Source organism: Haliotis cracherodii, unplaced genomic scaffold, assembly GCF_022045235.1.
Source record: "Haliotis cracherodii isolate W230 unplaced genomic scaffold, xgHalCrac1.p SCAF_8, whole genome shotgun sequence".
In the NCBI taxonomy this organism is placed as follows: Eukaryota; Metazoa; Mollusca; class Gastropoda; order Lepetellida; family Haliotidae; genus Haliotis; species Haliotis cracherodii.
The window spans coordinates 17,094,212-17,166,300 of NW_027266341.1; the positions used below are offsets into that span (position 1 = coordinate 17,094,212).

The window sequence follows — 72,089 nt, forward strand, 5'->3', positions numbered from 1 at the left end:
AATGGTGGTGATGGGGATACAATGCACTTGATAAAGGAAGATGTTGTCATTCCGAGCGTCGGTTGCTGAGCAAGAAACTACATCAAACATCATCATAGTCACAGACGTCCTTCGTGTCACAATGACCTTAATATTGATAAAAGTACACTTTAGCAACGTCAAAAAATCATATTTTAAATGATATGTTTCCTGTCTTTATGCAGATCCCTTTTAGGCAACAGCTCATGACAGTAAAAAACAGGCCTATTATTATATTTTCTATATTTTACAGTTATATCATTATATTTTCTTCCTTTTCGTTATCTGACACTTCAAAATGCAAATTTCCATCCTTTGTTCTTTTATTTATGCATTGGCATCTCATATAATCGCGCCTAATAATGTTTCGTCCATCAGTGATTGAGGGCTAAAAACCTGGTTCAGTGACACTTCCTGATTTTAATGTGTTGTTAAAAGGATTCATTACCTTCAGGAGAAAACACACTTGCCCCCGTTTAATATTCTATTCGCTCGGATCCGTGTTCCCCGCCGGCAAACATGGAGACTTGCGCAGCTAATCCAATATAACGCGCGGGTTCTTTCAACTTGTGAAACATTGTCAAGGTGTGGACAGACTTGAAATAAGACAGGAGATATTGGAACGTGGTTCGTGGACTAACTCAGTGCATAATACTGATCGGGGCGGATACAGGTGACATTTATCTTCAGTAATTCCAACTGAGCATAATAATTGTTGCCCTACGTGAATTGTTCTAATGTTTTCACTGTGTGAAAAGGCTCTTAATAATGTCACCTGATATTAATACATTGTCGTAAATAATTGATGATGTCATTAGTTGTTCATAACGTCATAGACGTTTATCTGCCATCGGAATTATAAATTGTCTGAAATGACTGACTGACACATGAGATTATGTTTCTACGATTCCGAGAATAAAAGTTATGCAATATAGAAAATAACCTATCCGCAACACGGTATTACGGATTTTCTTTTCCCTTGTGAAATAATGGTCATAAAATGTCTTAAGAAATTCAGTGAGAACAAATAATCCGTTATACCTTGAAACGTATTCTCTGAATATCCCTACTGAATACGAACATCATCAAATAATACACCACTATATACAAATTTGGATTTTGTTTATTTGAAAATTGAAAACCCCGCTTTATACATGGCCGCAGGTTATTATCTGTTATATGTCATATTTAAACTGAAGAGAGACTTTCAGAACATAAATACTTACGAATACGTTCACGAATATTTTTTGTAATTATAATGGTGCCATTGGGCAATCCTTAAACAGCCAAGCATTTCATCAGTTATCAAATGATCTGACTCTCAAAAGATTTACAAGAGACTACGTTGTGGTTATCTTTCAACTTTATCGTTTACATAAGAACAAAAAAAACCATTATCATAAGGAATCTGTAATAAAAGAGTCCACTGTCCGTCTCCGACTACATCATACACAGATGTCTATGAATCACTCTCAGGGGCGGTCGGGTAGCCAGGTGGTTAAAGCGTTCGCTCGTCACGCCGAAGACCCAGGTTCGATTCCCGAAATACAATGTGTGAAGCCCATTTCTGGTGTCCCCTGCCTGGATATTGCTGGAATATTGCTAAAAGCGGCGTAAAACCAAACTCACTCTTTCACTCACTATCAAATAGTGATGGTACCGCGTGTTCGCGGAAAGATGAGTCTCCTGCCCCACCGGTGGCACCCTTCACAAACGCATGCAAAGACAATTCTTCACATGAACATCTCTAAACAAAAGTGATGGTTTAAATGCCCGACTTTGGCGTTTCACTTATCTGTCAGGGTTGAAGCCTTATGCTATTTTGTACAACTGTCTTTCTCTTAATCAATAGAATTCTTTGTGAGACCATATCAATTCTTTCGATATGGTCATCATTGGAGACCTAATGTTACACGTATGCTATAGCCCTTCATAATATGAACATATTCCGTCTCTCAGTTGTCTCAGTATCCTATGTTCATTGGTTCGAATCCACCCTTTGTCCAGATTATGATACTGGTTTGCCAGCACCACAGGTACCCGGACCGCCTCCGTGGTCTAGTGGTAGAGCGTCCGCCCGGAGAGCGGAAGGTCCGGGGTTCGATCCCCGACCTCGTCATGCCAAAAGACGTTAAAAGATGGTACTTTTTGTTACCCTGTCTGGCGCTCGGCATCAAGGGGCTCAAACAAGGACTGGTCGGCTCTGAGTCAGTATACTGTGTCCGATTGGGGTATTCATGTTAAACTGCGGCATGGTATCTCAGTGAGCTAGCACTATAAATCGGCATCAGTCCGGACTAGTACAAGCAGCCACACAAACACACAAACGTACAAAGTCATGCACCTCGCTATATAAGTGCAAAAAATCACCTCATCTCACCTCACCCCACCACGGGTACCCATGGATTGAAAAAATGTATCCTCGACCTTCATCCTCTTGTATGATTCGAACGTTGTACCCTTGTATTTTCTTACATATTCAGTTGACACCTGCTATGACGGAAACGGCTTAAAAACCACATTTCTCACTCACAGAAATATTACAGTCGTAATGGGATATGCCACAAACTGATCATTGAGCTGCGACTAACCCCAACGTAAAGAATTGGACAGCCGACGACGGTGGTAGCGCTATGGTCACTTTGTGGAATGAGATCCCCAGACTGTCCACGGGGCTGAGCTTATGCACACTCCGGAAGACCTGTCAGTCATGTATGGTGGCGTTGTATCACATAGCACTCGGATCCGATTTTGTAAAGCCCTTACTAGAAGATCATTTGCCCTCTTCGACAACATGATCGTAGAGCTATATTGTGACTATCGGGGTCTCTTTGATCTCACGACAGTGGTCACACTATGGTGGCATATGTGGAATAGCTTCCTGGTTTTCAAAGACCCATTCTAAATAATCCTGACTGTCAATAAAACTCGTCCATACTGTGTAATGGTTTCAGGTTGCGGGTGAGGATTGGAAAACGCATTTTCCAACAGTTGCTGAATAACGGTTTCATGGTTCTAAGTGTATGGACGTGTGATGACGTCATCAGAGTTGCCAACAGGTTGAACATCCAGTTTCGCTGACTCAAAATGATCGCTGTCTAACATCTAGGCGTGATTAGGCCATTGCTAGCATTGTAGAACAACGTTGTCGTAAATATATATCTCAATAAAATATATCCAACACAATAGATCTCAGAGGACACGATATCGCATGTTCAAAAGTATGGTTGCCTCTTCAGGTCATTTCTAATTCAGATTTTGACTGATTATTTAGGTATTTCTCCGATCGCGAAATGGCTGCGTATACATTCTAGTTCTGACATGAATATCAGTTTTGAATAATTCAATGCAAGAAATATCAGCAACGTCGGCGTAACTATATATATTTGAGGTCATAGTATAAAGGGGGAGGAGCCAGTACTGCCAAGACGCAACTGCCATCGACGAGACAACCATTTCAGTTAAGGTTCCATTTCTTTTATGTTAAAATTTGAAATTTGTCATGTTTTCGGCATTAGAATCGTCGCCGTCGTCGTCGTCGTCGTCATCATCATCATCATCATCATCATCATCATCATCATCATCATTATCCTTTATGTTATTCCTGCTGCCAGGACCCAACCTCCCACATATAGATCTACCACATGAAGTCGTACAGGACTGTTACATGCTACGTTTAGCTATATTGAATTTTAAAATATTTATTCAATGAGTATTGATAAGTTACATTTGCCATTTACTCCGCAAGGTTTTTCCCACATGTATAATGTAGATGTAGGACGTATATCTAACATCATTATCTGGAGAACTCTGTTCCGGAGAAGATGGCTTTTGTTACTGATAGAGATCGGAGGTAGCATCACGTTACATTGACAAATAACTTATTAAAAAACTGGAAACTGTTCTGGAAATATATCATGAAGACATTGTGTCCTTGAATGTCAACGAAAAGTGGTTGGATCTTAAACAAAGGTAGGTTAAATTTACCTTCTTCCCCGCTCCGAAATAAGCAGGGCTGGGACATACATGTTTGTCTGAGGATATCCGCAAAACGAATCAATCCTTAGGTATGGGCATATATATATGCTGTTATGCTGGTTGAATCCGACACATTTCAAATTTAGATTTTCTCATGAAAACAAATATCACGTGGCGACGTAGAGTTGATCTACGCGATATAAACAGCTCGTATATAGCGACATGTATGAATGTGTGTGTGTGTGTGTGTGTGTGTGTGTGTGTGTGTGTGTGTGTGTGTGTGTGCGCGCGCGCGTGTGTGTGTGTGACTGTATGACTGACTGTGTGACTGCTTGTACCAGTATGTATGGACTTTTATAGTGTAGCCCTTTGAGATGCCATGTCGAAGTTTAAAACTCCACTCAGACACATTATACTGACTCTGAGACGGCTAGTCCTTCATAATCCCCTTAAAGCCAAACACCAGGCAGGGTAATAACAAGTACCATCTTTAACGTCTCTATTAATGAACGCTATGACATTGCCAGTGCAGTGGCATTAAAGCCAGTACCCGTGTCTGTTCAGACGTCCCACTGCAGTGACACAATGAAATAACGGAGAGTGACAAACGCACAATGTAAAGATAATAGTGAAACTCGCCATCATCCTATTTTATATTGGACAACAATATGCCGTGTAGGTTTCGAATGAAAACATTTCATATATTCAACAAACAGTGCACACTGGTTCTGGTCGCCAGTCTAATTACAACGTTTCACAAATGCAGTTTCTGAATCATCACAAATTATCTGTCAGTATATATCAAGATTGATTTGTATCATCGGATACAGATGGTAACATATTGTTGTTTTAATTAAGAGACGCATCCTCGGGTGAATATCTTTACCTTGAAGACGTCGGCAGCGTGTGCCGAAAACGAGAAAAAACAGGTTCCACCAATGCTAATCAATCAGCATTACTTGGACATATTAGAGAATGAATTACCTGCCTATCAACTATTGTATAAAATGTTATCAAATACTCTGTGATATAAATGTTCTTTGTATTGAATTAATCATGTTTTTGTTAATTTCGTTGCTAAGATTCGTATGTTGCAAGAACCATTTTCCTTTGGACAATACAGTATATTTTACCTTATGTCATCCTACATATCATTGTTATTAAGTACAAGTATATCATTGGCTACATCATTTAAGTATCTATCAGCATCATAACTGACAAAGGCGGACAACCATACGGTAATGAATGCTATTCACAGTCGTGATGGATACGGAACTGTCGACGAGTTCAGCGATGCTAATCTTTGATTATCAATATAGGATCCGGCCTAGCCTAATACGCCTCTTTATTCCATACAGTAATACACCGGGGCTGACAAAAGGGAAATGGTGCTAGGTCGTGGCTGTGATCAGCGCCACAGTAACAACAGCTGAGGGAATTGTCCAATAACAGTCTTCACACTCTCAACAGTTTCAGTGTATCAACCCGTGTCGCGCCCAGGTACTTGACAGCCTGAATAGATCCCCTTAGGCCCTCCAACAAATCATCACTGTCACACATACAAAGGGAGGCCACTGTCATCAAGATAGACTCGTTCACGATTAATGGAGAACTTTGATTTCAGCTAAATTAGCTTTGAAATGTCTTGATTGTTTCCTAGCCACTGGAAAGAAACGTTTTAAAGCCATTTGAAGCAATTGAGATGGTATCCCAACACAATCAACCAGATAACATATTGCATTGATGCTATTTATCTACTGGTATATTCCTGGCCAGCTGTTTGGCAATGGGAATGGGAATTCTAGCATCAGCTGACTGACTGACCCTGGAAGCGGTTGTGCATGGCGTGCACATGTATTCATCCTGCAATGGCAATAATTACGACTAGCCGGGTCGGAGGATGCCAATCTCACCCAGCACTCAGTTGCATCACTAGGTGTTTCATTGATTCTAAAATGTCACCGGTGAAGGAGGGACGAATTACGGACTAGTGACGGCTGGGAGCCAGGTAGGTAATATTTGTTTCATGGATAGTGCTACATGTTCACATAGACATAACTAATTAAACATTCATAATATATCATTTTCAATATAATATGTTTCGATGAGAAATGTGGTCAGAATGGAATCAAACACAAGAACGTGCAATAGTTGAATAAATATGCCAAATATCTATTCCCTAGAAATTAAATATTTATATTCGAAATATATATGTATTAGTCATAATACTTGAGGTTAGATTAAGGTTAGATTGAGGTTAAATATTACCATCATATACATTTCAGGACGTTGCCATTCTCTTGTCCTAAAATTTCCTTATGACACCAATGACACTTTATACAAATCTTTAAACTATCATTTCCGTATTCGACGAATATATTGTTACAGTAATTATGTTTTCACAAAAACAGTATTTAACATAACATTACTATGTGGGTGAATGTGCTTACTGAAAGGCCCGCATTGATTTTACATTCGTTGACATCGATTACATATCACATTTCAACCAACCCACAGATAATCTCAACGCTACCAACTAACCGATCTCCATATAAATCACACCACTCTTGTAAATATTAAACGTAAAGACCAGAGTCCTATCAGTCTCGCTTATCCGAAACAAATTCTTCTAGGGGTATACGACAAAATAGATACAACACATGGACGGTAAACGAATCAATACTTATATGCCCTACGACATGACTGCAATTTAAATGACGCTCAACCTTTTACCGAGGTCATAAAATATATGCTGTACCTGGCATGGTGATGGGAGAAATAGTATACCTCCAACATGTAGCCTAATGATCAATACTATCGATTACCTGTCAGTCTGTCCTTATACACAGATAGACGAATGAGCGCTGCCCGAGAAACTTGTGATCAAGTGTCTGTAAAATAATGTGTCTTGTAGATAATGAGGTCAGTTAAGATGCAAAATGTGTTATTTATTGAACGAGCGCATCTACACTATTGATTAGGTTAGTAATGAGGTCATGAGTAAATTACTCTTGCAATGTCATAAATTTCAGAAATAAATATGGTGAAATGTTCGGTTTACTTTCTGATTCTTTGGTACGTTAAGGTATTAATTCATTTGTAACGTTGGACAACGGAAAGGTCACTTACAATTAGTGGACAGTGGTCACTTGTGTACAGTGACATCCACACGGTACGATGCAACGTAGATGGTAGGTGCTGATGCATGATTAAAGTCGGCTTGTATAAATACTCCCTTTGAATAAATAACGTTTATGGGTAAAATGGAAGACATTTTTTTGAATATGAATGAAAAAGAGACAAAACACTTCCCGTAATTCTAAGAAGTAGCAGAATCCATTGTACGATTCCGACTTTATCATCAGCGATGACACAGTGATGTTACCAGGTGTTAGCGAATCCTGCCCCGTCACAAACACATGCAACGACAAGTTAAGTGTTCACCTGAAAAATGCAAGTGAATATATAAGTCAAAATTGGGAATGACATCGGACTTCACGTTTGTCACTGATATGTCATCCAAGTGTCTACCATAAAACCTTTGGAAAGCTTTACTAAAGCCCTTGATTGTTGTGACCCTGATCACACAACCTCTGAGCAAGCGTGGTATGACGATTTTTGAAACATTCGCAAGACCATGCTCTATTGTACCTAAAACGTTGTGAAATGTAGACACGTGATACTGAAACTGCTGGCATGTCGCTCGACATAAATAGAACGTTGACTATTAGAGGTTGAAGTTAATTAATCTAAGACTTGTATCACAGATTTTTTGTGTCACTCTGAATCTTTATGAAATACATGAAGCGGTCTCGCTGGTATCTTTTATGTCCAGCTCATGTGTGTAAGGAATGACGTAATTTATACGATGATCTTTTTACTGTACAGCGTTGAGATTATGGGTGGCCCTTGTGAAGTGTGACTCAAACGGGAAATTCAACTTACGTACCATGTGGATAATATTAGAAATTCAGGTAAAAAAGAGTTAGCGAGCTGGATTAAATGGATGTTCATATTCTTAACTAAACCGGGGCACGGGTGGCCCAGTCGTCTAAGGCGCCGCGATTAGCTATGCAGAGTTGCATCCCTTGGGCTCGCCAGAAACCTATTATTGTGGGTTCGAATCCCGATTCGCCCCGATTATGTTTCTAGGTTTGTCAGCACCATACTCGTGCTCGTGGGTTTCACCGAAGTGGTAAACGTTTCAGACCTGCATCACTTTGGGCTTTCCTCCCACATTAAGCCGTGATATAACTGGAATACTGTTAAAAGCGGCGTTAAACCAAACTCATTCACTCACTCACTTAACAAAAACAAAAGGAACATGAAAGACGCGATATGGAAAATCCGTACGTCATACACCACCTCATTTGTGGTACCACCTCAAACATTGTTATTGACGTGTTACCTTTTTTTAAATAAAAGGTTTTTTAAATCCTTTTCTCTCATGATTCCTCTAATGAAGGTTCTGTCAAGTGAGTGTATGTACAGATGTAACATATGAAAGGTATATGCCCTACAGAAGTGAGACAAAAATAAACTATTGTCTGCACGTCTGGGGTAACCATCATTACGATATTCTATCGAAGTCTAAGTTTCGTCATCACAGACGTAAGCAATCGGCACATGGTATAGCAAGTATAATGTCGTCTTATGGATAGATGCCAATAATATAAAACATTATACGTTTCCTAATTTGCCAAACCTCGTAAAACACACATTGCCAATTTCCCCATCATGTCAGTATGGTCAATGGACATCAATAGACTGAATGTGAATGCAAAAGACAAATCACGCAAGGTGACATGTCATAGAGACAAGCATACAATGATAGATACACGTCTTGTACAAAACTAGGTTTAACCATTACAAAGTCGTTCTTGTCTAGAAATATTTATGCATGTTTTGTGAGCAGCAGTCAATTTCCGTTACCATATCGCAGTCATACATACACATTATTAATCTATGTTTACACCTTTCGTCCATAGCAGGGAAATTAGACATGGATCCATTTCTACATGTGTCACAGCTGTTATTGTCAGAAAAGGTCACGTATTGTGATATGCAATGACAATACAGGACACAAATGGTCTACTCTGCCAATGTTGTCCCAATTTCCGCGTGACATTGTGCCACGACTATAGGATCCATAGCATTGGACGGCCCATATGCAAAGGGAAATCGATGCCTAACCTAATCCCAGCATTACTGGTCCTTGTATTCAAAGCCATGCTGTGACTGAATTGAGTTGGCGTCCATACTAATGTTTGTAAATTGATAAATTCTATTATCTATTTTGTCCCGGTGCTATCTTCATAGGCCTCCTGTGTTAGGATCTGAGTTGAGAGCTTCTTTAAACTAATTACCTACGCATGTGATTGTTGATAAGAATGGCAAACAGTTTGGGATTAGTGTACTACTCGTACAGCTATTGGTTTCCTGGGAAATTGAAATAGAGCCAGTCTTCTTTCAAACCTTGTATCTTTAGATAAACCACATTTTCTGAATTTAACGAGTCTTTAACAACCATGTTTAACCTGATGTCTGTTTGGAATGTTGTTAGATTGGATGAGTGTATACTGATGCGGAAAACGCCCATTATCTTTCTGTGCTATATTCATCAACATTCAACTTAAGTTTCCTTTGTTAAATTTTCAACTAACTTCCATTCACTATTTGAAATCCTCGAAGTGTATTTACTTTACTTAAAGGCAGTGGTTGACTGGCATTCTTGGACTTGGCAAATAAGTAAGAAAAACTTAAAACTTTATGGATAACAACTTACAGCGTTATCAAGCAAGTTATCTATCCAGCTTGATAACGGTGTAAGAATCTACATCGAAACGTCGCTATAAACAATAAACCATAAAGTCGTTATCCATAAAGTTGTACGTTTTTCTTACTTACTTAAAGGCAGTTATCGTGCGGTCATTTCACAAACGGCTTGGGTGTGGCTTTGTGTGACAAAATCACAGGACACAATTTAGTGTTTATTCTCACTCCGCTCAATTTTGCGAGAAACGTTCAATCTAAATGTTGTACTGCTGACAGAAAGGTAATTCCATTGTGACGTATTTAGCCCACATGTTATTTTCACTCTTCCAGCTATTTAGTACGTCTAGTTGGCTCTCTTTAAGGCATTGTCATTTTCCTTTCAGAGTCCCTGCCATCGGAATAAAGGTCTTAGCCATTAGTACTCACATTGCCAGTGTTATGCCACGTCGTCATGTCGATGTTAACGCGCAAAGGGACATTAGTCCGCCCGAAGAGAGGAACCATAAAAAGGTCACAGGTCACTCGGACCAGATCCGGTGGAACCGGAAAGGATGTACCACGTGGTCTAGAGGAAGCGGACGTGTCCCCGGGCGTACCTACGTCACCAGGGATCCCGGACGTGGTGACGCAACCCCCAGGGAAGTCGAGTGTTGTGGTGAGTACTGATGTTGAGATACAGCCGTCCTAAACAACAGTTGCAAGGACATGGGAAATAACTTAATCATCGAACGCTCATTGCTGACGATGGCTTTCTTCAATGGATAAAATTGGACATTACATTTAATAAATCAAATTCAATACGTTTCAAAAGACAGGTATTTGTATTAACTCCGCTTCATATGAATATTCTATTGCGTATTTTCATGACGCTTTCTGTTCCTTGGCCAAATTTCATTAAACTCAGAAATCTCAAATATACTTTGTGATAACAACTGTGGCCTAGTTCACAACGCGAACTTAGTGCTACGGCTATCGTTAGTCTATGATGACGTATAGCTGCTTCGGTAGTCATGGCGTTAGGATCTCCTTTTGAAATGGGCCCAGGATGTCATCTCCCTGTGATGAGGGCACAAACACTAACTATAATCAGGGTCAGTGCTATATATTGGTATTCATATTCTGAGACCCACCAAAAGGTAAAGGCGATTAGAAGTTATTAAAACAACTCAAAGACAAGGTATCTGATCATCAAGTACCTAATGATAACGTCGAGTGTATGTTATGTATATACTACTGCCACTATTATGTGCTAAAATCCAAACCGTGATTTTGATCCACTACTACCACTACCTGTACTACTACTATTACTACCACTACTACTACTACTACTGATACTGCTACTACTACTACTGCCACCATTATGTGCTAAAAACCAAACCGCGATTTTGATCCACTACTACTACTACCAATGCTACTACTACTACTACCACTGCTACTACTACTACTACTACTACAACTACTACTACTACTACTACTCATGCTACTACTACTACTGCCACTATTATGTACTAAAAACCAAATCGCGATTTTGATCCACTACTACTACTACCGGGACCACTACTACTACTACCACTGCTACTACTACTACTACTACTACTACTACTACTACTACTACTACTACTACTACCAGTATTGATCTTCAGCAATCCATGCTTGCCGTAAGAGGCGACTAACGAGATCGAGAGGTCAGGTTTGGTGACTTGGTTGATCCATGGGTTGTATCCCAATTGCGAAGATGATATATACACATGATGTCATCCGCTGGATTATCTTGTCCAGACTCGATTATTTACATATATGACTCGTTATATAGCTGAAATATTGCTAACAAGTATTGTTACACAAATAAAAACAAAAATCAACAAGAATAGTGGTGACAGACCTGGAATCTTAAACTGGGATGACAACCAATCAGCTGATCCTGGCAAGGCTAAGGGATGTAATCCAGCCCAACGAATGACGCCTCTGTAGACTACTGGGTCATCCGTGCCTACCCTTCATACAAGTGATGTGAGTGAATGGAGATATGCAACGTTTTCGCAGGATTCGGTCAACACATAACTCCTATACATTAAGCCACCGATATTGACAATTTGTCGAGAGAGACTGTCTACATGTGTAATTGACCAATGTCTGTCTTCTTGCGTGCTGTACATAGCCTTAAAGTACATGCATTTCAGGTTGATTTCAGAGGTTGGTAACATCGCTTCACTCTCTCACACTCAGTAAACGTGGCTTAAGGTTAATGGTGAAAGATCAGATCAGAATATTCATTACTGGTATGTCATATATTAGCTGATATTGGTAGTCTTTGAATTCTAATGATTATGGAAAGGGTTTTGTAGCTTTTATGTGGTTAGTCTTTACTTTATCTCATCATAAGTATCGTTCTCTTCACTCTCACTTACTCGATTGGCGGTGTGGTAGCCTAGTGGTTAAAGTGTTTACTCGTCACAACGAAGACTCGTGTTCGATTCAACATATGGGTACTATTTGGCGTCTGCCCAGTGGGACTTAAAAAATAACGTTTCATGAGTTGTTCTTGACGCAACACGTGGCGCAACGCAAGGAAACATTCGGTCGTAGTGTGTATCCACTCCATGCATTCCGTGTGGTTACGCCGAACACTTGAGTCCCATTCCACAATGTACAATGTATGAAAGGCAACCCGGTGTTCCCCATATTAATATAGTTGGGGCATTGTTGAAAGTTGCCTGAAATTACTCATTCACTTATATCTCCTATCATTACCATTTATCAGACTTTAACAGTGATGTAAATGCATGAGTCCCGGAGCCAGTGGGGATCCGGTTTGGAATATTATTACCCAGCAACGTATGTTGGCCATACGAGACGACCTAATGGATCGAGTGGTCAGGCTGAGTGGCTTGGTTGATCGTGCGTCATCGTACCACAACGGTGTCTACCGTTGCTCATATATAATACCTGGATTGCCTGGACCTGATTATTTACAGGTGGAATATTACAGTGCGGCGTTAAACAACACAAAAAAACGAGAAGAAGTGATTGAGTATGGTATTACACCGCTTTTAGCAATATTCCAGCAATATCACGGCGGGGAACACCAGAAATGATCTTCACACATTGTACCTATGTCGGAAATCGAAACCGGGTCTTCGGCCGGACGAGCGAACGCTTTAATCACCAGGCTACCCGACGGCTCCCGAAAAGAAAAAAAGATAGAGGGAGAGATTGGGCCGCAGAAGGCCTACCTTGAATATGTCCTTAAATACTTGTAATATAATGAAATATGTATCACACGTCGACGCTAAAGAAGAATCAGTCTCGATTATCTGCTGAAACAGATGCCCGTGAGCGTAAAAGGCAAAGTTGTGGTGGACATTCTTGGAATGGATCATTGAAAATCAGTGATGACACAAGGTGATCGCATAAAGGGAATGAAACGTTAAAAAAACATTCAGCTCTCGACATCTTACAAAACAAACAAGAGCAAACAAGAATTCGATAAATCCTCAAATCGGTTAATTTCCATCTAACTGGAGACCTGTCAGCCATGTTTTGAATTCAAGAACTTCTTTTTCTCAAAATCACATTTGGCAGCACGTGTAAATCCGCCTCGGTGTGCACCAATTACCAATCTTTCCTATTACTAATCTTTCATAATATCATTACTGACGAGAACTTGAATATGTTTGGGGATGTATCAATCCTCAGGAATTTCAAAGGTATGGAACAAATTAGAAATTACGTGTGTCGCAGGCGACTTTCAGATGGTGTCGAGATACACACTTTGACGTAAAAATAATAGACGATTCGTTGACAGGCATCACATTGAGCTGACAAACTGGTATATACAGCCTAAGGCAACATAGAGCAGGTGCTGAGACAGGTGTTTAAGTCGATTCAGATCTTTCCAATTACTAATCTTTCATGATATTAATGGCGACGAGAACTTGATTATGTTTGGCAAAGTAACATACTACTACTACTACTACTACTACTACTACTACTACTACTACTACTACTACTACTATTACTACTACTACTGACCCGTGAAGATTCGGGGTAGAATAGGTCTTCAGCAACCCATGCTTGCCGTAAAGGGTGACTATGCTTGTCGTAAAAGGCGACTAACGGGATCGGGTGGTCAGGCTCGCTGACTTGGTTGATGCATGTCATCGATCCCAATTGCGTGGATCGATGCTCATGATATTAATCACTGGATTGTCTGGTCCAGACTCGATTATTTACAGACCGCCGTCATAGAGCTGGAATATTGCTGAGTGCGGCGTTAAACAACAAACCAACCAACCAACCAACCAACTACTACTTCTACTGTCACTATTGTGTAGTAAAATCCAAATCGCGATTTTGATCCACTACTACTACTACTACTACTACTACTACTACTACTACTACTACTGCTACTGCTACTACTGCTGCTGCTGCTGCTGCTGCTGCTGCTGCTACGACTTAGGGTAGGCTCCAGGCGACTTATTGGTGGATCGGATGGTCAAGCTCGATGAATTGGTTGATTGTGTGTTAACATACCCCGAAGGCGTTGGTCCTTGCACATCTTGCACATAATATCAATCACTCGATTGTCTGGTTCAGAGTAGATTATGTACAGGCATGAATGTCATGGATATAGCTGAATGCAGCGTTAACACCACACTACAACAGAAACAACAACAGCTACCACTACTACTACTACTACTACTACTACTACTACTACTACTACTAGAACAACTTCTACTACTACTACTACTACTACTATTCTACTATCAAATTCACTATAATGCAGTTAACTACCACGTAGACCTGTCAGGTATGTTTATTTATTTATTCTAAAAGATAATGCATTGTATGAAAACAAAAATGCGAATTTGAGCCTTCAGAACAAATGATATTAATATTATTTTATGTATTCATGATAATGAAAACAAAATTCACCAGCAGCCTTCGTTCAAAATGATATCTTCATATTTTTTTTATAAATAAAGTCACGAACGTGGTTTTCTTAAAGATTAATGTCTTAGCACATCATAATTGATGATATTAAACACAAAACGGTGTAGAATAACGAAAGCCTGTACCAAAATGTTCATGTGAGATATGGGAGGTGGGTGTTGGAAAATCCAAGATGTTACCGACGGTATACGGTTTCATATTAGGTCAGTAACAAGTTATTGACGGTATACGGGCTTATATGTGGGTTTGTAGTTCTGCTCTCTGATTGGCCAATCTGACTTTGAGGCATGATAATAATGGATCAACATTCACTTGCCTGGATGCAATTAAGTTGTTTTGATACCTCATACACAAGCAAATGCTTCATAAGCATTACTTTTCATAATGTAACAACCGTTAGTAACAGGAGTATTGATAACCGAATTTCAAGCAGAAGATGACTACAATCACTGCCATTATATTGTGTACATCGACATCACGATATCAGTGCATTACAAGTTACAAGTTGGAAAGGGAGTATCGATTAGTTATTATGTATCCATAGAATATATGTATGTGCATATAAATGACATTCGTAAGCGTTTATAACTGCAATTTCTGCAACCATTACTAGTATCGAAGTCATCACATGCAGCGTAACAGCTTGCTGTCAGCATCAGCTGCGCAGTGAAATAAACAAGTGTGTCTGATCCACGAGTTTACGATACAATCATAGCCGCTCTGAAATCAGTGAGCCATTACAACCGCAAAGACAAAGGAAATGGTGGCTTGTTAATTGTAAAAAATGTCGTTGAAAACATTCATTTGGACCACAAGCTTCCCCTGTCCCGTTGCTATCCGTTACGAGGCAGGAAGTGACTGCTGTCAATTTCCGATCGCAATTACCCTCGACTTCGTGTCTGGCAATATAGTGCATGTCTCCTCTCTCGATCACCCACGCATCCGTGTGATTTGAACAAAGCATCTTGTCGAATGAGAGCAGAGGGTAGTTGATCATTCACAAGCTTTTGTCATCCTGTCGTGATCATCATTGACGGATGACTCTTAAATATATGAGTAGTTGCTCATTCACAAGTGTCTTATAAGATATTATCGTGGTATTATAAGCTCACATTGATGCTTATAGAATATAGCTTTTTGTATGATCAGTGTTTTTTTCTTTTCCACGTCTTTGGAAATTGTCGTGATGATAAGTCATCTTGATGCTTACTGAAGATGGCAGTTGTTCATTCACTAGTCTTTCTTATACAGTGTTCATGTAAGTCATCTTGATGCTTACTGAAGATGGCAGTTGTTCAATCACAAGTCTGTCTTATACAGTGTTGATGTAAGTCATCTTGATGCCTACTGAAGATGGCAGTTGTTTATTCTCAAGTGTTTCTTATACAGTGTTGATGTAAGTCATCTTGATGCTTACTGAAGATGGCAGTTGTTCAATCACAAGTCTTTCTTATACAGTGTTGATGTAAGTCATCTTGATGCTTACTGAAGATGGCAGTTGTTCATTCACAAGTCTTTCTTATACAGTGTTGATGTAAGTCATCTTGATGCTTACTGAAGATGGCAGTTGTTTATTCTCAAGTCTTTCTTATACAGTGTTGATGTAAGTCATCTTGATGCTTACTGAAGATGGCAGTTGTTCAATCACTAGTCTTTCTTATAGAGTGTTGATGTAAGTCATCTTGATGCTTACTGAAGATGGCAGTTGTTCATTCACAAGTCTTTCCTATACAGTGTTGATGTAAGTCATCTTGATGCTTACTGTAGATGGCAGTTGTTTATTATCAAGTCTTTCTTATACAGTGTTGATGTAAGTCATCTTGATGCTTACTGAAGATGGCAGTTGTTCGATCACAAGTCTTTCTTATACAGTGTTGATGTAAGTCATCTTGATGCTTACTGAAGATGGCAGTTGTTCATTCACAAGTCTTTCCTATACAGTGTTGATGTAAGTCATCTTGATGCTTACTGAAGATGGCAGTTGTTTATTATCAAGTCTTTCTTATACAGTGTTGATGTAAGTCATCTTGATGCTTACTGAAGATGGCAGTTGTTTATTCTCAAGTCTTTCTTATAGAGTGTTGATGTAAGTCATCTTGATGCTTACTGAAGATGGCAGTTGTCTATTCACAAGTCTTTCTTATACAGTGTTGATGTAAGTCATCTTGATGCTTACTGAAGATGGCAGTTGTCTATTCACAGGTCTTTCTTATACAGTGTGGATGTAAGTCATCTTGATGCTTACTGAAGGTGGCAGTTGTCTATTCACAAGTCTTTCTTTTACAGTGTTGATGTAAGTCATCTTGATGCTTACTGAAGATGGCAGTTGTTCATTCACAAGTCATTCTTATACAGTGTTGATGTAAGTCATCTTGATGCTTACTGAAGATGGCAGTTGTCTATTCACAAGTCTCTCTTATATGGGAGTGATGTAGTCATCTTGATGCTTATTGGAATGGGCAGTTGTTTATTCACAAGCCGTTCTTATACAGTGGTGATGTAATGTCATCTGGATGGTGACCGAAGACGGCAGTTGTCCATTCTTAAGTATTTCTTATATTGTCTTCATGCTATTGTTTTGTTACAGGCAGAGACGGGATATGTATTCGGTCTCGACGTCAAAACATGCAAACTACTATTCTATCAAACACTTTTTAGTGGGTAAAACAGAATAACTATTGGTGTCCATATTTTTCATTTGTAAATTCCGCGTTCGTTTCTCAAATAGATGTAGCGCCAGGTAACGCAGTCGAACGTTCAAAACAGTATGGTTGTCACATAATTCAATCACATCAAAAACAGTAGCTTCTGGTTAAGCTCTGTTACTAAACAAGGCTCCACATAACAGCAACACGGCCGAATGCACGCGTGCATAGTACATAACGTGAAGGTATAAGTATAATTATTGTCAGGGTATCTTGTAAAAGCTAATAGTCTACCGCTTATCACAGGATTATTGACCAGTTGAAAACCGATATCTGAAAGCATTATAGAGAGTAATCACAACTGCTTAACTACTTGCAATTTCACCAATGAAACACTCTATATGTGCAATATTCATCTACAGACAACAGATTTGACTGGGAATGCCCTGATTAGCATCCATTAGTTCTCAGGTAACAAGTCATCCCTCTCATTCAGTTCATTTGTCCCGACTATCGTTGTGTAGTGTTAAATACGTTTGCTCTTCAATCAGCAGAGCCTATGAATTTGCATTGTGAACCACTTCAGTATACAGACCATCCGCTGTGTTATATCTGCTGTAATGCTCCACGTCGATTTATGTGTATAACAGTTAGAGACACTTGTGGTACGGTATTTGTACCGTCTAATTTTGAACATTCCAGAACAATGATCAACTCTTCCTGCAAGTAGGTAAACTGCCGGGCAAAAGAAAGTATACACTTGAAAATTGGATTTCACCAAACAATTACAAACGTTGTCACAAAGTTACCATGCTAAAGACATACCGAAACACTGCAAACGTCAGGTCCAAAACTAAACCTGGATACCCGTATCAAATACATCACCATCGAATAACCATTACTTATTTCCTTCATTGTAGCCACCATCAACATGGGTGTAGTTTCTATTGCAGTATATTTCACGTTTTGTTATTTCCGATGAACTGAACGTGTGCATACATACTGCTGATGTGTTTTCTCGAAATAAGTGCATTGATTATATGATTGCGGTAGCTCTCACTGTACGACAGCTGTTCCTGTTGACGTTCGCATACATATGTATAAGATTTACTGGAAGGTAAGTGTCTCGCTATGCCGTTAGTGTGGAAAGAGAATGGGTTGGTGATGAAGACGACATGAACACCATATCTGGAAACAGCGTCAAGGTTTGCCTTATCGAGATCTATTATGTTATTTTATCTCTGTATACATGTAGTTGAATACTATATAATTACTCTGGGTATGAAAAATGATGTTTACCGTCGTGTGTGTTCGTGTGTATGTGTGTGTGCGTGTATGTGCGTGTGTGTATGTGTGTGCGTGTGTGTGTATATGTGCATGTGTGCTTGCGCGCGTGTGTGTTTATGTATGTGTGCCTGTACTAGTTCGGTCTTATGCCGTTTTTATTGTGCTAGCCCTCGGATATATCTCCAGGAGTTTACATACACGTCTAAGACGCAGTATTCTGTATCCGAGACAACAAGTATTTTGATTTGTCCCCTAATGCCCACGCCTAGCAGAGTAACAGAAAGTAACTTTGTATAATGTCTGTTGTTTTGGTATAACGCGGACGGGGATGGGCCGCCTATTCTTTGATTAGAGGCTATATCCTGTAGACCACGGAACAAGGGGAACCTGTTGTTGAATGTTCAGACAACTGTGCATAATATCTTTTCTCAGCGCGAGTTGAGCGTTCCTTGAAAGAGGATAGCTGGAGTGTGTGTTATTGGAACTCTATTAACTTTGATATACATTGACAATTTCGTACCTTAATAGCGTTTAATTCTGTACAAATAACTATATATTTTGAGTTTGGGTTGAAGATATTTACATGCATGTGTAACCAACTACGTACGTAAAGGACCCTAAGGAATCCTACACTTGTCCATATATCCGACTTCTTTTCATCATGACTCCAGTCTATATGATTTAATCAGTAAATTTATTATTACCCGTAAAAGAATGTAGATATCCGACTGGTCAGTCGTCGTCTTGTTAAAGTCCATACAAGTCTATTGACCGGCCTATATATGTGCCATGACGTCATAATATTTGATATGACGTCACTTATTTTTCACGTCACTTTTGACCCTGTTTGCACTTTATGATACTGAAAGATGGCAAACACAATATAGATATCATTATCACTGACAAATATTTCATCGAATTACTCTTTATAACTTTGGATCTCGCAATGATATATTTGATTACATGTGCCACTGGCAGAGTGATTGTTATTTTACGGACTGAACGACCATCGGTCTCGTGGTATAAATGTTCAAGCTTCTGCAGCACGTCAAGCTCCGTGCACACCGCTAGTGTATAAATAAAGGCGACAAAACCCTTTCAATAATCATCAGAAAGTCTAGACCATTATTTACATCATATAACCGTATAACTCGTATAACTCCCGAGGCGAGGGAGTAAACAAACTACAAAAGTCCAGTTTCTACCCTTGCCGAACTGGGCTGGAATTTCGTGGCTCGATCGTAGCGGCACCACTGGCTGTTACGAGTTGTATCCCTTCTATGTTTCCCCCTGTTGACCAATCAGATTCCACCTATCATATCACTTCCATTTGCTTCAAACAAAATGGCGGCGCGCAGTCAAAAGGATCTGATCGATAATCGATATTGTAATAAAACGGGCCTTGCCTCGTGAAGTGCATCAAATCACGTGAGCAAGTTGATTAAAAACATGAAAAGATTTGGAAATTTTCTGTCAACGCCGAGTTGAAGGTAGACATGCTTTGCAAATTCTTCAGTCGACCGAAGTCTGCATAGCAGTTTATACGAACCGGATGTTGATTTCGTTTCGCGATTTTGATTGGACGATACATAGACTTGTTAGTCCAAAATAAAACCTTCGAAATTCCAGCCTAGTTCGGCAAGGGTGGAAACTGGACTTATATAGTCAATTAACCTTCCTTGCCTTGTAATGTGAATTGGTGATGAAATACAAACAAATGGCAGAGACATCGAACGTAACAGAAAATCACTGTTCTAAGCGCTCATTCGGTTATAAGAGTTTTACACAAACAAAGAAAACAAAGTGTAGCATTCATCAGTAAATATGCGATATATTGCAATACTTATAAGGAGGACTACAAAATGAGAATCTATCGAACCAAAGCATCATATCAGTAGCAATATGTTTAACACGTTTCCAGAATATAGACAGCTGCAAATAATCTTTAATATGTTTTTATAACATTCCTGTATTGATTATATGGAAGCGTGCAAATGAATACACTATCTTTCACTACCAAATGTCGGGCGAATATTAGATTAAGGTAATGTTTATTGGGAATGAAGTGAGATGAACTATTTTAGTCTATATGATTCTTTATAGATGTGTTATCATGCATATGGAATACAACTATCATTATATTACTTTATATGAAGGATTGCCTTCTTTCTGAAAGCCTACTGAAGTTTTAATATAGATTATGATTTTGAATTGTACACCCATCGTATGCACGTCTCAATGTAAAACATCAAATGTACTAAAGGGTCTTGATGTCATGAGTCATGCAGTTCATATAGTCATGACTATGCATGCTTCTAAAACAATGTCTGTTACACGTGAAATTGAATAACTATCGAATGTCTTCCAGATTACATATATGTTGCACAACATGGCGGTCACTTGGTTCTCAAAAGCCGGGCAAGAAAAATATACACTCATGTGTGATGTTGGCTAAATATGAAATAAACAAGAATTGATTACAAGTATTCTATGGTGATGTCTTTTGGAGTATTTCGGCGACTGTTTCAGACTAAAAGTCTTTGGATAATGTTTCTAACTTTGGTCAAGTCAAACCTTCACAAGTTTATAAGTTTATATTTTCTTTGCCAGCAGTTTATTAACCTTAGCAATTTTGAGTAGACTTATTTAATATATATATATATATATATATATATATATATATATATATATATATATATATATATATATATATATATATATATATAAACTGATATAAAGAAGATGATGGACTAACGTCGACTTTATTATTTTATTATATATTACATGTACACCGAGTGAACATTTACCTCAATTTTGTATATATATATATATATATATATATATATATATATATATATATATATATATATATATATATATATATATATATATATATACTCACACGCAAAAAAACCCGCTAGTCTAGTAAGTAAAGACAACAAATACTAATAGGGCAAGATTGACAAATCATTGACTGAAGACAGTGTAATGGATCAAAAGGCAGATGACATAATTGTTTTTTTTCAAATGTTAAGGGCTTACACAGTTTCGGGTCAATACCCAAAATGTCAGTCAATACCTAGCATTGATCACTGCCACACTGCTCCCGTACATTGAGTGAATCAGACGATTTGTGAAGGCCCTAGGGATCCTCCTGCACACATCCAGAGCAGCTGTGCGTAGTTCATCGACAGTTGTAGGGACTGGGCGCACATTGTGCAGACGCCTTAGAACCTCATCCCACAAGTGTTCGATGTGGTTCAGATCAGGGCTGAGGGCTGGCCACGGTAGAACACAAATGTTGTGTTGTTGCAGAAAGGCCATGGTAGCTCTTGCAACATGGGGACGAGCGTTGTCCTGCTGGAAAATGTGTTGTTGATGTTGTGCAAAAAATTGAACAACTTGGGGTCTGATCGCTTGGTCGATATATCTCTGGGCAGTGACGCCGTGTCCCCAACCTTGACCAACACTCAAAAAGCACATGGATCCAAGTCTCGCATTAAGTCCAAACCCTGCCCATATCACGAAGCTAGGTCCATCCCATGGTTCCCTTTCCACAACGCCTCGACGCCGCCAAATTCTGACTCTTCCGTCTGCCTGGGAGACACAAAAGCGACTTTCATCAGAGAAGATGACACGCCTCCACTCACGATGACGCCAATTGTGACTCTACCCACTGAAGTCGTGCTTGTCGATGCCGTGGTTGGAGAACAGGACGACGTGCTGGTCGGCGACATCTGAGGTTGTTGGAACGGAGACGTCGGATCACAGTGTCCCGGCTAATGTGTCAATTATGTGTTCCTATGGTCTGTCGAGCACTTTCACATGCAGTTAGGAACGGATGTCGCTGGTATTGACGGGTAATATGCCGATCTTGTCGAGGTGTGGTGATCCTAGGACGACCGCTCCGAGGAAGCTCATCTGTGGTCTGTGTAGCATTGTGTCGATGCAGGAGACGGTAAATTGTGGTTATGTTAACGTTGAAATGACGGGCAACATCTTGGACAGACACTCCAGCTTCCAAACGTCCGATAGCCTGGTTTAGGCGTGGCATTGTTGACCAAGGAGTGGTAGGTCCAAGAATCGGTCACAGTTTTATACCCACAACAGTTCGTGACAGTTCATTCAATTTCGATTTCGCGAGAAATGGGTGCATGATACCCACATATTAATTGAAATGGTGCGTTTGGGCGATTCGTTTTTTTTATGTTGCGTTTTTACTCGGGGCTTCCAAAATGCAACCAAAAATATTGATAACACTATCAGGCTTCACTACATGCTAAAACTCGTATCAGTTTATCGTTCCGTGTTTGTTACCTATTTGCTTAAAACCACTTGCGCTTCTTTTGCTTGTGAGTATATATATATATATATATATATATATATATATATATATATATATATATAATATTGTGTGTGTGTCTCTCTCTCTTTATATATGTGTGTGTGTGTGTGTCTCTCTCTCTCTCTACACACACACACACACACACACACACACACACACACACACACACACACACACACACACACACACACACACTCACACACAATAAGCCACAATCGCCTCACAGCTGTATGATATAAGCAGAGTGGTACTTACTAGACAATCCACTAAGAACATGAAATATGCATACTAATCTAAACACTGAAACGTTAGGGTATTGGGTTTAAGAGCCATACTAAATAGCATCATCTCATGTAACACGAATATGACAAATTCTGCCAGCCCTATTACATCATAATATAAAATGTTCTGGGAGGAGAACTTTTCTTGGTAGTTTTGTGTTTTTGTATTGCACTTGAGTATGTTACATGAGCGTACACTGTAGGTTTACATTCATAAAATACTACAAACGTCCACGGCGGGGAATAATCATATAACCGGTCTCGATTAACCGACGAAACAGATTCCTATAATAAACAAGAAATTGTATTGATGTAAACAGATGAGAAGAAACGTAAGAAACATCGCTTACCCTATACGCGAACACCTGGTGTGGTCACTGGTTTTTAGTGATCCATGAATATTAGTTTGCCTTTTATGGCCAATGGTATCTGTTTCGGCAGATAATGGAGACGGATCAGTCTCTTGCTTTGACGGTATATACTCGTGATAGAAAAAAAACCCACAATATATTTTCCTTAAAGAACCTTATTATGTCTGTTTCGGAAGCTATCATGTCATTGTAATCAAAGTTCACCCATCGTTCAATGTTGGGGCAGGATACGCTCACCTTTTCGCGAACACTTGGTGTCATCACAATTTGAGTGAGTGAGTGAGTGAGTATGGTTTTACGCCGCTTTAAGCAATATTCCAGCAATATCACGGAGGGGGACACCAGAAATGGGCTTCACACATTGTACCCATTTCGGGATTCGAACCCGGGTCTTCGGCGTGACGAGCGAACGCTTTAACCACTAGGCTACCCGACCGCCCCCCACAATTTGAAAGTGATTCATAAACACATGCTTATGATAAAGTCGGAATAGAACCATCAAATCTGCAGAGATTTCTATTCGATGGGGACAGGATTTTGTCACTTTTATTCTTTATATTGTCTATTTTCTGTTGTGACGTAGTGAGTCCTTCAATTAAGTACACGAGTATAATTCATCGTGTGACCCGAAGTTAACGTGACATAACAGAGCATCTGAGGGTTCCTTTCAGATCCTTTCAAACTCACTCTAACTAAGTATAAGAATCATGACTGAATACTTTAACGCAATATACAGCTGTTTTATCAGTATCGATCTTGCATCAATATGAGGATCTCAGCGTATAAACAGCTGTTCACGTGAGCGGCAGTATTGCCTTGTCTGATTGATTGACTCGGATGATGTCACTTACTTCCAAAATGGTTTAGCCAGGCTTTGTAAACTGTGCTTCATCGAACCAACAAGTTCCTATTTTTTCTGCCTTGCAGATTTTTTGTATGTCATTACAGATATCCGCTAATATCGAAGATGAAAGGGTCAGATTAGGGCGCACATTATGGGCGATCATCCCCTTCTGTTGCCCCGCGTCCACAAAATGAGAGATTCGTATGTTTGAAATCGAGATAAAACCATATTTAATGCTGCTGGTTCTATAGACATTAATGGCACATTAACCTATCATTATCATGCAAGCTGGCCATGCAGAAACAGCTGGTAAATTACTCTGGATGCATACTGCTTGCAGCGCCAACAGATATAACGAATTAAAAGGACCTTCGAAATCCGTTTTAGCCGAAGCGGTTTATTCATGCCAACGGTTAAAGGGATTGTCGCTACGTCATAGTCGACAGATGGTTATATCATACTTCGTGACACACGGAGTTGAATTTTCATACATCGACAGTTATGAATATTTGTTTTCCGACTCTCGATCTGCCGACTGATATCAGTTTGATGGATGCGTCCACGAACTGGTATTATGCGAACACAAGATTGTATTCAGTATTCAGCACTCAAATGCCCTTCATTGTCTCGTTGAAACACATACTGACATTTGGTGAAGGTTGATCAATACACGGAATGAAATAACAGTGATATGAAGGCTGTTAAAAAAGGGCAAGTCACTTGACTGGAAGCATCTTTATAATGTCAACTAAAACTCTTTTTGACCCTTTTCCTCCTAATGGGATATAAAAAAACGGAGGTACTTGTTGTTACCATGACAGACGCTCGTCATTACTGGGATGAAAAGAAGGAATGGTCGGTTCGGAGTCAATATATCTGAGTGGGCTGGCAACATAAACCCGCCATACCCTTGGAATAGTTCGCACACGCACGAACACAAACACACACGCACGCACGCGCGCACGCACGCACGCACGCATGCACACACACACACATTTATTAACACAATGTGCATACACGTCTCAATGTAACTGAAATAATCTTCTACGCGACCTTAATCCTCATTTCACATCACCGCATTATTAGTAATTTAGTAGGCCGATATATTTATTTGTTTAAAGTGCATACAACTTCATGCGGAAACTAGATTGCATTTCAGCAACAAAGGCCAAATGTATGACAATTAAAATTACGTTAGAGAATCAGTATGTTCAGACTTGATATATACAATTGACATAAAAAAATATATAAATATAATGATACTTGTTAAGACACGTTTTGAATTCGAGAATTACATAATGATTTTGCTCAATAGTAGTTTAATAAATTCAATATCACTATAATTTAACGCTAGCCGCCCTTACACTTAGTCAATTGCGCCCAAACTGTCAACCTTGTGTCATGAAAAAATAGGCTGCTATACATAAGAATAATCATTATCTCCAGTCACGTTCATATTTAATTAGTAAAACGAAAGAAGTGGGCCGGACTATTTGGACCGAAATCCCAAGAAATGATTGAATCCCTAAAACGTTCAAACCACAGTCATTATTTGCAAGAGTTTTTTTGTCCAGGAATATTAACATTTGGCAGTGGTTAAGCAAGAGAATGAATTGCGTTCATAGTTACACTCAGTGCAGTTACACAAGTTCGTCGTATGAAATGAATACTTTATGAAAGTAATGAACACAAATATAACATTCTGTACATACTTGTTTTGCCAAAACAGAAATATGGTATTTAGTTGACTGCTGATGTTACATCGTTAACATGGCGCAAGGATGTTTACTTCTCATCAGTAGATAATTAAAGATTTAAATCTAGGCACATAACAATAGGTTTCGTCTCCTCGTCTTTGCTTCTTATAATTAAAAGGCAATCTGTTTTTTAGCACAGCTGTGTGAGTATATCGATCATATATAAAACATCCCCACACTACCACACGCAGCTACCGTTTATTGCGGCACTTGAATCCAAGAAATTGTTTGTTGTGCAACGTCACATTCAGCAGTTTACGTGTTTTTTAAATTATTAATTGCAATTATTATTTTTTCAAAACGCAATGTTACGAGTGAGTGAGTGAGTATGGTTTTACGCTGCCGCTTTTAGCAATATTCAAGCAATATCACGGCGGGGGACACAAGAATCGTTGGGCCTTTGCGTTCATCAGCGCTGTCCAGCTACATATATGGGGAACAACTCACAGGACACTTCCCTCCCGAAAATAAGGTCGTCCAATTTCCAACGTCATCAAGTTACGAGCGCATGTTCGAATCTCCAGAAATCACGTCAAGACAGAGAACAATGATTTATCGTGAAATAAACCACATTTCGTTCTTCACTGGTTTTTTTGCGATTTATCCGATAGCTATCTTATATTTCATGATGGCGTGAAAACAGGTTCACGGTATCTGTCTTCAGGGGTGACTAACTGGGACGGATGGTCAGACTAAGTGACAGGGCCTGTTGCGTGTCATCGTACCCCTACGGCACGGGACATTGTTCAAGATATCGATATTTCCTTACTGTGTTGTAGTTGTTTGTTGGTTGCTTAGCGCCGCAATATTCGAGCTATATGACAGCTGCTTCTCACTGTGATGTAAATTGCATGCTCACCTACGAGTGCTGGTAAAAAAGTAAAAAACACACGAACAATTGTGAAATCAATGTGTTTTTAGTTTTAGTTTTCAACATAATCTCCCTGCTTTTCAATACACTTCTCATGTCAATAGTGAAGTTTTTCGATTCCAGTCAAGAAGAAGTTTTCTGAAGCCATTCTGGAAACCATTCACGGCAGCTTTGAGGTCATCGTTGTCGAAACGCTTTCCACGAAGGTGTTCTTTCAGTTGAGAAAACAGGTGGAAATCACTTGGTGTCAGGTTTGGCGAGTATGGGGGCTGAGGAAGGTCTTCGAACCCACATTGTCTCACAGCAGTCGAGCGGTGTGAAAAGAGGCAGTGTCATGAAGTGGTAGAACTCCAGCAGTCAACATTCCTCGGGCCATGTTTATACTCGTGGCCAAACTTAAATCACATATTATGATTACAGATCATGCTTGACCGGCTTGACCCCAGAACCTTTGATGGTCGTAAGAGGCGACCACATGGATCGGGTGGTACGGCTCGGTGACATGGTGGATTGTTTGCCATCGTTCCGTGACGGAGTGGATCGTTGCTCACAATATCAATCACTGCATTGTGTGGTCCAGACTCATATAGCTGGAATATTGCTGAGTGGGGCGCTAAGCAACAATTAAACAAACAAAACAGGTCGTAGTAGTAGTAGTAGCAGTAGGTGTTGTCGTAGAAGTAGAGGCAGTTGTTAGAGGCAGCGGTAGAATTAGTAGCAGTAGCCCTGAACAAAAATCAAACAAACAAAACAGTAGTAGTAGTAGTAGTAGTAGTAGTAATAGTAGTAGTAGTAGTAGTAGTAGTAGTAGTAGTAGTAGTTGGTTGGTTTGTTGTTTTACGCCGCTTTCAACAATATTCCAGCTGTATGCGGGCGGTCTGTAAATAATCGAGTCTGGACCAGACAATCCAGGGATTGATGTCTTAAGCATGAATTGGGATCGATGACATGCTTCAACCAAATCAGCGAGCCTGACCACTCGATCCCGTTAGTCGCCTCTTACGACAAGCATAGTCGCCTTTTACGGCAAGCGCATGGGTTGCTGAAGACCTATTCTACTCCGGATTTTCAGGGGACTAGTAGTAGTAGTAGTAGTAGTAGTAGTAGTAGTAGTAGTAGTAGTAGTAGTAGTAGAGGCAACGGTAGAACTCGTAGCAGTAGTGAGTGACCCGTAGTACTGACCAAGCAGATTATGCTGGTCGTAAGAGGCGGGATCCTGTGGTCAAACTTTGAGACTTCAAGTTGGTTCATTGCATGTCATCACATCGAAATTATGTTGAGCGATGCTCATGGTGTCCATCACTGGATTGTCTGGTCGAGACTCGGTTATTTACGTCATATAGCTGCACTATTGCAGAGGGGGTGTTAAACAACAAACAACAAAACAAATGAACACTATTGTGAGTAGACTAGACTAGACTAGACTAGACTAGACTAATAAGTCCTGTTTACATTGTAGTGTTTTGACGACAACAACCAGCTGTATCAGACCGGCGTGCGGTGGCCGACCCGGACACCCAGTACAGATCAGCCCAGCCATGGGGAAGTCTTCCTCCAGATCAGAGAAGCCAACAAAGAAGCAGACGACACCAGGGACTTCCTGTGTAGGGTCACAGACATCTTCTGCAATTCCTGTGAGTAGTGTTTCCTGTGAGCGATTTCCAACCATATGACTGCGGTCTGTCCATTAAGTCGGTATGACAAACACAGGTCCTTCCAACCCGGATTCCCCACGGGAGCTTGTAACACATTCAACCAGCTTTGTTACATTTGTGAATTTAGCGAGCAGATTTGTTATATTTCTTGTCGCGGTGGTGATATATATAACAAATATTACACAAAACAGGTAAGGGTTGTGAAACTTATCTTACTGTTAAATTTCACGTAAGGGTTATACTCTTGTATGGGGGAGCACAAATTGTGTAAGGCACCGCAATTCGTTGTGCAGAGTTGCGTCCCTTGGGCACGCCAGAACCTATGATTGTGGGTTCGAATCCCGGTTTGTGTTTCTAGGTCTGTCAGTACCATTCCCATGCTCGTAGGTTTCACCAAAGTGGTTAACGTCCTGCATCACTTCGGGCTTTCCCCCATCATTAATCTGACACGCCCGGACAAACTAGTAACTTGAATATGTTGAAAGCGGCGTTAAACTCACTCACTTGATCCAGGCGGTGGTATACCAGTATCACATAAGCCAAACATTTAAGGACATGTGTGAATTATCCTGTTGTTTAATGTCAAGTATCCTCTTGCATATGCATTTGTACGAGGAATGAGAATGTAGGTCACGTTAAGCACGATATAGATAACATACCATGTTGAATTGTGATTTATGTTAGAGGTATTTGTGTCATAATGTGGTATTTACAACTGATGTCATGTCACATGGGATTTGTGATAAAGGGTCATAAAAATTGTTTGGTGAACACAGCAGAAATATCGATTTAATGATTATGACTAAGAATGATTTGGGGTGATTAGCCTGTACCTATCCGCTACCATAGTTCGAAAATGACGTCGCCATTACGATCACTCCATTAGAATGATTGGATAACTATTACTTGGATTATTGTCATTGTAATCTTACACAAACTGAAGATTCAATTGCGAATCAGTCCAGAGCAAAAGTCATGATAAAATGGAAATATATAGATAAACTTAAAAATATAGAATAAGCGGATTCTGTCACGCACGAAAGGAAGCTACACTGAACGCACATTGCGGCGTCATTTCCATTACCAACCAAGCCCCTTGCATGGTTAATGGAACAAATGTCTACAATACACTACAAGGGCTGGTCATAAAGTTCAAAGCCTGACCAACTTTCATTTATTGGCCACAACAAAGTGAACTAGTCAATGTAGTACATTGTTTGAGTTCATTGCTAGTGTATATGGTCTGTTGAGGCCTTTCGTATATTAGTGACAGCCAGTTGAACGTTGTGGGGTCAGAATGGACGCAGAAATGGAAAACAATGAGTACCGAGGAGTCTTCAAGTCTTATTTAACTTTAGAGAAAAGTTACTACCACGAGATTCATGACCGCATGTCACACGTGTATCGGGATAAGTGCCCTAGCTATTCAACTGTTAAACGTTGGGGAGCTATGTTTAAGGCTGGGAGAACATGCCTTGATGATGACCCTAGGTCTCGACGTCACTCAACTTTCAGTCAAGGAGATAGAAAAAATATTCTGTAAGATACCATGGCTGAACTTGAGAAAGACACAGGTGTAAGCCATGGATCCTTTGAAACTAGTATTCATGAATATTTACAGATGAATAAGATATCTGCTCGTTGGGTGCCAAAGTTTCTAAATTCTGATCTTAAGGATATAAACTGACATTACCAAAATAATTAAGAACTAATTGAAGAGGATTTCGTCAAATTAAGAAAGAGATTAGGAACGGGTGAGTCAAAACGTCAATCCACGGAATGGCACCATTCGGCTCCTCCGGGACCAAAGAAATTCAAGATCAGAGAAGAAAGTTATGGCCACTGTATTCCGCGATGCAAAGGGTATGACCCTAGTTGATTACTATGTTGATTTGCTTCATTCTATCAAAGAAAAGCGGCGAGGAATGCTGACTGCTGGAGTTCTACCACTTCATGACAATGCCTCTTCTCACACCTCTCGACTTGCAAAGGCTGCTGTACGACAAAGTGGGTTCCAGGGAGCTTCCTCACCCTCCATACGCACCAAACCTCGCACCAAGTGATTTCCATCTGTTTCCTAAACTGAAAGAACACCTTCGTGGAAAGAGCTGTGACAACATCGATGACCTCAAAGCTGACATGAATGGGGTTTCTATCGATACGAGAAGTGTATTGAAAAGCAGGGAGATTATGTTGAAAACTAAATCTAACAACACCTCCACCATTGTTGTCTTTTATTGTTAGGCTTAGACCCTTTTTTTACCAGCCCTCGTATTTCTCATAAATGCAATATTCCTTCGAATTTCTGTTGATGTCATATTTCTATATTTCAGTATTTTTTACCGTGATTATCGTGGCACTGATGATAATACCAACTGCCATGGTATCGGCTGGGGTAAAATACCTCAGCGACTGTCCGGTACAACCGAAGATTCCAGTTTATCTGATGGTAGGAGGGTGCTTTGGCATCCTCAAGCTTGTTGGAATGTGGTGGAGAAATGTTCAGATACGACGCTACGAAAGCATGGACGCATTCTATGACGCACACGATCATGACGCCGCTTTTGCGTCACACACGTTCAAACTTATGGACGCCATGTTGTCAGCATTCCTGCTGGGATGGCAAATAACTGGAACGTATTGGGTGTTCACCATCTATGAACCGAATTACACTCCTCTTCTCCACGAACCAAGCAACTGGTGTGAAAAGACAGTGTATATGATAGCGTTTATTCAGATTCTCGGATGCTACGGTCTTTTGTGCCTTGGAATTCTCTTGCTGCTTCTCACAGCAGCCTGTTACAAGTACACAGGAATATTTGATAAATGAGAACTTCTATTTTCTACTTTGCATAAAAGTTATACATCATATTACATCATGTACTCATGCTTGCCAAAACTGTATATTTACCAATGTGATTGTATTACATTTTCTACCAAGTGTCCATGATGTTATATTAATATGTGTATATGTATATGAAAACTATTTTTTGTTTCCGCTTGAAAATGATGCAGAATTTATACATAAATCGGGTTGGGTTTTGCACATACAGATAACTTGTAAGTCACAAAAATAACATGTATATTGATGATATTCATCCCCGCCATAACTATCATCATAATTATACATATTTGTATTTCATTGAAGCGTTATGTTAATATGACATTTGTTCATATCAGTATTCAATTTTTCACAATTGGAGTCCTGCAGGTTCGGGATTTCCGTGCTTATAATGATTTCGTAAACGTTGTCAATACCTTGAGGAATCAATAGATACGTACATAAGACACGCATGAACATGGGCACATGTGTGGCGTATTGGTTAAAACGTCACAGCTTCTATACATAGTTAAGCAATATTTATAAATATGTTATAAACAGTTTTGGGAAAAAAAATGTTTAACAATTTGCTTTAATTTTCCTTACTCTTGTAAGTTCTGGACTTCTGACACGATCAGTCCCATAAGTATGAAATAAGATATGTAAGAAGGGACGATTTTCGAAATGCACGAACATATTATCAATTCCGCATCCAAGAGGAAATGTTCATAATATTTTAGTCTGTTTTATCATTTATCTCCTTGAAAAATCAGCTTTGATAAAAACTTGATCATTTTTAAAGGGAAAGTTTCCTGCAAATATCTAAAATAGGCATATTTTGGATATATTTTAGTCGTACCCTTACATTTGGTGTTGTGATATTTGTTTATTTGTTGATTACAACCGCACTCAGCAATGTGCCAGCTAAATAAAGGCACTCTATTTTTAATTGTACCTGGACAATACTAGCAATTGATTGATGTTATGAACAACTTCCCTCGAGGTCGGGGTAAGATGACACGCTGGATACCAAATTCAAGTGACATGATCCACTAAGAAGCTCTTTGGCCATCAGCATGTACGTATATATATTTCTGGGGACGTTTTCTAACCAAGAAGCACCTTGGGATGGTGTTGTTATCATTGGTTGGTTGGTTTGTTGTTTAAAGACGCACTCAGCAATATTCCAGCTATATGACGGCGGTCTGTAAATAATCGAGTCTGGACCAGACAATCCAGTGATTTGTCTGATGAGCATCGATCCACGCAATTGGAGCAGAGCATTGACGTTTTGAATTGAAGACAGTTTAATTACAATTCATAGTAAAGATTTTGATAAACTTCCAGCATATTACTAGTAACGTAATACACAAGCTTTGCTTATTTTTAAAAATGCACGTCAGTGGTCCAAAAAGGCTCCTTGTCAAACCCCTACTTGGCATATTCAGTATGGAGTGAACGTGTCGTAAAACGACGAATCCGTTTACAATCCATTCAGATTTGAGTGACAATGTACACACAATTTTATGGATAACAACTTCTTTGATACTGTGAAAAGTGACGTTTCGTTATAGATCCTTAAACCGTTGTCATTAAAGAAGTTATTATGCATAAATTTGTATCTACCTTGTCATCCGTCAACTTCTAAGTAATGCCTATCAAACAATTTACAGATTTGAGTGACATTGTTATTATCGAATTGCTTATTATGTTTTGTACGCAACATGTTTGTTTTGTATAACATGTGGCATGATTAATTTGCATTATGATCTGCAATAACATTTTATATTCTAGTCGTCATTTGCATAACACTTTGTCTTGGCAAAGATAATAATTATTCACAATGAGTTCATGTAATAATAAATCAAGGGAATGTTAAAGAATTATAATAAATGGGACATGTACACGCATGTATTGCATTTGTGGTTGATATATACAACGATGCATTGCATACGAGACATGCGTTCTTTCAGCATATTGGCGAGACGCTAATATAACATGGCTGGCTAGTTCTTGGTTAAGGAGAATGCCAGATAATTTACACAGATCCGTATTGTCATTGTTGTTGTTGTTAGTAGTAGTAGCAGCAGCAGCAGTAGTAGTAGAAGCAGCAGCAGCAGTAGTAGCAGCAGCAGCAGCAGTAGTAGTAGTAGCAGCAGCAGCAGTAGTAGTAGAAGCAGCAGTAGTAGTAGCAGCAGCAGCAGTAGTAGCAGAAGCAGCAGTAGTAGCAGCAGTAGTAGTAGAAGCAGTGATGGTAGTAGTAGTAGTAGTAGTGGTGGTGGTAGTAGTACCAGCAGCAGTAGTAGTAGAAGCAGTGATGGTAGTAGTAGTGGTGGTGGTATCAGTAGTAGTAGTAGTAGTAGTAGCAGTAGTTGTGAGTTGTGGTGGTAGTAGTAGTAGTAGTAGTAGTAGTAGTGGTAGCAGTAGTAGTGGTATCAGCAGCAGCACCAGCAGTAGTAACAGCAGTAGCAGTAGCAGAGGTAGTAGTAGCAGCAGCATCACCCTCATATAAAAACGACACGGAACATATGGTACAAGTAAAAGTAGCGAATTGCACCTGACATCATTTTGGTCACTGATGCATCAAATTTGGAAATATCCGCATGTCTACCATAAAGCGTTTTATTGAGGCCTTGAATGTTGCAACCTTGATCAAACAACTTTGGAGCAAGAGTCGGATGACGTTCTTTGAAATCTTCGTAGAAAGAACATGTCCGATTGTACCCCAGAAGTTTTCACAGGTAGACGTCAAAGGCTGTAACTGCTCGAATATTCGCGACATAAAGGGAAAGTTGACTACTTGGAAGCTGAAGTCATCCCCTTGTCATACAGTCTTGTGGAGAGTTTTTTTTTTTGTCACACTGAATCTTTATGAAATATGAAACAGACAAGGCGGTCTCACTGCTTTCTTTTACTTCGATCTCAAGTGGGTGAATCAGTGGACCTACCTACCTACATACATACATATAACACGTCCCATTTTAATTCTGGAAACCCAAAAGTCCAGAAACTTGGGCAGGCCCATGGGCGAGAATATTTTCATTTACTCAAAACTCATGTTTTTGTTTCGCAAATACTTAACATGTATTCCATCAAGTATCATACACAAAATTTAACTCATTTTAACTTAATTCAACAATTTGATAGCGATATTGAAATAGTTCGCCCATGGGCGAGAAAAAGGTTTGGCCCATGGGCGAGAATATTTTCCTTTACACAAAACTTATGTGTTTGTTTCGCAAATATATTTAAATACATTCCTTCACGTATCATGACACAAAAATTAACTCATTTTAACTTAATTCAACGATTTTATAGCGATATTGAAATATTTCGCCCATGGGCGAGAAGAAGGTGTGGCCCATGGCGAGAATATTTTCCATTACACAACACTTATGTGATTGTTTCGCAAATATATTTAAATACATTCCTTCACGTTAAAATGAGTTGAATCATATGTCATGCTTATAATCCCTTAATGTATTTGCGAAACAAAAACATGCGTTTTGAGTAGAGGAAAATATTCTCGCCCATGGGCCACAGCTTTTTCTCGCCCATGGGCGAAATATTTCAATATCGCTAAAAAATCGTTGAATTAAGTTAAAATGAGTTAAATTTTGTGTATGATACTTGATGGAATACAAGTTAAGTATTTGCGAAACAAAAACATGAGTTTTGTGTAAAGGAAAATATTCTCGCCCATGGGCGAGATGGTGTAAATATTGAGTTTTTGAACTTTTGTTTTTTTCATTTTTTCTTCCTTAGTATGTTCCCATGAACACAGCATGCTTATTTTTGTAAATACCTTTGACCGAGACTGGGAAAAGACCGTAGAGTTTCTGGACTTTTGGGTTTCTAGAATTAAAATGGAACTTGTATATATACAATTCTTTACCACATTTAACTTATACGGTTGGTTGGTTGTTGTTTAACGCCGCACTCAGTATTATTCTAGCTTTATGACGGCGGTATGTAAATGATTGAGTCTGGATCAGACAATCTAGTGTTGAAATCATGAGCATCGATATTTGGGACACGATAACATGATTCAACCATGTCAGCGAGTCTGACCACCCGATCCCGTTAGTCGCCTCCTGCGACAAGCATAGACGCCATTTACGGCAAACATGAGTTGCTGAAGACCCATTCTACTCCGGATCCTCACGGGTCTTAACTGATACGGAATGATACATAAAATACAAAAGCAGAAGCAGAAGTATAATTGAAAGAAAAGCATGAGCATAAGAATACGTGAAACAAAAGCATAAGCTGGGGGACATAAAGGCATAGCAGAGGCATACGCGAAAAACAAACATAAAGCATATGCAGAAGGATACGTGGAACGAAAGCATAGGCTTGCGGGACATATAAGCATATTAAGCAGAGGAATACGCGAAAAACAAATATATAGCACATACAGAAGCATACGTGAAACAAAAGCATATTAGGCTGGGGAACATATAAGCAAGGCAGAGGAATACGCGAAAAACAAATATCAAGCATATGCAGAAAGATACGTGAAACAAAAGCATACGCTGGGGGACATATAGGCATATTAAGCAGAAGCATACGCGAAAAACAAATATAAAGCACATACAGAAGCATACGTGAAACAAAAGCATATTAGGCTGGGGAACATATAAGCAAAGCAGAGGAATACGCGAAAAACAAATATCAAGCATATGCAGAAAGATACGTGAAACAAAAGCATACGCTGGGGGACATATAGGCATATTAAGCAGAAGCATACGCGAAAAATAAATTTAAAGTATATGCAGAAAGATACATGAAACAAAAGCATATGCTGGGGTACATATAAGCATATTAAGCAGAGGAATACGCGAAAAACAAATTTAAAGCATAAGCAGAAGGATACGTGAATCAAAAGCATATTAAGCAGAGGCGTACGTAAAACACAAAACTATGAACATGTTGCTTTTGGCGGAAGTGGAATCTTAATGTTATACTTCAAGCTACAGCGACACGGGACGTTATCTCAAATGTCACCAGGAACACAAAGGTTGCGTTCAACTCAGTGAGCTAAAGGTCGTCACGAAATGTATCGATATGAGTTTCTGAAACTACGTAATCACTCTAGATAATGAGTTCCTTACATAAGACATCAAATGCTAGGTCAGGTGATTTAGAAATACCCTTTATCTCATCTGGAGATTTGTTAAACGAGTTAAGGACAACCTACATGACGGTCCTTAAACAGAACATTGATTATTTTCTGAATACAATGTTTTCTATTAACCTTCAAGTATGTGGTTGACAAACATGCCCACTACATTGGAAAGCTTCCTTGACAGCTCTTAGCAACAAAAGGTAAATTTGATTGAATTTTCGAAAAGGAAATTTTGAGAGAGTGAGATTGAGGGTACCGGTAATTTAGTATCAATGTAATGCGTCATCGTGGGGAAGGCCAGGGTTGTTTGGTTGAATTGAGAAACTATTGATTCTAATAAGTACATTGAATACATTGTCATAAACGACCATAACAGAATTTAACAGTATATGTTTTTAAATGTCAGCAGTTACTGTACGAAATCAGAATAACATTGTAATCAGGACCATTTGAATGTTTCTTTTCTGGAAAGTAGCATACACTATTGGGCAAGGAAAACCTATTACCTTGTTCAGTAACTTCATAAAAAGAAACAAAGACACGGTGTTATGTATATGATAATTATTTTAATGAAAGGAACCATTTTGTGTTGTCTGTACACAATTGCAATGCCATATCGATAGTGCACTTGCCATAAAGCCGAGCGAAAGAGACATAGGGTCAAAATAACAAAATGCACGAGTCCACTCAAAAGATGCTCATAAAGTCAAATCATGTGACAAGACATGTCCTTAGTAGCGTGTGGGACCACCCCCTGCATCGTCAGTTGCCGGGTGATGTCAGCAGGAATTCTGCGCCACTCATTTAATAAAACCTGTTCAAGCTGCGGTCTGTTTTTTAGGGGAGGTACGCGTTGTCTCAGCTGTCGATCAAGGTGATCCCCTAGATGCTCTATGGGATTCAGGTCTGGAGAACATGCAGGGCAAGGCAACACGTGGACGTTAACGTTGTGCAGATATTGCGGAACAAGTGTGGCGGCATGAGGCCATGCATTGTACTCCTGAAAAAGGGTGTCCACGTAAGAATGGCACAACACTCGCAACACTTAATCTCTGTATCTTTGGCCAGTCGGATTCCCACGGATGGTGACAAGCCTTGTTGTCCGCTGACCGCAAATACCGCTCCATACCATGACGTCGCCTCTGCCATAAGGGTGCAAATCTTGGATGCAGTTAGGTGCCAGTCGCTCTCCCCTACGTCGATAAACACGGACTCGGCCATCATTTCAGAACACGCTAAAGAGACTTTCATCTGTGAACAGCACGCCTTCCCAAACACGCCGCTGCTACCGACGTACAGTTCTTGCCCATTGTAATCTGCGTTGACGGTGTAGAGGGGTCAAGGCCATTTCCACGGAAGGGGCGATGCGCTCTGATATCATCAATGCGGAGTCATCGTAAGACTGTTCGTCTCCTGATGGGTTGTTCCAGTGCCGTCGCCGTGTATTCGGGTGTATTGTCCGGATGCAGCGGTCTTCAACTGTCGCCGTGACCCTTGGTTTTCCCGAGCTTGGACGGTCTTGTGTTCAAATTACAGTTAGATATATTTTCAAATCATTGACAGGTACATATTAATAATTAATCAAACTGGTATATACGGATTTACAATTTAACGACCTCCAAGGAATAATCATTTCGTGTGGTGTTGACTAACACAATGACTAAGCATGTTATTCAATTCGTTCACATACATGTACAATACAGATCATGGCGCTTTTGACATTCTGTGAAGGCAATGCTTCGTATATGATATCGCTTTCAAATAAAGCTTTGTACTCTATTCTATAAAATATTCAGAACATTTCCTACTGCCACTGTAATGTTAGGTAGAAACGGCTCTGCTCGGCGAAAATTCGGGATCGATTCCACAGACGTCATATGGCTTGGACTATTGTTAATGTTTAATATATTTTCTCACCTTTTTCAGTTTTCTTTTCACAATGTAATGTTTTATTTCGTATTCATCATTCAAATTGTAAAACATAACGAGAATTGAAACCAAACCGAAAGTCAAATGCCGTTTTATTCAACATAAAGATAGCAGGTGTACATAACTGGTGATAGAAATGATGGTTGGGTAGCCTAGTGGTTAAATTGTGTTTGTGGTGGTACGATCCTCCCGGGTTCGATTCCCCACATGGATACAATGTACCAATTTCTGGTGTTCCCCGTCGTGATATTGCCGGAATATTGCTTAACAGCGGCTTAACACCATACTCACTCACTCACTCACTCACACTCATGTACGTACACACAATTCTGTCCAATGTAACAAATAAAAGCTTTCGCATTAAAAGCTTATGATTGACAAAATAACATAAAAATCAGTCTACCACGGCCAACGTTTAAGAAACATTTATCTCTTAAGCTTATATTTATGACAGCATTTTCGAAGCTTGGCAAGTCTCTATGCTAAAAGGGCAGTAGTTGCGCTGGGCCATTGCTAACTAAATACAGTGTTCAAGCAGGTGGCTGGGCATGCCACGAGAATGATGCAGATGCCCAAGAGGCCGTTGACAACCCTGCAATGTAGATCAACACTTTATACACCCACCTCACGAACGACGATGGGAAGAAAATAGCTCTTCGTTAAATTAAACAGATTAGGGAAAATATAACAACGGCTGATATAAAATTTATCGTTCTCGATTTCGTTTCGCATTTCCCTGGAGTGTGTACATTCCAGTATCATAGAAACTTTGGCAATGAAGAAAGTATCTGCTCGATTGGTTCAACATCTGACATCTGATCAAATACGCACCAGACACTACATGATAATCTCTGTTTGAACCGACCCATGCTTGCCGTAAAAGTGAGTGAGTGAGTGAGTAAGGTTTTTACGCCGCTTTTAGCAATATTCCAGCAATATTACTGCGGGGGACACCAGAAATGGGCTTCACACATTGTACCCATGTCGGGAATCGAACCCTGTTCTACGGCGTGACGAGCGAACGCTTTAACCACAAGGCTACCCGAATGCCGTAAAAGGCGACTATGCTTGTTGTAAGAGGCGACTAACGAGACCGGGTGGTCAGGCTCGCTGACTCGGTTGATGCATGTCATCGATCCCAATTTCGTGGATCTATGCTCATTTTATCAATCACTGGATTGTCTGGTCCAGACTCGATTATTTACAGGCCGCCGTCATATAGCTAGAATATTGCTGAGTGAGGCGTTAAACAACCAACCAGCCAACCCACTCTGTTTGAATCTGACCCAGAAGGGTTCGTGCAACGATTTGAGAACATGGATGGAACCCATCTTCAACACTCCAGTGCAAACAACAATAGTAAAGAAAGAATTGACATCAGACCTAACAAAGGCAAAGCCAGTCCCATCAGATTATGGGAAGGTTATGGCTTCCGTGTTCTGAAATTAGGAGGGTGTTATCAAGATCGACTAAAGGCCAGAAATAAACAGAGCATATTATATGCTGCACTTTTGAGGCAATTATGGGATAAAGACTTAGTGACGTGGGAAGTTGAGAAAGGGGGTTCCATCGGGACAATGCGCCAGTGCACAATCAGATCTTGTCATGGCTACAATCCACGAGTGTGGCGTTGAACTATTTCAGCACCCACATTATTCTCCATATTTTACTTCCATCTGTTACCTAACATGAAGAAAGCTCCAGTCGGAACCCATTTCGACACAAACGATGACGTCACAACAGCTGTGGAGAATTGGGATAAAATCCCTTCCTGTATCAATGTGGAAGGGGATGAAGTTGAAAGATATATAATTTTAATGTCTTTAGGTCCAGGCTTTCTATATAAGTCTCAAATCATAACAATCATATATCGTATAATTGAAAGCTTAAGTCATAAGCCCTTTGCTGATAATTGATCATTACTTTTCAATTAATTATTTTACGAGTAGGCACACAGTAGATAATTGCTGGTCACAAGTGGAGGCTGATTGCGTGATACCCCCACAATATGGATCGTTGCCCATGCTTTCTGTCACTGGCTCATTGCATGGTACTACCACAGCGTGGTTGTCAACAAGTAAACCACCGGTCAAACACGTATCTCGTAAAGTAAGGAACTGTGACACACAAACTATTGGTTGGTTTGTTTGTTGTTTAACGCCGCACTCAGCAATATTCCATCTATATGAGGGCGGTCTGTAAATGATCGAGTCTGGACCAGACAATCCAGTGCTTGACATCATGCGCATCGATCCACGCAATTGGGACCAATGAGATGCATCAACCAAGTCAGCCAGCCTGACCACCCGATCCCGTTAGTCGCCTTTTACGACAAGCACAGTCGCCTTTTACGGCAAGCATGGGTTGCTGAAGACCTATTCTACCCCTGATCTTCACGGGTCCACAAACTAATGAGAGTGAGAGAGAAAGCGTCTATATATGTGTGTATGAGAGTGAGAGAGAAAGCGTCTATATATGTGTGTATGAGAGTGAGAGAGAAAGCGTCTATATATGTGTGTATGAGAGTGAGAGAGAAAGCGTCTATATGTGTGTAGTGCGTGCGTGTGTGTTTGTTTGTTGTTTTACGCCGCAGTCGGTTGTTCTGACCCGGCAGTCAAGTGATTGATATTGCAAGCAATGGTCCACGCCGTCGACGTACGATGACCAAATCGTCGGGGTACGATCGCCCAATGGCAAGTCACCAAGCCCGACCACCCCGTCAATTAAATCGCCTCTAACGACCAGCACAGGTTGTCGGGGGTCAATTCCTATCCGGAGTCCTCGCAGGAATATGTAGTCAAGAATGCGTGCAATGTCCATGATTGTCACGTTCATAACGTTTATTGTCCCAAACCAGGTTCAGATAATGACTTTAGTGGTATATGAGCTGCAGTGATAGGCACCACTCGTGCAAGTCGTACATGACTAAAATGAGGATTGGGTGGTAGCAATGTTTGACCTGGCGGGCTGCGAATCTACACATTCCTGTAGAATTGGTCGACGTCCAGAACAGGTCTTCAGCAACCAATGCTTGCCGTAAAAGGCGACTATGCTTGTCGTAAAAGGCGACTAACGGGATCGGGTGGTCAGGCTCGCTGACTTGGTTGATGCATGTCATCGATCCCAATTGCTCATGATATTAATCACTGGATTGTCTGGCCAAGACTCGATTATTTACAGACCGCCGTCATATAGCTGGAATATTGCTGAGTGCGGCGTTAAAAAACAAACCAACCAACAACCATGCAATGAACGCGAGTCTACCTGGTTCGGACTGCATTAATGACATCACAGTGGTAAGCATCTAACACCTCCATCGCCTCGGACGTTCCTCCCACACCAAGCAGCCACGCTGATATAAAAAAAATATCGTTCAAAGCAGCGTAAAATGAAACTCACCACACTACTATTAGTATGGAATACGACTGTAAAACAATTGTATTATCGTATATTTAGATCATGCCCCTTCCTATGACAACGCCACCTTATGGTGCGATGACGTCTCTCCCGCCAACAGGTTTCACGTGCTGTACGAGATTCCACGAGACTATCATACAAGATCAGTGACAGGGAAGACAGACGAGCGATTGCAAACCAGTGCTGACCGAATAAATATTATTGTTGGTGAGCTTTATCCATGGACGGACAGACCCTGGGGAAATCAGCTTTCTTGTCTCCTTTATGGTATCGCCGACATACAGCGAAACAGACTTGGTCGAGTGAATATTTATTGCCATGCCGTCAATACTTGAAGAAATTGACAGTGATAATTCCGTTTATCTTCAAGCTTAAGGAATCACAAACACTGTGGTATTTCGCAGTTTCGCAATACAGGACTGAGTGGAATGACTGAAGAAAGGTTCGATGGGGTGTATGGTGTGTTGTAATATGATCCTGCCATTGTGTCTGAGATTGCAAGCATGGAAACGTCCTTAGCTGTCGTGAAATAGCGTATATAAAGAAATCTATTTTTGGCAATTCTCACTGGGAAATTCACGTTCCATTGCGTTTCATGTTTGCGAACGGTGCGTGATATGATGTCATCCAGTGTTTGTGACGTCAAACGTTTAATATGACGTCAGTAGGAAAATATTGTGACAGGGTCGATGTATACTTATTCGTGGAGTGTATATTATCTTTTTTTTATACATTCGTCAAACAAAATACATAATACATGAATAATTAAATTGAACTGATTTATTGATTTACCTCGTGAAAAAGATGAAAGATAGTTCGTTATAGTGGAATAGATATGAAAACTGGTCGAATCGATATATAATAATTATTATATAACTTGCTACAACTCGTACATGTACAGTCCCACATTGATGCATTTATCTACTTAATGAAAATCCATTATAAATATATAATATTTTCCTGAAGAATATCGAACTTCTGCACTCCGGGCAGACGCTTTATCCACGTTATATCCACAGTCTCATTATTATGAACCAGTAGGTACAGAAATACACAGTAACAGTACTACTAGACAAAAACGCCGATTATGACGATGAAGAAGGAACTGATAAGGTCTAACAAAGAACAGATAGCGAGATGATTTACAACCTTGCTCAGTTGGCCTTGTTAATTGTCATGCCGGTCGCAATGAATCTTTGTCAAGTGACGTCTTAATTGACCAAATATTGACGCTGTTCTTATGCTACAAACTTAGATAATCACCTTGAAATCACCTCTAGCGGACACTGGGGCCGATTTCCTGGCGTTACGAGAAAGCATTAGCGACTTCGTAACCCTTTTCCTTGCAATTACTGTTAGTTTGGGTAATCCATGTCTTCCTAGCGAGGTCATGTCGTGCTTGCAACACCAACGGAGCCAGACATTACAGGTAATTGTTACCTTAAGGGATTCCCTACGGATCGGGACACATCGTCCAGAGACGTAAGGCAATACATTACTCTTATCAAGCCCCAAAGCCCATCAATCAAATGGATTTAATATCTGATGTAGTTATTTCTTTCCCTAATGACAATCACAAAGGTGCCCTGATGACTGTCACAAATTATCACGCGTGTTCTATGCCGTGTTGTCGCCATTATAAGCTTCTGGAAGATCTGGCCTTAGACGGCGCTATTACATATGATGAGTCATTATGTCTTATCGATATTGTTATCTTGAGATCAGGGGTAATGGTTTTCAATTACGCAGCCTTGCCTGATGCCATAATTTCTTTTCTTGACGTTGGTTGTTATGCGTTCTGGTGTGGGGAATTATTTCAATGATAAACACTGCTCGCCAATGTTAAAATCATTAATAATTTCGAAGACGTCACAATATCTATACGTCGGCAACGAGGCTCGAACCACCAAGCTGCCACTGTGTCGGACGCACCATATGTTTCCATTGAAGTATTGTTGAATAAGCTGATATGGAGAAAGAAATGAGTCCATCGAAAAGTTTCCTTATTTGAACATTTTGTGTGCATTCATGTCATATTCGAGGTTTAAATCTCTCTCTTGTGCTGTGCAAGATAATTATCACAATTCAAGTCTTTGAATGTCATTTAGAGGTGATACCCCAAAAAGAGAGAATTTATTGATAGTAACTTCTTTGTCATGATGCACGCAACATTTCGGAGTATATGCTTACACCTTCATCACCTATGAAGGAGTAAGCATATACTCCGCTACGTTGTATTACTCATAATAAATACGTTGAAATCCATAAGATATTGACCCGTGAAGATTCCGGGGTAGAATAGGTCTTTAGCAACCAATGCTTGCCATAAAGGTGACTATGCTTGTCGTAAAAGGCGACTAACGGGGTCGGGTGGTCAGGCTCGCTGATTTGGTTGATGCATGTCATCGATCCCAATTTCGTGGAGCGATGCTCATGATATTAATCACTGTATTGTCTGGTCCAGACTCGATTATTTACGGTCCGCCGTCATGTAACTGGAATATTGCTGAGTGCGGCGTTAAACAAACAAAAAATTACCTCGGGTTATCTTAAAATTCCCGAGGCACGAGAGTAAACATTTTGCATGGTTTGATTCAACTTCTGATCTACAAAGCACAATGCTTATTTCATGTTCATTATAAATCAAAAGTTACTTTGAAGCCTTCACAAGTCGCTTCAGAACAACATGTAAGGGTTGTGTGGGATGTCCTTCAACATTGTCTTTGAAGTGCGTTTATAGGAAACAAAAATATTAGAAGTTAAAGACTGAGCGATACTTTTATGACGTACTGTACATTTTTGTTTTGACATACGTCCGTGTATTACAGTCTGCCACGAAGCCACTGAAGACATGCATGACATATAATGTTTGATTTCAATTTCTTTATTCTTTCAGTATTTCGGCACAGATATCGATGCTTGCACTTAATTGCTAGGCAACCATGTTTTCAGTGATACTGCAGCTTTTCTGTCGACCCGTGAAGATCCGGGGTAGAATAGGTCTTCAGCAAACCATGCTTGCCGTAAATAGCGAAAACAAAAGCATAAATACATTTTCTGTCCATATGTTCCGCGTCAATATTCCAGCTATATGAAATGTTCAAATTCTGGACAAGACAATTCAGTAATTGACAAAATGAGCATTGATCTACGCCATTGGGATACAACGACATACATCAACCAAGTCAGCGCCGTCATATAGCTGGAATATTGCTGAGTGCGGCGTTAAACAACAAACCAACCAACCAACCAACCAACCATTCAACCATAAGATATTACTCTTCTCACTTTTCGAGTGTTGAAATCCATTTGATATGGCTTCAGAATGTAGGAGGTGGTTAGGTTGGCTTGTGGTCAAACCGTTCGCTCGTCACATCGTTCTGGTTTGGTTTCCCACATTGGTACAATGTGTGAAGCTTAATTTTTGACACCCCGTGTTATATTTTTATAAGCGGCGTGAACCATACAAAAATATCAGAGTTCGTTGGTTCGTAGTCAAGAAAGGAAACTGTAAATTAAACACCATACATGCATATATAACTTGTAACTGAAAACCACTCTATTTGTTATACACATCCAAACGATGTATTAATTGTATTATTGCATGTGCTATACATTTATGTTCATTATGGTTGTCGTGATACCAGTATTCACATTTGCATTTTAAATCATCAGATGCATTGTGTAAAGGATGTGGGAAGATCTCATACGTTTCAAGGTTAGATTTGGCCTCTGGAGGGCAAGCGCAACTTGGCTGAGCACACAAGTATTGCGGTCATAAATCGATCGCGCATCTCATTTCCAAGGATGTCATTGAAACAAATAAAAAAGAACGAATTCAACATTGAGTCAGATTTTTCTGTTTCTCGCAAGTATATTGACAGCACGGAGGTTTTAATGACACCTCAGTACAACTTTCACCTGTAAATCATGACGATTGCATTTACGATCTCACGATAATGCTTCCGTCCTCCGCTTCAAATTGGGACATAAACATTATTTCATGATTAATTGTGCCGTTAGCCGAAGGTTCAAATGGTGCACTTCCCGCGCTCCGACCACTCAATAACACCCACAAATTAAAAAAAATATGTTTTTATGATGCTTTTATTTATGTTTTTCTGCAGCACTTTTTGCACCTGATCTCCAACAGCTGTGAGACATATGTCATCTCAAAAACTACACCGACGAGCAAACGAAAGTATGCATCGTCTTCATCTGTCCAGAAACTGAAAACCAGATTCTAATCATCTGGCGATGTTATGACTGTCAGAAGCATAATGTTTTTACCTTTACCAGTACAGGCATTCAAAGGTCACTTGATCCCTTTTGGTATCTCGTTCTACCCTAGCTTCTATTACGATGCGTTGCATCAATGTAGGGTGTATGAGAGTTGGTGCCCGTGTCTGATCAATTGTCTACCAAAGCGATCCTCGAGGTGTTCAGTGGGCGATAGGTCCGAAGAGCGGAGGAGCCAAAGTAGAACCGATGCATTCCATTTGGCAAGGAAATCCAGAGTCAAAATGCCTTGCTGGCACAACAGGCCTTGGGGATGCTGACGGTAAACTGGCTAAAAGGCGTCATCTCAGTACCTGGAAGCGTTCTGATTACCACGGAAAACACCAAGGCGTATCTTCCCCTCGTAGAAAATCCCAACCCTTACTCCATTACTCCTAGTAAAGTTACCTTGAGACGATTTTGATCTTTTGGACCCACCCTTTTAAAAATCCTTGGCACGGCTCTCATGTATCCGGTCTCTAGGGGATGCAAATGCACCCGAATGTTCTTGCTGTGTACAGCTGCGTAGCCCCATATGCGTCATATCTTATTTAAATAAGGAGTGTCCTGGAGATTGACCTGAATAATATTTATCACTTTGATAAAAGTCCGATAGGTTTGAATTTGCAGGACAAAATGGCTGTTTCTGTATCAATTCGGACTTCCTGATTGGCCACTCATGAGTTTTGATTGACAGGTGATGATAGTTTTCCCCAACGATCTCTCATTACGTGCATAATATCCTTTAGAACTATCCACAAGACTGCATGACAAGAGGGATGACTTCAACTTCCCAACAGTCAACTTTCCTTTTATGTCGAGCAATCAGCCAGCAGCTCCAGCTTTCAATGTCTACATTTCACTTCATTAAAATATCTTGAAATAATGAAACTAATCTGAAGTTATTTTTCATCAACTGGAATAAAGAAACTGGATAAAGATGAAATGGTTTGGATCTCATTGTTGTCATTAATTTACACCATGGGAGATGAAGGGACAACAGGAAGATGAACAGACCGCATGAATGTGAACATGGGCATTGTCAAGTTGCCTCCCTTAGGTATGCAAGAATCCTATGATCATGGGTTTGAATTTCCGATTGGCCCTGTTTACCATTTATACTTGGTTTGTCAGCTAGTTGGTCAGCAAAGTGGTACAGGTTTAAGACCTGTAATAGTTCGGGCTATTCTTACACATCTATTACTGATAACAGTTTAAAGCAGCGTTAGACTCACACTAGCTAACATACTCACTGTAAAATGTGCACCAGTGTTTCAATAAGGAAGGAAAGATGTACATGTATGTGCGTTCAACGCACCCGGCCCGGCCCAACTCTCTCTCTCTCTCTCACTCTCTCTCTCTCTCTCTCTCTTTTATCCCTCTCTCTCTTTTATCCCGCTCTCTCTCTCTCTCTCTCTCTCTCTCTCTCTCTCGCTTTCGTGATGCGACGACTTCCGTGACAACTGACCTGCCTTGTGTAGAACTAAAATTGCGTTAATATAAATATAATTAAAACCAAGTGCATGATTATTACGATATACTTACAACCACGTCGAATGCTATGGGCTTTTTGTGAACAGAGAAAAAATGATTTCAGTAAATAAAGCGACGAAACTCTTTCCAAAATCAAAAGAAATCTCTGATTAAAGCAGCGTCCATTGAATGCTTCCGACTATATCATGAGCATGATTGTGTTTATGAAGTACTATCAAATAGTTATGATACCAGTTGTTCGCGAAAAGGTGAACGTATCCTGCCCCGCCTGTCACACCCGCCATAAACACAGTCATGGCAAGACCCCTGTTGAAGACCTTTTGAAAGCTTCACCGAGGATATAGTAACCTGATCAAACAACTTTTCAGCAAGAATCGAATGATGTTTTTTTTTTAAATTAAGACAAATTATGGTCCGATAATCATCCAGAATCACTGAACCTTATTGCCCCTTTTATGGGACCAATTAGCTTTATTACGCCATCGCGGCGACACAAGCGTGGTGTCGAAAGACATGTTATACAGGAACATTCCATATGGCGACGAGAATCACTATTCATAATCTAATTTCATTCGTAATACCACATCATTACTCTGAAGCCTTCAAATGACTTCAAACCAAAGGTCCATGGAGTTAACGAGAACAAATATTACAAGAAAAAAGAACAAAAACAAATACATGTACGTTTGTATTGTTCTAAGAAGGATTTTGTCGGCCATCTTGTTGATTTAGATACGACGCAGAATGTGCTCAATTGAAATAGGAACGAGAAAGTGATTTTAATTAATTTTTATAAATATGCATCATGCAGTTAATAGCATATGCAAAACATATCATGATACAGGTTGCTAAGTCATCAGCTATAACATCTGTGGGACATGTGACCAAGGTGCAAAGGGAATGTCAAGGTTACTTGGATGTACTGACGACATAACATATTAACAGAAAAAAACCTTCTACAATATATTTAGACGATCGTTTGTCTGATTGTAGTACCCTGTGTAAAACGTGTTTCACAGTACAGGTTCTAAGGGTATATCACAATGACACTTAGCATATGTTCCATACAACAAGAACCATATTTGTCATTTGGTTTTCAATTACGCATCTGGGAATTGGGAGTATATATGTCTAATGCAAAAGCGTATATAATGAGCATACTGTTAACTGTTAAGAATCAACTTTAACTGTGTGGCCACACTAATCAGGGCGTCTTTCCATATATGTATGTGTCTTGTAACCAAGTACACGAACATGTACATACATGTATATCAACTGTGATAAAACCAGTGTCAGATTACTATTTTCAAAGTGCAACATAGTGAGTGAGTGGGGTTAACGCCGCTTTTATATCACGGCGTGTCAGCTTTATGTGGGTGGAATGCCCGAATTGATGCAGGCCTTAGACGTTTACCACTTCGGTGAAACCTACGAGCCCGGGTATGGTGCTGACAAACCTAGAAACATAATAGGTGCGAACCGGGATTCAAACCCTCAATCATTGGTTTCTGGCGTGCTCAAGGGACGCAACTCTACACAGTGAATCGCGGCGCCTTAGACGACTGCCCCCCCCCCCCCCCCCCCCCCCCCCCAAGTGCAACATAGGTACACGCAAGCACATACACATGTAGATGTGTTCAAGACAAGAGATACAGTGCAAGTGGATCATAAAAAAAATATTTATGCAAAAAGAACATTTAATGACGACATTAATATAGCAGGACTATTTCACAAACTAGCGTTTTCATGTACATGTATTTATCAAACATCACATGCATGAACATGCAGTTCAGGGCAGCAATGTACATGTATATTGTCAGTATTGCCACAGCGGTACCGCCATAGCGAATTATACGATGACAAACGGTTGCTTTTCTAGTGTATATATGCAAGCATCCATGTTACAGCGGAGATATTGCTGACTGTGACGTAACGCAGCATCCATTAAAGGTTGTTGTGGAGCTACCCAAGGATAACTATATGCTGTAACATTAGTTCCAACATGCAAAAGCCTTTTCGATTATAATGGAAAATATTATAGATATTGCTCTATCGCTTATGTAACCTTCACAAGCATTTGGTTGAACAAGCCAAAAGGATTAACACAGTCTCCATATTGCATGGACGTAATGGCACCATAACAGTCACCACGGGGTACTGCCGAGTAAGTTGTTGATATGTACTGTCCAAGAGCGTTTTGGTTGTACTCTCAGATGGTAGCTCAGGGTGGTGACGGAAGACAAAACTCAGGGGTGAAGTTTAAGATGACAGCAGCCATATGTATTGTTGATTGGTGGCAATAGGTCGAAAAGGTACATGACAGTAATCACGCGACAGAACAAGTAGCCAATGTTCCCGGGTGCGGAGACCCGCTCTGTCACTAACACGAGTCGATGATCTGGGCCCGTCAGTCAGGTTTTGTAGATAGATGCATTACCTGACGTGGTGCAAGGTCAGTGACCCAACGAACATGGACATGCGTGGCATCCAGCCCACGTGAACCATGAAGCTAAAACCGAACCTAGCATCCCTATGACAAAGTAAGTCATGCATATTCATGGGGGTTAACAGTCAGACCGATGGTGTTCTTTTCAATAGTAGTAAGCGACTTTAACTTTTCGAACCTGTGGACGCATTGCTACGTTCTACGCGAGGAAATCCAGGTTAGAACAGGTCTCCAGCAACCCATGCCTGTCGTAATCGTAAAAGGCGACTATGATTGTCATAAAATGCGACTAACGGGATCGTGTGGTCAGGCCCACTAACTTGGTTGATGTATGTCATTGTATCCCAGTTGCGTGAATCGATGCTGATGATATCAATCTCCGGATTGTCTTGTCCAGACTTGACTATAGACCATACAGCTGGAATATTATTGAGTGCGGCGTTAAACAACAAACAAACAAACACACAAACACAGTAACCGTTTCTGGACATGCGTTTGAGTAATGCTAAGTGTATACGTTTATCACTTACGACTCTCATCCGAAATCGAGCTAACCTATTTTATATCTAGTTATATGATAAAAGAACTGTTCAGAGCAACGATAAACCAAACTCACTCACTCACATCCACATCTTTTTTTAACACAATAAATGGTTTTCTTTTGAAGTCAAACTTGCAATCGAATTTATGATTGGACGAGTTATTGCCCTTTGTCCCTCTTCACCACTGCAACACGATTGTTCGAAGTGATGTAAAATCACCCTTGATAGACATGCAGCGGCTTGAGCGATTGTTGAGGCCTTGCTCCCACGAAGTCTAGACATGCTAACCTTTCATATTCTTTCACCATTACTCTAACAAATGAACACGCATTTTATTTTAGAAGATAAGAGAAAGGAATGACGCAGGAAGAATTGTAATAGTGTGTGATCTTTGTTTTCATTTCACAACCCTGTAATAATCGATTTCCAATCTCTTGATCGTAGGTGTGCAGTGTGTTTCTGTGTACCGTATGCAGCTCTATTGGCATCGCTAACGAGAGATGTTCAATAGTGCGTGGGCGCATAGGGGCGTACAGATAGGCTTATAAATAGTTCCCCCGTGTGGATAGAATAGTACCCAGCACCTAATGCTGATGGTAATAGGTGCCTTAATGGCTCGCGTGGTCGGGCTAGATGACTTGGTTCATTGCCCGTCATCGTACCTCGTCTGCACACTGTGCAAATCATCTGCTGCTGGGGACGAGTTTCACTATCGTTTTAGGTGTGAAGTTTTTCTCCAACAACGACTTCTTTATATCCCAAAGAATTGTTATATCTGGCTAAATATGTGTAAGCTTTTTTCGTCACGTAAAAATATAAGTAAACCAAAAATACATCTGTTCAGATCCATTGTACATTATTACGTCAAAGTGTCTAAATCACTTATTAAGGCTTGCTACCATTTTTATCTGCAATTAGTATTTTTTGTTGTATGATGTATATATATATATACTCTTGTAACACCATTGTTGTTTTTTCAGAGAATTAAAACTGAACTGACAGTGGTGAATCACTGGATTGTCTGGTCGTGACGCGATGATTTACAGGCCGCCGTCATACAGCTGGAATTTTGCTGATTGCGGCGTTAAATAACAAACAAACCATATTTAGGTGTTGAAACGACGTGTCCAAGATTATTGCACCTACACGCTTGCACCTATGAGAGTAGCTGCTGGTACTTGTCCGGACTAATGCCGATTTTATAGTGCTAGCCTACTGAGATACCATGCCGCAGTTTGACATGAATACCCCACGCAGACACAGTATACTGACGACAAGCCGGACAGTCCTTGTTTAGCCCCTTAATGCTAAGCAAAAGGCAGGGTAACAACAAGTAGCACCTTTTAACGTCTTTTGGTATGACGCCGGATCGAACCCGGAACTTCCGCTATCCAGCGGACGCTCTACCACCAGACCACGAAAGTGGTCAAATCATAAAAAGTAACTAGTTATTGTGGTCATATCGACTAACGGGATCGGGTGGTCAGGTTCGCTGACTTGGTTGCTGCATGTCATCGTATCCCGATTGCGCGGAGCGATGATCATGATGTCAATTACTCGATTATTTACAGACCGCCGTCATATAGCTGGAATATTTCTGAGTGCAGCATTAAACAACAAACAAACACACATATTTGCATTTTATACTTGCTGTAGCATCATCGCTGATGTGATGACGTCATACGTTTACTGACGTCACATAGCTAGTATCTTCTCCCTAATCCTGGTGATGTTTTGTAGGGTGGTGTTTTAATCTCTTGAATAATACACTCAGTATATTCGAATTCGTGGTTGGGAATACAGCGAGTAGTTAAACGTATTAAAATAACCTCACTATCATTTGCCAATTTAAACCTTAAACTAAATCTTTCCCTTATATATGTAGAGTTGTGATTAAAGCATCAGTAACAGAGCAGCGGTATGTATACAGAGTGAGTGAGTGAGTAATGTTTTTCGCCGCTTTTAGCAATATTCCAGCAATCTCGCGACGGGGGGCACCAGAAATGGGTTTCACACATTGTATCCATGTAGGAATCGAAACCGGGTCTTTGGCGTGACGAGCGAACGTTTTTACCACTAGGCTGCCAAACCGCCCAACGGCATTCGAAGGTGAATATTTCAATACATAATCCTAGATTATCAATCAAAACGTGACCAGACACAGATAAATATGCGACATACTGTTCACATAAAAACCTGAATTTTGCTCCTCCGTTATTTATGATAAAAACAGTGAGAACAAACTCTTACAATATTCATAAGAAACTCCTGCCTCTGCATGTCGATTGTACAATTCTGACTACCTTAATAATAGTGAGTGAGTATGGTATTACGCCGCTTTTAGCAATATTCCAGCAATATCACGGCGGGGGACACCAGAAATGGGCTTCACACATTGTACCCATGTCGGGAATCGAACCCGTGACTTCGACGTGACGAGCGAACGCTTTAACCAATAGGCTACCCGACCGCCCCACCTTACATATAACAACCATAGGTAAACGATACACATAATAGCAATACACCTCTATAATCGGAGTTACTATTTTATTCACTTCTAAGTTGTTGGATGTGTGTTCTAATATTCACAACAAAACATCTCGTTAAGAATTGGTTTTATTTTCAAAAGGTGAATATGGGATATAATAATATATGGGAGCTCTTAAAAAGTTAGAATACACAAAGTGGAAAAGCTACTTATGTCACAATGCCAAAAATAGAGTGAAACAATGGACACATAAAGGTGAAAGGTCAACAATAAGTCACAGATGCGACACGGCCTTAAGTATACAAAGTATCAAAATAGTTGTTCATATACAAGAATAGACCAGCCTTCGGACACACATGAAATAAACAACAGTACACGATTTACACATGAATACCAACACTGTGTACACAGTAAATAGATACAGCTCTTGCTGTCGAAGTATACACATTTACTTAGTGAGAGATAATACTGCATATGGCATCGTTTTAACAGCTCTCATTGAAACGGAATGTTCTTACGATGTTTTAAAGAGGTAATGATTATAAGTTATACAATCTTTAATTTCTAATTATACATTCTTCAATCTACGAAAAGAAGATATATATCTTGCCATTCCTAAATTTAATTTGGTAATGTGAAACTATAAAATGGTGCTTTGAATTTAGGCGACTTGGGTGAAGTAAGACGAGTCTCATTACTAGTTAAAGAAAACAAAACATGAAAATGTAGGAAACAAAAAAATTGCTACATCATTGATTCCAAAATAATAGTTGTCACAGTTTGAACATGTACTAACATGACGCTGAGCCCTTCTCCGGTGCCGTGGAAAGCAATCACCCCCTGCAGCCATCTTGCCCCTGGGACTAGGTCCAAGCACTGACGTCGAGATCATCAGATGGCCCCTCGGAGCGCTGATCCGGGGCAAACGTTTTGAACGTGACTATCATATTAATTAACAACACAGATGTGACCAAGAGATGGATGAAGGCTGTTTAAGCAGAAACCAGCCCGTTCAGGCCTATTTAGGCAACAAGATTGAAGGCTTTAATTGGACAGGGGCGTTATCGTTCAAAATATACCACAATAACCTTGTAAATTTAAGGCTTTTTGTTATTCTGCTGGCGTCTTATCCTGGGCTGGTTCTAATGACGACACGTACACTACGTTAAACTGGATTGTGGTAACAGATAATGAATGCAATGCGGACACACGGAGGCTATTACGCCACATTCAGCAATATTCCAGCTATAACAATGAGGCATGTTAATAAATGATTCCGTCGAGACGTACAAACAGTTATTAGCATGGGTAACAGCCACAAAATGTGATGCCATGGAATATGCCATGTTACACATTGTAAACATTCCTTTTAGTCGCCTGTAACGATAAGCACCGGGTGACGGGATGATTATCCTCATGAGCGGTGCTTATAAATGAAGTTGATGAACGACAATAACAGTTACCAAGGATTGTACCTGCTCTATAATTTTTCATGTGTAGTTTACACGATATACAGCTGTTCCACTGGACGAGGAGAGGCCAATCATACAACAGAGAAACGAAGTTCATAAGCCGGTGAACGACACTTTTTGACATTCTGACATGTATCCCGAGACTGACAACTTCCACATTTTTTGGGAACCCCTGGGAATTCACCAACACGAATAAATCCGGAAACATTGTTTCTAATCAATCTTGAACTCAGCGTTTTAGCTTACATTGAGAAAAGTTTGAGAGTTTGACTGCAGGCCTGTGCAAGAATATCCTCGCTACGGCCCATCCGATTGAACGTAACGAAGAGACACCCAAACTATTAACTCGATCCATGCATAGACTTACAGAGGCGGTCTACATCCTTCTGTGAATTTACTGCAGTATTTACTTCACTCATTTTCTTAAACACCTTTCAGTGATCGGCCAACTGATTAATGATGACTGACACTGGTAATCGCCACAGGTTCTTTTAACAACTTCGGAAATCACTCCCGTTACATTGATCGTGCGGCCATTTTGACTCCCTGTCCTTTGTATCACGACGCGATGTCACTGTGACTGAGATAGTTCCTAATAGATCTTTCTTATCTAATAACGATATTATTAACATCTATTGGTCGTAAACAATACAAAAGATGTTAATGTTTCTGTACAGCAATTTAAGGATACATAAGCTCACGCTACCTCTCTTTTCAAGGTTTTTCATCCGCTATGCAGTTCGTTGCTGTTTGTCGGTAAGTGTAAACATGAGATTACACGTATTAAATGAAATTGTGTATACAGCCTTCAAGGTATAAATTAGTGGTTTTAATTTATAAGAATTCACATTCACTTTGTGTGAGTTCATTGGAGTATGAACCTTCATAGAGTCATGGCCAAGCACTGTATGGCCGTCGTCGCGGTGAAATTCAGTTCTTGAGTAAATATTTATGGCTGATACGAAACACGTGTTTGACAGGTGGTTTACTTGTTGACAAAAACTGTTAATGATTAATGATTTGAAACTATAAAGATCCCTCAATCTTCTTGAAGATGTCTTTTATCAGAGCATTTTGGTACGATTGATGACAGCTGGCAGACCAAGTGTATCTTGAAGGCAATGAGTTGCTGATAAATTGACGGTTCTGCAAGGCAATGAGTTGCTGATAAAACACACTGCTACTCCCATGCCAATGCATCTTGATTTAAGTATTTAAAAAATGAGATATTTACCACAACCGTCGTTGTCGTGTGTAAACACCGTCGCCGAAACCACTCCAACGCCGCTGTTGACCCGTCTTATAATGTTCCTTTGAAGTTGTTTACCATCCGATCAATCTTTTACTCCATAAGTGCCATCAGTAGAACAACCTCGCCTTTCACCAAAAACACCCAAAAGGACGCTGCCAAGGTTTTTGTACATATCGTCAATGCATCATTCGTTTTCAATTTATAATCAGTGACAACTGCAACATGTCGCACGTGACATTTCCATGCTCGTCATGATTCTCTTCACGTTCCTTTAATCCATGAGCATCGTTTGACAGAGTAATGCATCTTTTATGAAATCGAGAATATTCGCCTCGTGTAACGACGGGAGCACTTTCATTTATCCTATTTGGTTTCATTTATAAGAGCATCTGCGTTTCCTGAATACATAATATTCCCCGATGGCATTACCGGCATTATTATACCACAGTGAGAATATTTCTTTATTTTATTGTGTCGTGAACACTGTGACTAATGGAAGATTTCAAAAATATTATAATGACAGAGAACCAGAGAACATCCCTGTGCTGTATTCAGTCTTGTCTACCTCAACAATGCACCAGCAGTGATTTCGTTAAGTACAATGTAGAATAACAGCGAATATGGAAACCGGCGATAAAGTAATACTTACGATGCTCTGTAGGTCTATGCCTTTAGAATAAGCGTCAAAACCCTTTCCATAATCATAAGAACTCTCTGCTAAAAGCAAAGTCCATGGACTTAATGTTTGTCACTGGTACGTCAAATTTGAAAATGTCCTCAACATGTCTACCATAAAACCCTTTAAAAGTTGACTATAGGAAAGTTCAGGTCATCCCTCTTACCATACCGGCTAGTGGAAACTGTTTTGTCACGCTGAATTTCGTTGCATAGATCAAAATATGGAAACAGATAAGGCGGTTGCGCGGGTCTCGTTTAAGTCTAGCTTAGTAGGTTAAACCAGTGCAAGGGAATTGGCCGTTTGACCATTATTGAACGATATCAGATCGTCGTTGGCATCAACCCAAGCTCCACGCTCGGCGCTAGAATATTTGCATGCAAATGTTTGAACCGTTTCATTCAATCGGGTACTCATGATCTGATACTACTTTCTATACCGTAATGCATACTTTCCGTATGCAGAAACAATAGTTTACCACGGAATCGATAACTAAGCGTATACGTATACGATCATACAGACGAGACGTGTTTTGCTTCATGTAGTCCTGGTTACAATAGAAAGAAAAAGAGTGAACACCTTGCGAAGTAACAGAAACATACGTTACAGTACATGTAATACAATTCGATGCAAAAATATTTGAGTGAAAAACGAGAGATTTAGTCTCTCTTGCCATAAGGCATTTATGCTTGGCAAAATGCAAGAGGTTATGTTGATATGATGCGAAGTGAGCGATAATATTTCGTGGTCAGCTTGAGTCTTGGTCCTTGTAAAGCTTCTTCAAACTCTGTAATAAAATATCACTTGGATGCACCACGTTATGAGGTGATGGAATCGTTCCTGTTGAGGCATATACTCTCACACAAGACGCCGTCTAACTGCCACTTTCACAACCACCTGCTTCATCCCCACTACTTTGGGAAGTTTGCCTTATTACCAGTACTGTGAAGCCACTGTGTTGGATATTCAAGATTCGTCACGAGAAGGAGCAATTGTCCTCTTGAATGTCCAAGCCATGGCTACACATGGACACGCTCCGTCTTCATTGTTTGTCAACTCTTGCTTGAGTCGACGAGCAGACACCTGACACAAGTGTAGCAACACAATAGCATTAGACCTATAGCAATCATCAGCGCAATGATTATATGACAGATGACAAGTTGCCAGAACGAGAACAGGAACACTGTTCTTTCACACCAGTTCCTTGGTTCGTGCAAGGGCGCGGAGAAATGGGGCTTCCATATACCCACCACCCAGTAATGCCCGAACACGAACCAAATTGTCAAAAATATATTTAATGCTATGTTCGTCATGCGCGTCATGGTGACGAGGTCTTCGTCATCGTGAAGGTCAGTTACCTCTTTGTGCCGTCTCACTTGCTTCCATAATAAGAAAATTAGTTTTAGAATGCCGAAACATCCACCGACGACTAAGTAGATTGGAAGCTTGGGTTCTCGTGGACAGTCGTGGAGATAATTCACACCTAATAACGAAGAAGGAAAATTGAGATAATTAGATTGACCATATCCTAGAGCGACATTCCCCATCCAGCTCAGTTTCTGGTTAAATGCTTGGTGGAAAGGGATGCCAAAACGTATGCCAAAGTTCTAATAATGTAATGGAATATCACATAAGCTTACATCCTATATCCTATTTTCAACCTGTTCGCAAGTTCTTCAGAGGTGTCCACTGACTTATTTTTTTCCTAACTGAAGTGTGTTGTTCTGAGGTGTCCGCTAACCTATTATTTTCCTTACTGAAGTGTGTTCATCAGAGGTGTCCGCTAACCAATTATTTTCCTAACTGAAGTGTGTTGTTCTGAGGTGTCCGCTTACCTATTAGTTTCCTAACTAAAGTGTGTTGTGCTGAGGTGTCCGCTTACCTATTATTTTCCTAACTGAAGTATTTTTTCTGAGGTGTCCACTTAACTACTATTGTCCTAACTAATATATATCATCTATTACCTATTTTTTTCTTAACTAAAGTGTGTTGTTCAGAGGCGTCCGCTTACCTTTTTTTTTCCTAACTGAAGTGTGTTGTTCTGTGGTGTCCGCTTACCTATTATTTTCCTAACTGAAGTGTGTTGTTCTGTGGTGTCCGCTTACCTATTATTTTCCTAACTGAAGTGTGTTGTTCAGAGGTGTCCGCTTACCTATTATTTTCCCAACTGACGTCTGATGTTCTGAGGTGTCCGCTTACCTATTATTTTCCTAACTGAAGTGTGTTGTTCTGTGGTGTCCGCTTACCTATTATTTTCCTAACTGAAGTGTGTTGTTCTGTGGTGTCCGCTTACCTATTATTTTCCTAACTGAAGTGTGTTGTTCAGAGGTGTCCGCTTACCTATTATCTTCCCAACTGACGTTTGATGTTCTGAGGTGTCCGCTTACCTATTATTTTCCTAACTGAAGTGTGTTGTTCTGTGGTGTCCGCTTACCTATTATTTTCCTAACTGAAGTGTGCTGTTCAGAGGTGTCCGCTTACCTATTATTTTCCCAACTGACGTTTGATGTTCTGAGGTGTCCGCTTACCTATTATTTTCCTAACTGAAGTGTGTTGTTCTGTGGTGTCCGCTTACCTATTATTTTCCTAACTGAAGTGTGTTGTTCAGAGGTGTCCGCTTACCTATTATTTTCCCAACTGAAGTTGGTTGTTCAGAGGTGTCCACTGACATATTATTTAATTAACTAAAGTATGTTGTTAAGAGGTGTCCGCTTACCTATTATTTTCCTGACTATAGTCTATGGTTCTCAGTTGTCCACTGACTGAAGTGTGTTGTTCAGAGGTGTCCGCTTGCATATTATTTTCCTAACTGAAATGTGTTGTTCTTAGGTGTCCACTGACATATCATTTAACTAACTAAAGTATGTTTTCTGAGGTGTCCGCTTACCTATTATTTTCCTAACTAAAGTGTTTTTGTTCAGAGGTGTCTGCTTACCTACTTTTTTCCTAACTGAAGAATTTTTTTCTGAGGTGTCCACTTACATACTTTTGTCCTAACTAACGTATATTGTTCAGAGGTGTCCACTTACCTACTATTGTCCTTAGTAACGTTTATTGTTCAGAGGTGTCCGCTTACCTACTATTGTCCTTACTAACGTTAATTGTTCAGAAGTGTCCGCTTACCTATTATTTTCCTGACTATAGTATGTTGTTCTGAGGTGTCCGTCTACCTTCTATTTTCCTAAATAAAGTGTGTATTTCTGAGGTGTCCACTTACGTATTATTTTCCTAACTAAAGTGTGTTGTTCTGAGGTGCCCACTTACCTACTATTGTCCTAACTAACGTTTATTGTTCAGAGGTGTCCACTTACCAACTATTGTCCTAACATATGTTGTTCAGATGTGACCACTTACCTATTATTTTCCTAACATCTGTTTTTCAGAGCTGTCTACTTACCAATTATGGGTCAAATATACTGAACCAAAAAGTTAGGGATCATGAAATATTTTTACATGTGAAATATGACATCTTGTGCACAGGCCTCACAACAAAACATATCCCCTATGGTATCCATGACCCCTACTATTTGTTTCAGTATATATAATCCTGCTGTGCAGTGGTGAAACGTTACCGAGCATTGTCTTATCAATACCCTGTTGTATAGAAGATGACACCCTCTTTTAACCACGATCTGTCAATAAGACGTATTCGCTGTCCAAGTGAAAGTCCACCCCAAGGATCTGTTGTACAGAGGTTGCCACGTACCTATTGTTGTCATGACTAACGGCAAGGCGAGCAGAATCACAAGGAAAACGGTCACTGGCCCTGAAACGAACAATCGCATGCATGTGAACCATCAAGAATAGCAGTCAAATTACAAGCATCGCGCTTTGGACAAACCTTTTAGTGTCTGTTTAATTGTGTGAGTGGCATGTGATACCGATAGGCCAGAACATGCTGACTCTTTACACGAACGGTTGGTGTCATCACTGATTTTCAGTGATCCATTCATATATTTTCACTGCTATTTTACCTTTTACGCCCAATGGAATCTGTTTCGGCAGCCAATAGACGTAGATTTTTCTATGGCGTTGAGGTTTCCTATTTACAGTGCTGTCCATGTGGACATCCTTGAGCGTTTCTTTTCTCCAAATGTCAAACCTCATCACTTTGGTCGTTATAAGTGTCACCAAAGGCTGAACGAATACCAATGAACTTTTGATTTGGTTCATACGTTTCATATTATTAACAAAATGCTTGTTCCATTCCCGAGGTGAGTGAGTGAGTGAGTGAGTGAGTGAGAGAGTGATTTCAGTTATATCACGGCATGTCATCTTGATGAGTGGGGAATGCCATTAATCTCTCATTAAAACAAATAAACCATGTGTATTTTCTTTAATGTTTCTGCTGTATGAACATATAGATACGATCTTGTTAACAACTTCTTTATATTTTCCCATCTTCCAAAATTAAATTAAATGCATATTTTGTCCGGCATCGATCGATTGCCTGGTAACGGAGACCCGAGCTGTAAAACAAGACAGTACCGATGCTGGCAGAAAACGTTTGAAGAATGCGTCATTTACATGTTCAGTTATATGAGCATCAGAACAAGAAGAACTCAGTTCCAGACTTGAGATGGGTGGGGGTCATGTTTAATGGCAAATGTATAATGTACTTTAACGTGGACGTGATGTCCATGAGTCTGACAAAAGATGAAGACTAAATGTATCATAAGCTTCAGTCCTCAGGGGCTGCAGATATAACCAGTAACAAACACCACCGTTTCTTTCTTTTTCATGTCTCCAACCTCCATGCATCTTTAAGAAATACCAACACGTCAACGATGACACAGATATCTTACTGGCAGAAGGTGGATGAACACTATATTTCACCAGATAGTCGCAAGTACTGGCGTACATCATATAATTCAAAGAAGTAGAGTGAGTGAGTGAGTTTGGTTTTACGCTGCTTTTAACAGTATTCCAGTTATATCACGGCGTGTCTGCTTAATGTGGGAGGAAAGCCCAAAGTGATGCAGGTCTCAGACGTTTACCACTTCGGTGAAACCCACGAGCACGGGTATGGTGCTGACAAACCTAGAAACATAATCGGGGCGAACCGGGGTTGGTACCCACAATCATAAGTTTCTGGCGTGTCCAAGGGACGCAACTCTGCACAGCAAATCGCGGGGGCTTAGACGACTGGGCCACCCGTGCCCCCTAAAGAAGTAGAGGATAGCAGTGAAACAACTACATTTCATTGCAAATGAGCATCAATGTAATCAGATAATGAATTTCGCCATTCAGTTTTTAATATAAGTATGTCGCTTTATACCAAAAAATGAATATGTTTAGTCATAAATTTACAGAAGGATACGATTGAAAAATTAATATCAATGACGAAATATGTCGAAATAGTGATTTATGTTTTTTTTCCAAATGAATAAATGCCGAATTTGCGAGCGTCATGAATGCAAATACCTACAGTCAAGATGATCGTCAACTGTCAACGGACACATCTCGGATGACGAGAACTGGCATTAAAATCATCATTGTTTCATTGTTCAGTTCACCATGCGCCGAAAAAAGTTTTATTTAGGAAGTAAACGACTCGTGGTCGTTGTTTATCGTACAATAAAACACTACAGGGAGAATACAACGACCACGAGTCGTTTGTTTCTTACATGAGATGTCAACGTTATGTACAGCCCCTTAAAGGATGTTGATAAAATGTACAAGCTTTTAATATATTTGCCCAAATTGTCATAATGATGACTCCCTGAATAGAATCCGACCTCGGAAATGTCTGACAAGTTTATTTTACGAACAGATGGGTTAGTTTCGGGGTTTCCCGCATATTCTCACAACCCTCTCGTCGATTATCTGTACCTTTCTCCTAATACCGATTGCCATATCTCTTCCACTTTGGGATGCGATCGTTCGGCCCATGCATTTTACTGCTTGACCCAACAATATCTATTGGGAACAACTCACTGGACACTTCCCTCTAAAAAATAACGTCATCCAGTTTACGACGTCATCAAGTTGAGAGCGTATGTTCGCATCTCCAGACGTCATGATAGAAAAATATTTTATCGTGACATACACCACGCTTCGATCTTTATTGTTCATCGCGATTTGACCGCCTCCGTGGTCTAGTGGAAGACCGTCCCCCCGGAGAGCGAAAGGTCCGGTGTTCGATCCCCGGCCGCGTCATACCAAAAGACGTTAAAAAATGGCACTTGTTACCTGTCTGGCGCTCGGCATTCAGGAGCTAAAACAAGGACTGGTCGGCTCGGAGTCAGTATACTGTGTCTGGGTGGGGTATTCATGCTAAACTGCAGCATGGTATCTCAGTGTGATAGCACTATAAAATCTGTATCAGTCCCGACTAGTATGCTAGTATGAGCTAACACACACACACACACACACACACACACACACACACACACACACACACACACACACACACACACGTGTCTGCACATCGCTATATAAGTGCAATAATCTTGGACACGACGTTAAACCACATTTCACCACACCACCTCTTTGCGATTTATCGCTTAGTTATCTTAAACGGTAATGTTGCGGTGTTGCCCTCATTCTGAATAACATGTCTGTCTGTCAGTGTCACCGTAAAGGTTGAACGTACATCATGTGTCAAGAAGTAGTTAAGATTGTTATAGAAGCTATACGAAACCTTAATGTTGGTATCAAGTAAACGCGTGTTACGTGAACAATGTCTGAGTACGTCATGATCATGCACGTTATATTGGCTAACGGCTTATGACCCGTTACGGAACACATGTAATATATCACGCGTTTCTATATTCTGTTATTCTCTTCACATTGTTCTAATACTTATTAACGTTATATGATGATACGTTTACGGGGGCGGGGAGGGTGGGGGGGGGGGTCTCTGGCGTTGACGTTTTATATTTATGTATTTAAAGCGACAAAATCAAAGGACATCTTTACTGAAGGCAAGGGCCATTTTACGATTGCGACTTTATCACGAGCATGTGCATTTGAGTTAGTATCAAATAGTTTGTGTGTTTGTTATTTTCACAGCACTCAGCAATATCCCAGCTATATGGCGGTCTGTATATAATCGAGTCTGGATCAGACAATGCAGTAATTGACGTCATGAGCATCGATCCACTCACTTGGGATACGATTTTATGCATCAACTAAGTCAGCGAGCCTGACCACACGATCCCGTTATTCGCTTCTTACAACAAGCGTGAGTTGCTGAAGACCTATTCTCCATCCGGATCTTCACAGGTCAGAATCAAATAGTGATGATACCAGGTGTTCGCGAAAAGGTGAGCGTATGCTGCCCCTTGATGGCACTCGTTACCCGTAAAATAAACTCACGTTGAAGCTTAAGGCTGGATAAACCTTTGTGAATATAAGATAGTCTGTCGTTCCCTATGCCTGCCCATGTACAATAGGGTGCGTTGTCATTATAAACGTGTTAAGTCATGTATTATTTTCACACATTTAACAAGACAAGTTTTAACACAAACCACACATCTCTTACCACAAGCTACAGTTAAAGGGATAGGCTGAGTTCGATTGACCACACGGGTACAATAATTTTGTGTCTTCTACCATGATATGACTGTAAATAGGTGTAAAATTACTTTTCATTTACGAACTGATTGTCTATTATCATGATCGGATTCATTCTACGTGCAAACACGTACAAAGGCAAGTCAATTGTTCACGCGAAAAAACAAGGCAACAAACCGCAAATGTCAAAATAAGGAATTGCTTCGGACATTATGTTTGTCACTGCTTCGGACATTATGTTTGTCACTGGCGCGTCAAATTTGGAAATGTAATTTGCACGGAACGCCCGTAGTGCTGCATGTCTCACGCGTAAAGTGATGCAGGTCTTACGTGTGAAGTGACTTACGTCCTTTGAGTAAACGTTAACCACTTTGGTGAAACTCAGAGAAGCAAAGGCCAAAATATGAGCGAAACCGACATCAAACGATTATTATGAAAAATATTTATAAAAGAATTTGTACTGTGATTTCCTGTAGCAAATTTGTCTGTGTGACTGCACGTGAGGCTAGTATTGGACATAATGCCCTTGACATTGTGACAAAATGACACCAATTGTGATATACAGGTATCAAGTTTGATATACAATATACTTAAATTCATGAAATAACGACATTGCCTTACTGAAGTATTTAAATAATAATGCATTGGACTGATGGTGCATGAGTGTTGCATAGCGTCAACATGGTGTTTCAAATGTAAACGTCACAAATCGAGTGAATGACTATGTTTTTTCGCAATATTTCGCAATATTTCATCAATATCACTTCGGAGGAGATCACAACACGTTCACACATTGTACCCATGTGGGGAATCGAACGGGAGCATTCGGCATGACGAACGAACGCTTTTGCCACGAGCCTACCCCACCAACCCCTTAAAAATGAACATTTCAGTCCATCAAAATGGTGGTGGTGAAAGATGATTGCACGTTTATAGAGACATGCATGCACGTGTGTGTGTATGTGTGGCTGTTTGCACTAGTCTGGACTAATGCCGGTTTTATAGTGCTTAGCCACTGAAATACCATGCCGCAGTTTAACATGGATACCCTACTTAGACACTATAAACTGACTCCGAACCGACCAGTCCATGTTTCACGCCCTTAATGCCGAGCGCCAGACAGGGTAACAACAAGTGCCATCTCCTAATTACCTCTTTTGGTATGTATTGCTGTTTTGGGATCGAACCACAGACCTTCCGCTCTCCAGGCAGACATTCTGTCCACTACACTAAGGAGGCAGCCCGATTAAAATGTGTTTCTGATGGCGAATATAATATTTAACATTCATTACAAGTGACATATTTACAGGGAAGTGTTCCTTTTAAAGCCCCGATCCTTGACCAGAGAGTTCCAATCCCTTTTGACCATCAGCCAACAAGGCACCTAAATGTACCTACATTTCCAATTCCGAGGTAACATTCCTGGTAATAAAACTAGGCATCCTAAAACCATATTCTAGAATTTGTCAATACATAGACATTTCCCAAGCAACGCGTGACGCATATGTCTTCCGATGACGTAATTAATAAGCGATGTTGCGCTATTTTGACGTCACACTATTTAAGATTGTGTCTGTGTATTCAAGCATGGCGTCATTTGCCTTGTAACCTTGTATGTTAATCTGTGCAGATACTTCTGAGACATGTGGCCAAGAATTGGTGTCTACGTGCATCAATACATTAATCGTGTATGAACGACCTAGGTAATTACACTAAAACGTCAAAGGAAAAGTGCTGCATCAAAGTTTAAAGCCAGTAATACATTTACACGTTTACATGTACTACACGTAGACATCACACGTTGCCGAGGAATACCGTCTGTGTACAGAGGCGCGTGGAAAATGTTTCAGACAAGAGTAAAATGCATTGCTGTTTATAAAGTGAAGTACTCACAGGCTCCGCCTAACAGAGAGAAGGCACGATGAAGAAATTCGCAAGGGCCTCTTGACTCGAGACCCGCCTCACAAATCCCACTGACTACAGAAAAAGGTGGTTCTTGCTCTTCTACTTCCGGCCACACAACAGTACTGTCATAAAATACTTTTTCCGGCGGTTGGGTTTGCTGAAAAGAAATGAATCAATCTTTACATCTGATTGTTAAGACACGTGATGGGTGAAGCTTTCAAAGTAGACATGTGGAGGGTATTTCCTTTTTTTACGAATCAGTGACACATAGATGCAAATCACTATTTTGACCTGTATTTTTCCCGTGTTCTTATCAGGTGAACAATTGACTTGCCTTTGCATGTGTTTGTGACGGGTGACTGACTTGTGATTTCCTGGTGATTCATAAACACGTGCTCATAGTCGGAATCGTACAATGGAATTGTACAATGTTTTTTTCACATTTATTCATGTGACATCTTACAATAATTTGCATACAATAAGTTTAAAGGTAGCAATTGGACGTTCATCCCAAGTGCTCCTTAGCCCCACGACGAGGGTTACATTATGGTGCTATATTTTAACGTCACGTTTGCATTCTGCATTTCTAACCAGCACTTCCGAGATGATATGTGTGCAGATTGATTGATATCGTAATACATATTTCTAACCAACACGTTCGCGATAACACGTGTGCAGATTAATAAATGCTTAGGTGTATTGAATGTGTTCAAAGGTCGATGTTTTGGGGACTAGGGTGACACACAAACTTGAGAAATGATGCAATTGGTGCATGTGGACATACATATTAGGGTTTCAATAGCTGGCACTGGTGCATGTTTTGCATAGCTAAATCGAGCCCTGTATGTGCAAACAAATTAATGTCGTGATTACACATTGCCAACCAATTCGTCCCAGATAACATGTGTGTAGACTAATTAATATCGTAAATCCCATGTCCAACCAACAGGTCCGACATAACATGTGTGCAGACTAATAATGTAATTACACATTTCCAACCAATACGTCCCAGATGACATATCTGTAGACTAATTAATGTCGTAAAACCCATTTCCAACCAACAGGTCCGACATAACATGTGTGCAGACTAATAATGTAATTACACATTTCCAACCAATACGTCCCAGATGACATATCTGTAGACTAATTAATGTCGTAAAGACCATTTCCAACCAACAGGTCCGACATAACATGTGTGCAGACTAATAATGTCGTGAAACCCATTTCCAACCAATAGGTCACACATAATATGAGTGCAGACAAATGATGTCGTAATTACACATATCCAACCAATACATCCCAGATGACATGTGTGTGGATTAATGAATGCTATAATGTGCATTCTGTGTTTCTTTTTGCTGCCGCCTTATTCAGTAGGAACGTAAATGGTAAAGTTGGATATCATCAGATATCATTGGATATAAATGTACTTTTTTACTCCTTAATAATATGAATTGATTGAATGAGGTTTAACACACATATCACGACACGTGATTTCTGATCCAGACGTAATTATTTACAGATCGCCGTCATATAGCCAGACCATTATCGCGTTCGGCGTTAACCATCACACAAACAAACAACGTATTCATCTTGGGAATAGAACTTGATTCGAAGTCGTGACAAGCAGCCGAACAAACCACTAGGCCAAACCTAAGTGCTGGACAAATAATAAAATAATAATTGTACTGGAATGTGAGATGCACACCGCGAGCGTAAATCGTAACCAAACATTTAAAATGATCATGTACTCAACATGAATACGTAGACTGCTCGATCATCAACCTAAACCCCAAAACTTGTTAATCCCGGCGACATGGAATTTTATGCTGTCGAATTAATGATCACCACATTATATACCTATTTTGGAAACGGTCAAGAACAGTTGCAATGCAAGCATTGCATTCTTGTCAAAAACAACGCTGATTGAATTAATAAAGTTGACAAGGCCCCAACTCTTGACGCCCAGAGATGCAATAGACACCAGCAATCTCCAACATGGGAACTCCCCTCAGACTTCCTTATGCCGGCGTGCATGGGGTCAGTTAGATGATGCCGGGTACAATACATATCTTTGATATGCTGTTCATTTATTTTTATTTTCTTTATCATCTATGAAATTGTCACCTTGCCAGTTGTGTCGGTATGCATATCTTACTTCCTATTAATATGGGTTTGAGAGCATATCTAACACTAACCAGAATATAACTTAATCATAGATAGATATTTATATCTTTGGAAATTGCTGGTGTATACATTTCTATATCGATATTATGAGTATTTATATTTATTTAAAATGTATGATTGAACCAGACGTGACAAATGTGAACAAAATAGAATAATTGTGATTTTTGACAGTAGTGCCCTTTTCCCTTATTTCTCATACTTTTTAAAGAAGGCTGTATAGAATATGAAACAATAGTAATTGAATGCAATCGCCATTTATGATTCTGTTGTCAATATCTACAAATCAAGTAGATTACGACGTCGAAGGTACATTCCAGCGTCAATGTTGTCCTAACCCGAGACTCAAGCCTTCATAGGACGCAGCAATAAATATTCAGCGTCATTATTGAAGTGTCGCCTTGGTTTGTAGTGTGTCAAACAGTAACATATCCCAACAGACACCAATAGGTTGAGTATGTTGTCTATGTGATTAACGATAAAAAACATGTGTCACACTGATTGGATGCTTTTATGAAACTGGAAACACAGACGACTATTGCAAACAATTAAGAATTGAAGGTATAGGAAAAAGCTACCCAACATATATGACTGAATGCTACCAGTGGTTTAGCACATGCATTTGCAATGCATGACAAGAAACAGTCAATGTAGGTATAAAATGGTTCATTCCAGATGCACACTTTGAAGTTGAAAATGCGAAATTTACCTACTCATAAGAAATGCCCGCCCAAAGCAGAGTCGATTGCACGTGTGTGAGCATGAGCATGTGTCTTTGCACGTGTGTGAGCATGAGCATGTGTCTTTGCACGTCCTTCATATTACCCGTTTTCGTACTAGATGGGTTGTTGGGTAGTCTAGTGCTTAAAGCATTCGCTCGTCACGTCGAAGGTTTAGGGTCGATTCCCCACAAGGGTAAATTGTGTGAAGCCGGTGTCCTCGCCCTGATGTTGCTGGAGTAAAGCGGCGGTAAGTCAAGCCCACTCACTCATACGGTTGAAGATTGCACAACTCGACTCGGGGGACTCGCAACTCTTCACGTCATGTGGTTACATTCCAGTGATCAATACACCAAGTTTCGGGACTACAGGACTGTGATCCCTGATGTTATATCCTATATCCGTGGTCGTATTCCTGTTCATCTACCACAGTTCAGAAATAAAACGAAATCAGCATTTTCTTTCAATTTTACTAACTTGAAGAAACTGCCGCCCCTTGCAGTTAACGAAGCTCAGCTCCGGTTCTGCTGGATGTCCAGTCACATTTGTACCAGGAAACAAGAGAGGGGTCTCGAAATCCCATTATACATAAGAACAAGACTGCTTTGGTCGGAAACGAACATGGAAATCCCTTTTTAGCTCGCAATACTATAAAGTAGGGTTTCCTCGTGAGGAAATTGACGTCACCCGTTTCTGTCTTTCAGCGGAGATTAATTCTTGGCCGTACTTGATGGTCACTGGTTCAACTTCCGGCGAATAACGCACTCTTTGTATTGATTCCGCATCATATTGACAATTGGGCGAGAAAACATAAACCTCTTCACGACTGTGAGAAGGTTTCGAAATTGAACTCCAGACACGTTGAGAAAGAAACATTTTGTTGAGAGCAGGATAATTCCCTTTGATACAACCACCGAGCCCTGGAGATCAAACAATATTGGATGCATTGCTCGATCCGTACTTTGTACCACGCGGTCTAAGACACCTTCAAATATTCAATAATGTCAGTGTCTTCTATATAACATTACACAGTGCCTTTGCATCACCATAAATCCGTTCCTGTCGACTGGTTATTAAAGATTTACAATAAACAAGCACTAATTTAGTACTGTTCTCAACACTTGGCACTTTCACCAACGTCCGCTATTGATATTTAACAGAATTAAAAACTCACAGCAATTACCCGAATGAATTACGCGAAGCTGATAAAGATTCATGGACAAATATTCACGAGTTATTACGGTGATAACATCTCAAAATACCATTTTGTTTCAGATTTTTTAATTTGATTCCCAATATAACGCTATCTTTTTAGTTCATGGTTATTTTATGAGGTCGATACCGCCAGACCTCATTTAATTACCGTTTTATTCTACGACCGGTAACACTTCGTAAAAGATAATGACATTGATTTATTCTTTTCTTTCACTTAATATTTCGTAACCGTCTCTTGCCAAGTTCAAAACGAAGCAAGTGAAAATACAAGAGAGGACTATGTCCGAGAGCCACGTGAAACGGGCGTTGTTTGGAATACAAACAAGACGATGATGTGGATTAATCTTTGGCAATTTCCACATGGCTAAGGTAATGTTCCCTTCTGTGACATGTGTTGGTAAATTAAATTAGCCCCTGGAATTACAACGTCTTGTATGTTCTTCACAGCGTAAACAACATGTGATGATGTTTTTGGGCATGTTCAGTAAGCTTAACATTCTGACTGCAACACTGGGCGTAATTATAGACGTGACACACAGACTAAACCTGTGGGCTATACGACATAAACATGATACCGTTTTCTCAGGGCTACGTTTTTTGCTACGGGTAAAATCCAAGTTGACAAATAAAAATAAAGGCAATTTGAAGTTGCCAAAACATTGTTCAGAAAAAAACCCATAATGGTATTCTCTAATTGGAAGGAAATGGAGTTTGGTTGAAAGTTCATATGTGGGATAATATGGAATGAGTCAGTTTGGTTTAAACAATTAAACAAAAACAATTAAGTTACATCACTGCTTGCGGAAGGAAAGTTAAAAGTGATGCAGGACCTAGACGTTTACATCTTTGGTGAAACCAACGAGAACGGGTGTTGTGCTGACAATCCTACAAATGTAATCAAAGGAATTTGGGATTCGAACCCACTATCATATGTACCTGGCACACCTATGGCTACAAAACAGCCAATGCGTGATTTATTTAAAGAATTCGACCAGAGTACATGGGTGAAGTTTTTGCCCTCAATAATTAATGTATATAATTTTCATTCCTCGACATGGTGCCTAATTTCCATGACCTCCAAGGCAAGAAATGACAACCATTAAAATGAGGCCTGTCAGGTCAACTCCAGCAGAGAGTGGAGGCGTTGGTGCCCAATGATCTTTGACAGCTTATTGAGACATGCTAGCGGGAATCCTGAAAAGCTTCTCCGGAGTGGGAGTCACTGACATGATAAATGTGTCTTTTACCCACAATTTAGAATAGAATCGTGTGTGAAGGAAGTCTGGATTGTTCCGATCTTACATGATGATATATTAACGTCGTAAATTCGCGACCTTCAGTTTTGTCCGACATTACAAGAGATTTGATATTTAATATTTTCATAAACCTGTTCCAATTGACAGTCACTAAGTAAGGCATAAATTAATATTACCGACTCCCACCGACTTACAAACTTTGTGTGTTGTTTAACGCCACACTATTCCAACTATATAACGCAGGCATGTACGTAATAGTGTCGGGATAAAGCAACCCACTGATTGATATTATGAGCAATTACCCACGACGTCGGGTGCGATGGCACACAAACAACCAAGTCACCGAGTCTAACCATTCGATCCATTAGGCCGCCTCTTAAGACAGACAAATCAAATTGGGGACCAATTCAGACCCGAAATCCCCACGGGAACATACTGACTCACTCACTCACTCTCCATCAATGCTTGTTCTAAGAAGGAATCCATACCGTTATCGTCAATACGATGGTTAGTTGGTTTGTTGCTTAAGGCTGCACTCAGCAATATTCCAGCTATATGACGGCGGTCTG

The 72,089-nt window shown here is 40.1% G+C and overlaps 2 protein-coding genes across 3 annotated transcripts in view; one reads left to right on the forward strand and one right to left on the reverse strand.

Annotated features, from left to right (window-relative positions):
- The first annotated feature begins 10,175 nt into the window (after positions 1-10,175).
- On the forward strand, positions 10,176-32,305 carry LOC139450191 (transmembrane protein 272-like). 2 transcript variants are annotated; one of them, XM_071231866.1, is made up of 3 exons: positions 10,176-10,426; positions 28,585-28,759; positions 31,114-32,305. In XM_071231866.1, exons 1-3 carry the CDS (start codon positions 10,223-10,225, stop codon positions 31,608-31,610), a joined length of 876 nt encoding a protein of 291 aa, XP_071087967.1. In that variant the 5' UTR covers positions 10,176-10,222; the 3' UTR covers positions 31,611-32,305. The 2 variants fall into 2 exon arrangements, with proteins under 2 accessions (XP_071087967.1, XP_071087968.1); XM_071231867.1 differs by lacking the exon at positions 10,176-10,426 and adding an exon at positions 18,523-18,574.
- Positions 32,306-56,811: 24,506 nt separating this feature from the next.
- The window catches only part of LOC139450428 (transmembrane protein 272-like), a 22,676-nt gene continuing 7,398 nt past the window's right edge, over positions 56,812-72,089 (reverse strand). Inside the window, exons 2-4 of the mRNA XM_071232124.1 lie at positions 66,135-66,303; positions 60,430-60,489; positions 56,812-58,206 (exon numbers count right to left, since the gene is read on the reverse strand). Of these exons, the coding sequence (XP_071088225.1) occupies positions 57,776-58,206; positions 60,430-60,489; positions 66,135-66,303 (660 nt within the window). The 3' untranslated portion in view covers positions 56,812-57,775. The remainder of the gene's footprint in view (positions 58,207-60,429; positions 60,490-66,134; positions 66,304-72,089) is intronic.

Bases quoted from the DNA above. Each gene is read 5' to 3' on its own strand.
- LOC139450191 (XM_071231866.1), top strand. From the start codon at position 10,223: ATGTCGATGTTAACGCGCAAAGGGACATTAGTCCGCCCGAAGAGAGGA. The intron at 10,427-28,584 runs GTGAGTACTGAT...TTTACATTGTAG, and splicing joins CAGGGAAGTCGAGTGTTGTG to TGTTTTGACGACAACAACCA. The intron at 28,760-31,113 runs GTGAGTAGTGTT...TCTATATTTCAG, and splicing joins AGACATCTTCTGCAATTCCT to TATTTTTTACCGTGATTATC.